Genomic DNA, 72089 nt, shown 5'->3' with positions numbered 1-72089 from the left:
CGTGGGGTTTTGCTCAGACATTTTGGTTACTTCGGCAGCTGGAGTCTCCAATTGAAATGTGGAAACTTGTAATTGTAATTGGGTTTCCAACTCCTATTTGACCTCAGTGCGAAATTACTGTGTTGGACAAATGTTTCAGGTCATAAAACTACACTAATCTACAGCTCCATTGGGCTCATTGCATACATTTACCACCTGCTCTGAGCAGGTGATAAACATATATTTGGACCTCTGGGTTGGGTAGGGTTGGGAGGCGAATGGTGGAGGAAGAGGACTGTTATTTCCTTGTCTAAAAAACAGTGGAATCAGGCTTCAGCGCCTCTGAAGTCAAAATCTGATGTGATTCTTCCAGCTGGATGTACAAGCAGTTGGGAAAAACTACCAACTTATTATCAGATGGAACAGAAATCCATGCATTAATTCAGTTTAGCCCGACTTGTAATCAGGGCTTTTGTCTCTGCATTCAAGGAAAGATTTACTTTTCCCCTGAGTGTATTCAGACTCTCTTACATGACAGAGGTAAGAATTGCTGTGAAATTATTTTATGTTTCTGACACAGCATTATCTGTGCATCCATTAATATCATGTATCCTGTAGTCATAGCAGTGGGCATTCTAATTTTAAGGGGGTTTTAACCTTGTAATCATTAATAAACACCTTCATAAATGAGCCTTTTAGATTTTAGAGAGCAATATCTTTTGGGTTTTTATTTCACCACAAATCACAATGGCTTTTCCATGTTAGGTAAAACTTGCTACTCTCACTTGTGAACTGACAGGACGTGACATCATTCTATAAAAACGACTTTCCATCTGAATTATGTCATAAGGTGCAACAAGTGTCACCTGATTTTGTTATCTTGACGAAGTCCTCAAGTATTTGTTACTAATATGAGTTCAAACATCAACAGACCTTATCATTCACTGGTTTATTTGCAAGTCCCTTATGCCACTGTTGCTTCAGTTTGTTTACGCAATGGAGTTGCAAGCCATCCCCTACAGTGCACCATATTTACAAACTGGAGCAATGGTACTATTGTGCCTGTTTGTAAAGCCTTGTTCCACATTATACCTGTGTCAGGTGTAATGTATGCAAAGTAGGCATTTCCCCATTTAAAGCCAGGCAGAACTGGTGCAGTGAAAACTCATTCTGCTCCTTCACTGCATCAAAAATGTAATGCATGCTCAGAGCAGGCGTTAAACTGATAAAAAGCTTTTTAAAATGGGAGCCTTCTATGCATTGCTAGAGTAGTGTAAATTTTTTAGTCCAGCAATGTGTAACTTTAGTGCCACAGATGTGTCAGAACTTCTGATGAATCTGTGGAAAATGTGCGCCATGGAGCTCTGTCTGTAAATACATTGCTACCATGGCGCCATTAGTGGGGCACCGGGCAGTGCAAGAAATCTGATGCATTGAAGCCAATGTGTCTGATTCTTGTAAATGAGGCCCTTAGTTTTTTTACTAGTCATATATTTATTTCACAGTAATCTTCCATATTAGTTCAATCTCAAGGAAGATCTCAGCATTTTGAAAGAGAATACATTTCTGATTTTGCGTGGCTGGACAATGCGTGGGAATGGAATCTATTTTCAAACTGAATGAAACTCAACCCATGGGGCAGCTTAATTTTGTGCATGTTTGCATTTAGCATGCAAGGGACAGAAGAAATGCAGATAACAGGGCAGCAAATCACTTTAGATTCCCCCCAGTCTCATTAACTGAATGCCCGATGTCATTCACAGAATGTTATTTTTTTCCAAAATAAGTCTCTGCTTTTTTTTTTTTTAAAGTTGTAAATCAGTGAGTGAGAATGCAGCAATGAGGTTCTTCCACTTCTCACAAGCCTCCAGGTCTGCATTCAAACTGATTAGCATGGAGTTGCATAAGAGAATTTTTCTACTTTGTTAGAGTAGCAATAAAAGTGTGCAATAATCTTTTTTAATGCTGACTACTTGAAGAATACTTCAATTTGGAGGAAATACCATTTATTGCATTCTATATGTCTCAAGCAGCAAACATTGCACAAAATGAGCTGTGTTTTTCTGCACTGCTGTTTGGCCAAGTTTCAACCATGTAGCTAGCTCATGGTGAGCTTTCGTTGTCGTGTTGGCTCTCATTGTACTAATGAGGCTGCTGGATTTGGGTAGCAGCATCACCTGAATTTTTCAGGCACTGAGCTTGATCCCACACCATGTGACAACTGTTGGCCGAATCTGTGTCCCGCTAGCTAGAATAGCCTCACCTCTGCCCAAGAGCAGGGATGAATTTTGGCAACTGGGTGCATGACATTGTGACTTCTCAGGGAAATCGTTGTGGATCCGATCTCATCCTTTCCTCTCAGTGACATTAATCGCACACATGCAAAGACAAACATGAGCATGGAATGGTTCAATAAGATTGATTGAATCGCTGTGCCTTAGATAAAAATAACATGAACTGCAATAATTAAGATGATGAAACACACTGGAAGCAAAATGGTGACAAGAAAAGTGAAACACAAGAAAAGTCCCTCCACACTGTCACTATGAAAGATGTATGGTTCTTACCTACGCTACTAATGTTCTATGTTAGTGTACAGCAGGATAAGTTCTAATCCGCCCTTCAGGATCCCCCGGGAAGGCATCATCCCCCATACTTGAGTATGACAGTAGTGAAGGAGCATGTTGTCTATTAAGACACAATCCCCATATAGGCCTGGGAAACGTCAGTATCAGCAAGCAGCATGCAATAACAGTCATCTGTCTGGTACCTCCCTCTAACGTGCAGGGGACAGATAGATGATTTATAACAAAACAGCTAGTGTTCTGAGAGACGTGTCCTGACGTAAAAATACGTATGTTTCCGTGAAATGTTAGAGATGCAGTGTACCACTTGTGCTGGCAATCCTATCTAAGTACAGCCTTGGAGAAAGCACAGAGTGAAAAAATGTCATGCTAAGAAATGTACATGCTTTCCTAACTGTAAATGCAGCACGATAAAGGAAAATAAAAGATCACCACAAATGTGACAGTTTCTAAAAGAATAAAATAAAATAAAATGGAAATGAAAGTTACTATGTAAAGGACACAGGCAGCAGGCCTAGTTGCTAAAATAACGTGCCCACACACATTACTGAAATGGCTCCACAACACCATAGCAGACTGGGATTCCTAAAAATGTAGAGCCTTAGTTATGAGGCCCGTGGTGCAGGGTGGCACAGCAAGCGTCTTGCTACGCTGCCCTGTGCCACAGGAAAAGGACAGAAATGCACTGTATCTACAAGATACAGTGCATTTCTGTCCTCTCACCCTGTACTGGTGTACAAATTGCTGCCTAGAGCCAATGCAGGCACCCTAACACCATGGTGCAAGGATGCCTGCATTGTGGTGATGATGGTTTTGTGCAGGAAGGTGCACCTTCCTGCACAAAAACAATCATAAGAGGTGTTTTCCTCTTCTTATATGTGCTGCAGAATGTAGCACACATAGAAAGAGGAAAAAACAGGGAGAAATAAAGATATTTCTCCCCTTGGGTAATTCTTACACCACCCCTGAGGTGGCGTAGAAATCTGATGCATTCCCAGACTTGTAAATCTGGGAATGTGTCAGATTACTTCTGGTTGCATGGGTGTTGTGTGAGAACACCACAAGCAACACCCGGGGGATGCCCTTTTCATGCAGTGTTATGGTGGAAGGGGTCCATATTTACAAGGCCATGAAAAGCCTTGCAAGCTGGCTTTGCGTGGCCTTGTAAATATGGGATGGCACGCCATGCCACGCCACCAGAGCATCAAAAAAATGACGCTCTGGTGGAGCAGTGCGCCACTTGGGCCTTGTAAATGAGGCCCTAAATCTCATCTTTTACTGAGAACCATTGTGGCGCTAGACCTTTTCATAACCTAATAAAGTCCATCAACAACCGTGCAGCATAATTTTATCTCCAAATATATGTACTCGAATAACCTGAACGTGTTTTAAAAGCGTCAGCATTTCATCACATGCACTCATAACAGAAATGATAACTTTAGTGGCGGTGGGGACGGACATGCTTAGAAGTGATCTAGCTAAACCTAATTAATATAAAGTAACTGCTGGACAGTGGTCACGATGTAGGTGTTGCAGATGCCATGTCAGTTGTCATGTGGTGTACTAAGTGCACCACAAGGGAATGTATCTTAAATCTTAAAGCAGAACACACAGGTGTCCAATTCTATTGAAAAAATTTTCAGGCAGTAAGCGTGTACCGTATGACATAAACAGCAGTGAGAAACAATAAAACTTCCATCACAGTCAACGTATTCCCAAGGCCATGCTTTCATTGGAACCCTGTTATAACCCTTTTTTTTAATATAGTTGATAAACATTGGCATCGGGAGTATTAACACGTAAGTCAGATGCGTTGGTGTGCATTCTCGTTTATCACAAACAGTTGCAAACATGACTTTCTCTCTTAATGCTGGCCTTCTTCAAGACTTTATGAGAAATCGACGTTACCAGGTGCTTCTCTAGTTTTGAATCGTGGACCCTCACCGATCTATTCCTGCAAACACATCTCAGCATTCCAAGCACAGAATCCTGTATCAGTTGCAGCTAAATGCACTGACTGATGAATACTTCGCTAATCGGTTTAGATCTCATGACGGTTTATTTGCTTTGGCATTTTATTGTTAAATGTTTGCACCCTCTAGGGTCAGCAATAACAACTAGGGGCCTAACATATGAGGTTATTTTTGCGGTTGCCAGCCTTGCCGTTTGTAAAATCTAAAAGTCAAAGTGTGCGACTGCACAATGGCCTTTTCATATGAATTAAACCAATGTATCAAGTAGTAAAAGCATTTATGACTTGCACAAGGGATTTACCAACCCAAACCAAATCACAATTCAGAAAGGGGCATTCCCTCCTAATTGCAATTTGGTATGCATCAATTGCAGATGTATCACTTACCAAACCACAAACAAGGCGGTATACTAATTGATTCACAAAAGTCAATGTACCCACGTGGGACACTTTCTTCAGTTCTAACTTCAGTGGTCACTTTTGGGGAAAGTAGGCAGGGATCACTGCCTTCTTCTTGGAGCCCACATACTATTGTCCTTTCTGAGAAATGTTTTTAAGCAGCACTGGTTGCTTTAAGCAACACAGGCTGCTTTGTAAAACAATATGGGGGTCATTCTGACCCTGGCGGTAATTACCGGCATGGCGGAGGTCGGCAGTAGCACCGCCAAAAGGCTGGCGGTGCACCGCTGGGTATTCTGACCGCGGCGGTTCAGCCGCGGCCAGAAACGGAAAGTCGGCGGTGTACCGCCGACTTCCCGCTGCCCTTGAGAATCCTCCATGGCGGCGGAGCACGCTCCGCCGCCATGGGGATTCTGACACCCCCTACCGCCATCCGGTTCCTGGCAGATGGCGGTAGGGGGTGCCGCGGGGCCCCTGGGTCCAATGGCATGGGCAGTGCAGGGGCCCCCGTAAGAGGGCCCCACGAAGAATTTCAGTGTCTGCTTTGCAGGCACCGAAATTCGCGACGGGTGCAACTGCACCTGTCGCACCTTCCCACTCCGCCGGCTCCATTCTGAGCCGGCGTCCTCGTGGGAAGGGTGTTTCCCGCTGGGCTGGCGGGCGGACTTTCGGCGGTCGCCCGCCGGCCCAGTGAGAAAACCAGAATGACCGCCGCGGTCTTTTGACCGCGGAGCGGTCTTTCGGCGGGAACCGCTTGGCGGGCGGCGACCGCCGTCCGCCGCGGTCAGAATGACCCCCTATATCTTGTTTTGAAATTAAAACCCGGGGATGTGGTCTGTTGTTCTTTACAGACTACTACTTATGTGTTTGTAGCCAATAACAGGGGGTTGCAAATAGCAATCTGCCTAATTATTGTTTTAGGCAGGTTGTTCTGTTACCCCCTGTGAATGAAGAATTAGCAATCTGACCTATTAGAACATAACCACATCGAACAATTCAACACTGGTTGCAAACATTTGGTGCACATCTTGCAATTACGTTTTGTGATCAGTCATTAAGTACATCTGGCGTAAAAGATTTTTACAGTGTAAAGATGTAAAAGCAAATTGAGAGTAGAAATATGAGCCCAGATTTAAGAAGGCCTAGTGCCTCCTTGCCCACATTAGCGTAATTTTTTATGATGGTAAATTGGCTCAACAAGGCCAAATTCATCTTGACAGATTTACAAAGTGGCACAATGCATGCATTGCCCCATGTTGTGCCCCTTATGCCATATTATGCATGCACCAGCATAACGTATGCAATGGCCGGTTTCCATGTTAGGGGGACTGCACAAATGGCACAGTGGAATCTATGAGCTTCCACTGCGCCATTTTTAGTGGCTAATTTTAATGCCTCCACAGAGCAGGTGTTAAAATGGGGCACACCATTATTCTTAAGGGGTCCCTATGTACCTTGCAGGATTAGAACCAAATCCTGCAATGTACTACAATACGTGTTAAAAATTATGATGCTATTGTCCCTAACCTGTGCCATAATGGCATTTTGGGGGAGCTAAGGGGCGGAAAGAAAAGGGTCGCTGCATATAATGCAGCGCCACTTTTCTTAAATTTGGGCCTTGATTTCTTAGAAGCAGGATCAGTTTAAATAGTGTTATATATTTTGCACTCAATTCATATGTTTCCGGAAGCTTTCATTTCAGGAGAGGAGAACTAAGGACACAGGGTGCCATATTACAAAGTAACCCTTGATGACTTATAATTTTGTTCAGCTGCCACATGTGTGCTATTAATCATACTATGACCTTCAAATGAGGAGGGAATCACACAGTGTTTCCATCATATGTACACAAAGTGTGTCAGAGGAGAGACCATAGCCACTCCTCTCCCTTGGAAAACTTTCATGTCTTCTTGTCAGGCAAGAAACCACAAGATGCCTTTCTTCTATTGCAGCTGATTGACGGCCAGTGCCTTAAAATTGCAGTACATCTGGATTCTGTGAATCTGGCTGTTTTTGTAAACGGAAAAATCCTTTGTACATCTGGCCCCTCATCTACTAAGAGCAACTTGGCTTTACCTCTTTGAAGCAGGTGTTACAGAGAAGAAATGTATTCAATTCTCCAAAAAAACCTATGCATTGCATGTCTGCTGAAGTACAAATCACACATTCAAAGCACAGGATCCTTCTGAATCATGCCTGGGTGCAGGAAGTTGTGTTGGGAAAGTGTGCTTCCAGTACAAGTCCTATACTAGGCAGCACACGCTCATCTATGCACCATGGTGCTAGCCTGTGTGTTGTGCAACTCAACGTAATTCCTGCACTAGTACACAGGACAGCAGCAGCATGCTAGTATTCATAAGGTTTTCTCCCTGTGTATTACACAACACAGCAATTATGGCTGTTGTGATGCATTGCGTCAAAAATTAGTATATTTGTCCCAAATTCCCCAGGGCAAATTTGCTGAATTTTCACTGGTTTATTGCCTTTCCAGATTTCTAACTCTAGAATTTAATGTGTTTAAGCCATGATCATGGTTGTGCCATAACTTTATGGTCCCTTAGCAAACGCCTATGTATTGAAGAATCATAATTCTGAAGTATGTGTGTCTGCACTTCTTGAATTTACTTGAGGTCAATGTCAGTAAGTCAAACCCGCTGAAATTAACCAAGGAAAAATACCTTGTAAATAAGATGGCAAGTAGAATTCAGTTAATAAAGCACCAATTCAACATCTGATTCCTCATTTTCATAAGGAATCTCAAAACTGAAAGTATTTACTAAAACAGATAAGTACTGAACCCTGGGGTACTGGTGTTTCTCAGGCACAGTAAATCCATATCTAACCTTCATCCAGCGCACCGGTAATTGAAGCCAGAGAAATATTTTAAAACCCCCCCAAAAATATTCAAACATAAAGCCAGAAAAATACATGGTACTCTGATACTGATTCTAGTAGTACTTCAGTAATTTTGTTAATAGCATTAGCATATTTTGCTCACTTATATCTTTGACTTGTTGGACACCTGTGCACGAGCTTTCTAAGTAGTTTTACTCAGACAAAAGATTCTTCTTCAATAATTAGTGCAGCTTTGTTCGGGTGTTAGGGGGGAGGTCCCGAACATTACAGCTCCCATTCATAAACCGATAGGGATATTTTCCTTACCAATAATGCAAAAACATTTCATACTTTTTCAGACTAGAAAATAGTACTCAGATTACACTTTCCCAGTTTTGGTGCAATACAAGTCTATTTGGAGTTTTAAAAAATCAAGGCAATAATTACTTATTACATACAGAGGAAGGTAGCAGTGGTCACAAGTTTGCTGCACATCCAACAGCAGTTGGTTAGTTTTTCACACAGAAAATCTCTCATAGATTTTTGGTGGTACTTCGACAACCAACACCCTGATACCCAAGTCTCTTATCTGAACTTTTGGCCAATGAGGCGTAAACTCTTAACATAAGCCAGATAAAAGTCCACAATTTCAAATTTTGTTAAAAATCTAATCCCACGGAATTTGTCAATTACACATTATTACAGCCAACATGCGTTTCCTCCAAAACATACTTTCTCAAGGCTCAAGGGAGGAAGCAGAACAAGAGGTGAAAAACGTATTTACATGGATTCAAAACAACTTTTTTGGATGAGCCTAGTAGTTTCTAACATAATCCCAAAAGAAGAGTATCAGGATTCGGTGAGCTCAATAGTTTTTTGTAGTAGCGGTGATCTCCGTGACGGTAAATACAAGGGAGTATTTACCCTTTGTTCCCTAAATGACGTGTATTCTCAAGTCGAGTTAATAAAAAAAAGCTATTATAGGCCCATGTAGGCTTATGTTTCCAATAATCAGGCATTAATAAAGCATCAATTCAACAGTGGATTCCTCATTCTCACAGGGAAACTCAGAATTAGAGGTTGTTCCAGGTTCTTGGAAACTTAAGACTACATAGGCCTGTCACAGCCTTTATTATTAACTCGACCTGGAAATAGACATTTCATTGATGTAAAAGAAAGGCTAAATACACATTTAAAAAATACATTTCTTTTTTGACAGTTGGGGGTTCTCAAACTATTACCTGAAAACTAGTTCTAGAAGTAATTGGTCTCGGACAATGTGAGTGGGTGATCGGGGTAACTACAACCACCACCTTCTTTCTATAAGACAAATGTGGGCTATACGTGCCTTGCTCTGCAAACCTTAAACCAAGGTAATTGTTTCATAGAAGATTTGATCCCCCAAGACCACCTTTTACACCTGAAAAATCTGCAAATTTTGGCGACCTCCTAAACTGTGAAAACAGTCAGGAGTTCATGGGTAAAGGTATCAAAATGCTTCTCTCTATATCACAGGTCAGTCTCAGTGCCTGGATAAAGTCCATTGATTGAACAAATAAATTTGGGGCTGGCGCACTGGGCACTGTGCCCACTACCCATAGTGTACGACTGATGTCCATCACTTTTGTTTTCTGCTAGTATCTAAACAGGGTTATATTGTGTCTATGTAAGCAGCTGCTAAGTGGACCACTTCCATTCCTGCATCCATACTCTAAAGCCTGCCATTCCTGAAGGCTCCATGTATAGCCCTTTACTATATTTTCTCTTCACCAGTGTTTCCTAAACTGTGGGCTGTGCCCCACTGGGAGGTCTTGAGATTAATTTGGTGGATTGGGAAGGTTTTGAGTATCTAAGTCAGACAAACAGAAGGCCAAACATGTGACCTTTGGAGATAGATTACAGTCCCTGGGTCCCAGAAGGATTTAGGAGTCCTTGAGTGAGTCACCTTATTTCTGCAAGAGACAGTAAGCAAGAGTCGTCTTCCAGCACTGTCTTCTTCTTCAAGTGGAGTCTTCACAGATCCAGGAAATTGCTGAGGAGGTGATGGTTGAGGTGCTAGATGTATTCTGTCCACTAGGTAGTGACTGTAGAAATTCTACCCCTGAACCCTAAATATTTTCTTTCAGTCTTCTACCTTCTTTTACAGCTCTTGCTGTCTGTCCCAGTGTAAAATTACCCAACACCCCTCGTTCAAAGGTAGCAGAACCCATCTAAAATCAGGTAGGCCTGACTTCACCTCGTAACCCACTGACCTATTTACTTGTGGTTCAATCTCATTTGATAGGGTCCTGTGACCGGAGGGTGTCTGTTTTGGAGGCTCCTGGGAATAAATGGAAGAAGAAGCTCTCCTTCCATGTCCAAGTCAAAAGAGGTGAAGCTCAATCCGCCCATTGTCTTGCCAACTGTCCATTTTTCAGATAGTTAATTCGACTAAGTGCTCAGAAGTTTCCACCCATCTACTGTTCCTGCACTCAGCCTCAGACTATTGGCCTCTGACCCAGGGAAGTTAACTCTTCCAGGCAGGAATATGTATTCTAGCTCTTAATGGGCTGAGAGTCACTATTGGGCTCAGACCAGTCTTGACTCAAGCACACTTTAGTGGTGACTACTGGATATGCAAAAATAGGCTTTCCTACATAGCAATGCCACCACTTTTTTCTTGACATATGCCACTGCAGACAATTACGGCCACAGCCTCAGTGGTGCTCCTGGAGGACATAAACGTTTATTGTACATGTGGATAGAGTAAATGTGCCCTGTAGCCTATATATGACATTTAACCTTCCATGTCACAGGTGGATTTGTAGCACCATTTACAATGAACTTAAGGGAAAGTTAAGTAAGCCAATGGGATAGTTTCAATGTAGAGCACAATTTGGTTGTGGAAGACATGCTAGTTACTATTGTTTAGCAATGCATTCAACAAAATCAGACAGGCAAAAACTCGAGAACCACAGAAGAAATTGTGTCATTTCTCACAGTCCTTTATTTTGTTAGCTCCAAAACTGTGTAATAATTAGCAGACATCTGTTTGCCTATTTTCAACATTGATTGTGACTAACCTAAAAAAAAATGCTTGAAAGATCATTTAATTAGTTTAGCTCTTCCCTGCATGTTTAGTGTGATTTTGTGCCTCCTTTTGCCTTGTTACATTTCGTGATTTGTTCATTTTGTTTTACAGATATGATGCTCTCAGCATGGGCACAGGCCATGCCCTGTGTACAGTACCAGCAGGCCCTAACCACTGTCGTGGGACTGCCAACGCAGAGTAGCCACTGTTCATGTAAATTACGTGGTGTTTGTGGGTAAGTAATACTGTGCACAGGGATTGGCAACACAACATGGATTACACATGCCATAAGGCAGGTCTACAGTGGACAGGGTTGGTCCTACAGGCAATGGCATTTATGGTCCCACAGGCAATTGCATTTATGCAATAAGCACTTAGAGTACTCACAATGGCCTTGCGGTATTGAGAACACCATTGCTGTCTGCGTAGTATTGCATAGGCAATATCATATGGGAACTATTGCCAGTGGTTAGTGCATATTATTAAACACCATTAGTTATGGTACAATTATGTTGTTGCTGGGAACAATAGTATTCCGGCTTAAAAAAAGAAAAAAAAAAATTACACTTCTCTGAAAAACCAGCAAATGAGTTTGTATTTGGGCTAAACCCCAAGATCCCTAGCATTTATGTAAGCTAACCAATATGATCTGCCATCGAACCAGACACTGCTAAGGATTTCCTACATTACACCAGAATTGATATAAAAAAGGACATCAATGGGGCTCACATATATTATTAAATCCTTAATATCTGATCATCCTGATTCTCAATAATATCTTGCCATAAAGCTTGAAACATTTCTATTGATATATGGAAATATTGAGTGGAAACTTCACTTGTAAATCGTTAACATACCTCTATGTTTGATACCATGTTCTGTGTATATAAACGCTCGGGGATATATTCTTTCTTCTGTAGAGTTTTGGCAATCCAAATTTACACACATTGCCATACATTGAACCTGGAGACATCACTGCTTCTTTGTGTTAGATCTTTGCTTTCTCGGGAAAGTACAATATCCTGCGGTCTTTTGAATTCAGCGGCCCAATAATACAATTTCAAATAAGAAAGAGCCCATCATGCGTTACTGAAAGACCTCCTTAATTTTGTCTATTTCAAGTGAGCACCCTTATGACCTGAAACTAGGTCGTTGATCCAACACTACTTTGCTGATAAAACGATTGTAACATACAAGGGAGAGCAAATATTGGGATTATGGAGGATTTCTATCAAACGAATATGCCTAATTAGCATCAGCAGTAACTCTCTTCACCTTTCACCAGACTCTTGTCAAGTGACAACATTTTTACTCACGTATTCATTGCTAGGTCTATAGCGACCTGTATTATGACAGATATATTTTTGCCACGAAGTTGGGAATCGCCCCTGAATGGATATTTGTCAGGTGTTAGTATTTGGAAAATTTAACCAAGCCCTGCTAGAATATTTTTTCCAGACATGGCACTGTGCATTATGTCTAAGGGTTGCTCCAAACAATTTGTATGTGTCTCAGAAAATGTATTACAAATTACTTTTATCTTTCACCTTGTTTAAGACGATGTCGTGTCATAGATTAAGGTCTTTGCAATTTCTTATTTCACTTGCTCTAGCTTCTCTATAAAAAACACAGGGCTGTAAATAAAATGGAACAATGTTAATTGTTAGACTCTCAATGAATTTCTATATTTATGTTAACATTAACAATATACAATCCTACACAATTCATCAAATGTTGCTTTTATGTTTAGAGCAGCAAAACAACTACAAAAGCAACCCAGAATGTTCACGTAAAACTGGGTACAAATAGTAAAGAAGTACAGATTCACGTGAAGCTCACTCTTGGAAAAATACCTACTAAGGCAGGAAATCCAGCAACTGAATTAATCAGAAAAAATGCTATGCTACAATGTAGACAGCTGCTGCCGACCGGGAAGCAGTGCCACAAGCGTTCCCCATAGTAGGAACAGCTTAACGTTAATTAGAGGCACATCCTTAAAATGAAAGGTTATTCTGAGCACCTTATAGAAACGGACATGTTCATACAGCACTGGATGCTTATGTACAGAGCCAAGATGCATTTTTTAATACTCAAACCTAACAGCAACCACACTGTAAATGTAACCATTCCCCAGGTCACTGTTTGTCAGTGGCGGCCGCAGCTTTAGGAGGGAGGGGGGTGGGAGGGTCACACACACTCATTCTTTCACACACAGATGCACGCATGCACGCTCATCCATTAACAACTCATAACACTCAAACATGCACGCGCACACTAAACATTCAATTTAAAATATCACACACATACACACACACACACTTACGTTCAGCCTCCAGGTCCCAGGAGGGTTGGGACTGCTGCCTTCCCTCATTGGCTGAACTTAGGTTAGCCAATGAGGGAAGGCAGCAGTCCCAGCCTCGTCACAGAGTGGGATGGGGTCAGCGAGACTGCTGACCCCACCCCACTCTGTGACGAAGTGTCACTGATTGACACTCGCCCTGGGCGCTTCAGGGTTTAAACCTGAAGTACCCAGGTTGAAGTCAATGGGTGACGCTTTCCTCATCACCTAGGGGAGGGCCTTGAGGCACCTTTGCTGAACCGAGGAGGTCACGCCCATAGGAGCTTTGACCCCCTCAGCCCAGAAAAGTTCAGCTCAGGCAGCCAGGAGTGTGCGCAAATCGCGCATGTCTGCTCCTGGCTGCCTGAGCTGAACATGGAGAGTGTCTGTCAGGCTGACCTTTGTTCAGCCTGACAGACACTCTTAATGAGGGGCAAAAGGTGGGGGGGTGGCCCCTCCGCCCTAAAGGACGGGCCGCCACTGCTGTTTGTCCTGATGACACCCTGGTATCCTTCTTTAGGTTCAAAACTTAGTCGACAACTAACAAGAAAGACCTTACTTTTGACTATTTGAATGAACAGATTTGCTCTCTGGACACCTGTTGTGTTGAAAGTCTATATGGAGGCTGTCTTTAAAGAGATACACAAAGGACAGGAGAAATACCAGTGATTCTTTGATTGACTTGTGTTTCTTTGTTTTTGATGTGGTGTCCTTTTTCACTGGGGGGGGGACAAATTGAAATGTTTATGACAGATTTGCGACTGTCAACAGTGTAGTATTTTTTCTGATGCTTTTTTAAAGATGTTTGCTTAATTTAACATTACACCTAATTTTCCCCACTTTACGCTTTGTATTATATAATACTTGATTCTGATTCTCTGCTGCATCCCATTTGTTAATCGTGGCTTGGACTGACCTAAATGAGACTGTATACATTTTATAAAAGAAGTTAGGTTGACAAATCCCAGAGATGTATCTGCATACTTGGAGTGCCAGAGAACTGACATACTTGAAGTGGCTGCCCAATCACCCCCCAAAACCCATGATTGCTCCTTGCTAATGGGTTAAAATTAGCATGACGCATGTGTTCAAGAATATCTGACATGTGCTCTACATACACTGGGTGGTAAGCACTTCTCTGATTGTGAGTATGAGCAGTATTGAAGCCTGCAACTACCACAATACATAGGTTCTGGGACACAGGTAGTATGCTCCCCTTGTCCACTGGTTAAATTTCCTAAAAGATTTTGCGTTAGTGAACACTGGGGTGCACCTGCATGTTTGGAATGGTGATTAACTTGGCATATTGAAAATGGCTTAACAAGCATCCCCAAATCACAGGATTGCTCTAGCAGGAAACACGTGTCCAAAGATATTCAGCACATGATGTACCAATAGTGGGTAGGAAACACTTGACGAAACCAAATTACGTATTTGGTCATAGACTATTGCTATCTTCATCCAACACATTTTCTAATTTCTCATGATCTTGAAGTAACTTTGTAAATTAAATTCCATTCGTGTTTATCAAGTTACATTATAACTATCTATATTCAGTCTCTTGCAAGGCTTATCACTTGTCTCGTGCAAGACATCACTTCTGTGAGAAAAGGAGATTTCTAAGGCTTAAATCTGTGATTCTTGGTAATTATAAAGACATCTAATTGAATAAATTACAAAATAATGTGCACTAAAACTGATTGATCTTCAGGGTTATTTACAAACTTTGGGCCAGATGTAGCAAAACGCCAATTTGCGACTTGCAAATTGCGAGTCCCTGCGACTCGCAATTTGCAACTCGCAAATTGGTATGCAGTACGGTGTCTCAGACACCGACTGCGACTCGCTATGGGGTCGCAATGACCCACCTCATTAATATTCATGAGGTGGGTCGCTAATTGCGGCCCCATAGCGAGTCTAGGCACTTGCAAAGATGGAGGCCTGCTGTCGTCAGCAGACCACCATGTTCGTGACTGCTTTAAATAAAGCATTTTTTTTTTTTTAAGTGTAGCCCGTTTTCCTTAAAGGAAAACGAGCTGCACTTAAAAAAAAAAACGAAACCTTTAGTTTCGGTATTTTTTCAGGGCAGGGAGTGGTCCCTTGGACCACTCCCTGTCCTGAAAAAATATTTGTGGGTCCATTCACAAAGTGGAAGGGGTCCCATGGGGACCCCTTCCAATTTGCGATTGGGTTACCATCCACTTCAAGTGGATGGTAACTGCGACTCCATTTGCGACCGCATATGCGGTCGCAAATGGAATTGCATTCCACTCCGAATCGCAAATAGGAAGGGAACACCCCTTCCTATTTGCGATTCTGAAATGCATATTGCGAGTCGGTCCCGACTCGCAATATGCATTTCTGAATAGCAAAGAGGCTTTTGCGCCTCGCAAACGGCGATTTTCGCCGTTTGCGAAGCGCAAACCCGTTGCTACATCTGGCCCTTTATTCTTTATTATGCATTTTAGACTTTTTACCAGTGGGGGTAATGACTGAATGAGAGTAGGAAGACTATAGGTGTCTCACACAAGATGAGCAAATGTAACAGGATTGGATCAAAATAACCCTTTTGGTAATTGATTTCTTTAGTGTTACATGTATGAGTATGCTTTCCTAGTTTTTCTGGTAATGCTGTGTCTAAATAGAACATGAAAGAAACAATGCTTCTTGTTGAGAGAGAGGTGGGACGATTATGCAGCACAAAGTGTGAAGAACAGGAACTTCTCTCAGCAATTGATAGTGACAGACAGTCATATCGCACAGCACTGAGAAATCCCTGAAATCATCTTGAAATCACAGACCTGATTACCTGGAAAGATGTGGACCTACTATTTTTTAAATGTGGCTTTTGGTCTCCTCTTATCCAGTGCTGGATCGCTTCCAACCAAAGGGCTATTCCATCATCCAACCGGATCGCAAAGGGAGAGTGGAGAAAGGTGTAGCACTAATTCACAGATTATTCTGAGAAATCTGACTCATGGGGTATCAAGGGGGAATCAGGGGTTACTGACCCCAATTGTAGGAACCAGAGTCTTTTCTTACTGGTACCCTGGCCCCTGTTCTGTAGAGCCCAAACTGAAATCCAAGTGGCTCCTACTCCAGGGAGGTGCAGTGGGCAAGAGACTCAGAATCAGCAACACAACATAAACACTTATGGGGTCATTAAGAGTTTGTCAGTCTCATCACTGCCATGTTGGTGGTGGCAGTCGTACTGCCAACACGCTGGCAGAGAAGACGGCCAAATTATGACCATGGCTGTCTTCCCAACAGACTACAACTAATCCACCGCCAGCACCGCCAGTGCACTCAGGCCGCCACAGACGATGATAGCCACCTTCGAGCCAGCGGAGACCATGTTCCCACCAGACAGATTACGAGGCTTCACACCGCCAAGGTTTCTGCTGCGGTTGCACCACCATGGAATCCCTGGCAGAAACAAATGCTATAAAAGAAGACACTCACCTTCATGAACACGTACCCGTCTTGAGCCGCCATGGAAATTGAGTTTCATGTGTTCCCGCTGCTCCTGCTTACTCAACAACCCCGGAACCAGTGACGACAATGACAACAGCAATCGTGAGTACGCACACTGTCCTTGTTGCACAATGCCAGTGTATCTACGCACACACAACATACACATCCTGAATGGGTGGCGATGGCTACACACATGTACCCTCACATTGACAGACACACCCGCACACTGCCACATACACACACATACATACATAGTACACACTATGGCCAACACACACACACTTCCAAAAAACACACCAACCCGCAGATACACAGCAGTGGCACAGTCAAACACAACAACACACAAAACTACCACATGACACAACTACACCACAACTGCAACACCTCAAAAACGCTGTTATTCATCCACATTACACACCTCAACTTGACAAGTCACACATACAACACTGTGTTAAAACACCAAAGAACCAGAAAACACAAGCACACATTCATACAACAAGGCATATGTCATACCACACAAACACATATCACAACGGATATGACATACCAATCACCACACACTTTCATGCACACAGTACAACCACACAAGGGCACACAACACTTAAACTAGCGCATGTCAACACAATTATTATACACAATATCAACATAAATCCAAGTCCCAAAATCATACATGCTCATCACACAATACAAACCCATCACTGTAGTACAATTGTAATGCCCATACCCACACATGCTGGCCAGACACAACTGGTAGCACAACCACCTCACACACCAAACATACTTACAAACAAACTAAAACAGCCAAGACCAAAACAGCCATAAGGAATAAAGGGCAGGACAAAAATGTACCCTTGGAACCAGCAACCGGTTTGGCCAGATGTTTGACGATAAATACATAAATAGATGTACAGAACTATGTACATAATAAGAAGGTCATAGGCCAGTCCAAACACATATGTGCATCATGCACATATGGCACATCCAAGTGCCCCATACTTGACTCCTGAATGCCATATAACCTCCACAGGTAGGAGCATCAAGGGGGAAGGCAGGCACCGCAGGGAATCGAAGAGCAGACGGGGTTTAGGTTTGGGAGGTGGATCTTTGGGCTTGGAGGGGCTTAGGTCGAGGCTTAGGTGAGGGCTGGGAACTCTTGGGAGGGGTTGACTTCTTTGTGGGGGGAGGGGCATGGTTATCTGCAGAAGTGCCAGGGGAGGCATTGGAGGTGGAAGGGCTGGACTTGGGGAGGGACACAGATCTTTTGGAGGCCACACAGGGTGGGAGAGGAGTAGGGAAAGGGACAACTCCGAGAGGTAACATTTATTTGACGCACAGGGATGGTTATGGCAAAAGGGATTGGGAGTTTAGGGAGGGGGAATGGTTGTAAGAGGTGTCTTGGTAGATGTCTTGGGTGCTTGTGTGTGCAACATATGCATGTGTGTGCTGGGTGTCTGTTGGGTGGGTCAGTGTGGGTGTTTATGTGTCTTGGGAGGAGGGGAGGTGGAGGTGGTGGGAGATGCCATGGTGGATGGGTGACTGTCTGTTGGGGTAGTGACTGCAGGTATGGTAGATGTGCTGCATGTAGGAGTGTCTGTGGTGTCTGCAGATGTGGTGACTGAGGTGGATGTCTGCAGGTCTGCTATTGTGGTGACTGTGAGTAGGATAGGAGTTGTGACTGTATTGGTAAATGTTGGTGTGGTGTCTGCATGTGTGTTGGAAAATGGGTTATTGGTAGGGCAGGTAGGTACCTACACCTAGCAACAAGCCACAAACCTCCACAAAAGTACAGTTAGGTCTCAGTAAATTAATCCCAGCTCTACCCTTGGTAGCTTGGCATCGAGCGTCAAGGCTTAACTTAGGAGACAAAGTGTAAAGCATTCAAATATCACACAACAGTAATTAAATAAAACACAGGAAACAGTTTAAAAATCCAAAACCAATTTATAAAAATAGCTTATATTTTTATCTTTAAAATGACACAAAAACGATTAAAATCGGTTCAGGGGAACCGGAGATATGAATTTTTAAAGTATTATTATTTTCTAGCGCATAGAAACAAAAAGCGCCAATCGGGTCATCTGGTTGCACCAGGACCGGGACAAAGTCAAACTTTCAGGCCGACCGCGATGGAGCCCTGCTCGGCTACAGGTCGCGGGAAGCCTCGGTTAAAAAGTTACCTTCTGACTTAGTCTTTCTTTTGAAGTTTTTCTTCACCGGGACGAACCTGCCAGTTGGATCCGACCTCCTGGAGCCCTTGTCCGGATACGCGAAGTCGGTTTCCTCGGTGGTGATTTCTACCTTCGGACTTAGTCGTTTTTTCGAGATGAAAATCCTTCGACCGGGGTAAACCTGGATCTTGATCCGACGTCCGTGGAGCCCTTCTCGGATACGATGGCTGGAAGGTCCCGGTCAACTTTTTACGTTCGGACTTAGTCTTTTTTTCGGATGTTTTTCTTTACCGGGACGAACCACGAAGTCAGGCCGGGTCGCGGTTGAGGCAAGCCGGCTAGAATTTCCGCGTCGGGTCGGTCACTTTATGGAGCTTTTTTTCCAAAATTTCTCCAATCTTTTCCAAACTTCTGGGGCTTCACCCAGATGTTCTTTTAAGGTTCTTTTGGGGTCCACAGCTCACCCCAAGGGTCCAGAAGTTCTGTGATGGTCCTTGGGAAGTGCGGACTTCAACTCCCAGAGTGCACCTGGCGCAAACTCCTTTTTGGCCACTGGGCAGTGGTCAGCTGGTCACTTTTTCAGGAGTTGGTGCAGGGGACTCTGGTTAGCAATTTTTCACCTGTAGCAAACAGGGAGTCCCTCCTTGAACCAGTGGAAGCCAGGCAAAGTCCTTCTTGTGATGAAGCCCAAGTGTGCAGCTGGTGCAGTCTTTCTGAGTGCAGGGTCCAGGTGCAGGCCAGGGGTCCAGCAGGGCAGTCCTTCTTCTCCTTGTAGTTCTTTCTTCTTGAAATTTGGTGGGGATCTGAGGCGTGGGTGCAGGTCTGCCAGTTTTATCCTTGCTCCTGGGTGAAAAGCAGGGGGGCCCTGGTTCTCCAATCAGGGACAGGGTCGTCCCCCTGTGATGACCACTTCCTGGGAAGTGTGGCAAAAATCCATCCCAGAAGGCAACAGTCTCTAAAAATCCAAAATGGATGAATCTGATTTTTGGAGGAGAGATCTGGCTGAGCCCACCCACTGGTGTGGCTAAAAATCATAAACACACCCCTCTCCTGCCCTCTCCTAATCTAATCAAGGGGGCACCTAGCTGTCTGGGGTTGCAGGATGTGGGGGTGTTGCTGGGTGCTCCAGATGTCCTTCTCTGCCTTTGAAGACCAGTTTGGCAGCCCTCCCCCTTCCTGCTTCCCCATCTGCTGAGGGGAGATTCTCTCCCCCAAGCACATTCCTTTGTGTAAAGCCAGGCCACTTCACACCTCATTAAAGTGGCCTGGCAGAAGCTGCTGCAGGCTGGCCAATCAGAGCACAGCAGCAAAAACAATGCAGAGCTGAAATTGGCAACTTTTTAGGTAAAGTCTAAACTTTTTACCTGCACTAGTTATATTAAATCCAACAACTGGAAGTTGTGGGATTTATTATAACAATCAATTTGATACCAAATTCTTGGTATGTAACATTTAAGGAGACTTTAAAATTTAAAATAAAGTCTGCCCATTCTAGCCTATGAAGGCCATTTACTTCAATGAGGGAAAAACGAATTTGGCTGTTTTTACCTCACCAGGGCTTATAAATCTATTTTTATAAAGTCCCTGCTTATAGTTACATGGCACCCAGCCCTAGGGGCACATAGGGCACACCTTAGGGGTGACTTATATGTAAAAATAAGGTAGTTTAAAACTTTGGAAGTACCTTTAATTCCAAAGTCGAATTTGCATATAACTTTAATTTAAAAGCAGCCAGCAAGGCAGGCTTGCTTTTAAAATGACACTGGGCACCTCAGCAATGCACCTAGGTGTGCACCACCTATGCTGTGGTCCCTAAACCTACATGCCCTACCATATACTACGGACTTATAGGTAGGTTAACTTAGCCAATTATAATTAGCCTAATTTGCATATCCATTTTACACAGAGCACTGGCCCTGGGACTGGTAAGCAGTACCCAGGGCACAGCCAAGAGTCAGTAACCACCAGTACCTATCCAGAAAGAGTGGGGGTGATCAGGCAAAAAAAAAGGACTTTCCTACACTGCCCCCCCCAGATGAAAGGTGATGGGTACTAACCTACACCCTGGTAGTCCTCATCAGCTAAGTGGAAAAACCTGGAAAGGCCATCTGCATTGGCATGAGCAGTCCCAGGTCTGTGCTCCACTGTGAAGTCCATCCCCTGTAGGGAAATGGACCACCTTAACAGTTTAGGGTTCTCCCCCCTCATCTGCATCAACCATCTGAGAGGTCTGTGGTCAGTTTGTACACGGAAGTGAGTGCCAAACAAGTAAGGCCTCAACTTCTTCAGGGACCAAACCACAGCAAAGGCCTCCCTCTCAATGGCACTCCATTTTTTCTCTCTGGGGAGTAGTCGCCTGCTGATGAAGGCAACTGGGTGATCATGGCCCTCTTCATTAACTTGTGCTAACACTGCCCCAATCCCTTCCTCTGAAGCATCTGTTTGCACTACAAACTCCTTGCTATAGTCAGGGGCCAGTAACACTGGTGCTGAACACATAGCCTGTTTTAGGGTGTCAAAAGCTTTCTGACACTCTGGGGTCCAAATGACCTTCTTGGGTTGTTTCTTGGAGGTAAGCTCAGTCAGAGGGGCCACTATGGTCCCAAAATTCTGAACAAACCTCCTGTAATACCCAGTCAGGCCAAGAAAGGCCCTGACCTGAGTCTGGGTTTTTGGAGCCTCCCAATCCAGGATAGTCTGGATCTTGGGCTGGAGAGGTTGTACATGGCCTCCACCAACAAGGTGGCCCAGGTACACAACAGAACTTTGCCCTATCTGGCACTTGCTTGCCTTGATAGTCAGGCCTGCTTGAAGCAGGGCCTGAAGCACTTCCTTCAGGTGGACCAGGTGGTCCCTCCAGGTGGAACTAAATACAGCTATATCATCCAGATAAGCTGCACTAAAAGATTCCAACCCAGATAGGACTCTATTCACCAACCGTTGGAAGGTGGCAGGAGCATTTTTCATCCCAAAGGGCATCACCTTGAACTGAAAGTGGCCCTCTGGTGTGGAAAATGCTGACCTCTCCTTAGCTCTTGGACTTACGGCAATCTGCCAATATCCTGAGGTCAGATCAAATGTGCTCAGGAATTTGGCAGCCCCCAACCTGTCAATAAGCTCATCAGCTCTAGGTATGGGGTGAGCATCAGTCCTAGTGACTGCATTTAGACCTCTGTAGTCCACACAGAATCTTAATTCTTTCTTCCCACCTTGGGGATTAGCTTTGGGTACCAGTACCACTGGACTGGACCAAGGACTATCAGAGGGCTCAATTACCTTCAGGTCCAACATCTTAGCCACTTCAGCTTTGATGTTGGCCTTGACCTGGTCAGACAGCCTGTACAGCTTGTTCTTGACAGGCAAGCTGTCACCAGTGTCAACATCATGGACACACCAATTGGTGAGTCCAGGGGTCAGGGAGAACAGACTAGCAAACTGTCCCAAGACTTGCTTACAGTCTTGTTGTTGCTGATCTGTCAGTTTGGGAGAGAGTACCACTCCCTCCACTGACCCATCTTTTTCCTTTGAGGATAGGAGGTCTGGCAGAGGTTCACCCTCCTCCTCCTTCCCTTCATCAGTGACCATCAGCATGGTCATGTCTGCCCTGTCCTGGTGGGGTTTCATCCTATTAACATGCAGGATCCTGTGAGGATTCCTGGGGGTGCCAAGGTCCACCAAGTAGGTGACCTCACCTTTTTTCTCTAGGATTGGATAGGGCCCAGTCCATTTGGCCTGTAGTGCCCTAGGAGCCATGGGCTCCAAAACCCACACCAGCTGTCCTGGGTGATACTCAGGCATGGTAGCCTTTTGATCATGCCAGAGCTTCATGAGCTCCTGACTGGCCTCCAGGTTCCTGCTTGCCTTCTTCATATACTCAGCCATGCGAGACCGCAGGCCTAGTACATAATCCAGCACATTCTCCTTGGCTTCCTTGAGAGGCTTTTCCCAAGACTCTCTCACCAAGCACAATGGGCCTCTTACAGGGTGCCCAAACAGTAACTCAAAGGGGCTGAATCCAACCCCCTTCTGTGGCACCTCCCTGTAGGCAAACAGCAGGCATGGGAGGAGGACATCCCACCTCCTCCTGAGTTTGTCAGACAAACCCATGATCATGCCCTTCAGGGTCTTATTGAATCTTTCCACTAGACCATTGGTCTGTGGATGGTAGGGTGTGCTGAACTTATAAGTAACACCACACTCCTCCCACATGGCTTTCAGATAGGCTGACATAAAGTTTGTGCCCCTATCTGAGACCACCTCCTTTGGGAATCCCACTCTGGTGAACACACCAAGTAGGGCCCTAGCCACTGTGGGTGCAGTGATTGTCCGGAGGGGTATTGCCTCAGGGTACCTGGTGGCATGGTCCACTACCACCACAATGTACCTGTTACCTGAAGCAGTCGGTGGGTCTAGGGGACCAACAATGTCAATCCCCACCCTCTCAAAGGGAGTCCCAACCACTGGCAGTGGAATTAAGGGAGCCTTTGGCTTGCCCCCTGTCTTGCCACTGGCTTGACAGGTGACACAGGAGCTGCAAAACTCCCTGACTTTTTCTGACATTTCTGGCCAAAAAAAATGGTTGACCAGCCTGTTCCAGGTCTTGGTCTGTCCCAAATGACCAGCTAAGGGGATATCATGGCTTAAGGTAAGGAGGAATTCTCTATACTTTTGGGGGACCACTACTCTCCTAGTAGCCCCTTCTTTAAGGGTCCTAGCCTCAGTGTAGAGAACTCCATCCTCCCAGTAAACCTTGTGGGTACCACTGGTATCCCCTTGTTCTTGCCTGGCAGCAGTCTGCCTCAGGCCCTCAAGAGTGGGACACTCTCTTTGTCCCTGGCACAAATCTTCTCTGGTGGGCCCACCTGCCCCTTGCAGTTCTGCCAAGTCAGGCAGAGTTTGCAGGGAAGGTGTCCATCCCTCAGAGTTCAGATCCTCCCCCTCAGGGTTGGATTCTTCCTGACCCTCTGTACTTGTTGGGGCTGGCAAGCCAGACCCAGTGCTCTTTCTCTTTTTCTTGGAGGCTTGGCCCATTGTTCCAGGGTCCAAGTGTCCAGCATTTCCCTGTTGTGCTGCCTGTGACCTGGTCACAGCACACACCCATTCAGGGAGGTCCAGCATCTGTGCATGGACCCTTCTCTCCACTTCTGACCATTCAGATGCTTCAAGATCATTTCCCAGCAGACACTCTACTGGGAGGGCAGGAGCTACAGCTACTTTTTTAGGGCCAGTCACACCTCCCCATTCCAGACTCACCATAGCCATGGGATGGAGTTTGGTTCTGCTATCTGCATAAGTCACCTGGTGGAAGACACCAGGTAAGACCTGCTCTGGAGAAACCAGCTTTTCTGTGACCATTGTCACACTGGCTCCTGTACCTCTCAGAGCTTCCACTTCAGTCCCATTGACTTTAGGCCTCTGCCTATACCTCTGCATGATGGGAGGTAAGGTGGCCATAGTTGCAATGTCCACCCCACCCACGGATACTAAGGTGACTTCAGTGTACCCTGATTCCACCCCTGGGCCAACTTCCACCCCCAACCCTACACTAGCAATCCCCTCGGATTGCCCACCAGTGGGGGGCTTCTTGGTGCAGATAGCATCTCCTCTTTTATGTCCTGGCTGATAACAGTCAAAACACTTGCCGGCCTTAGCAAGCTCCTGAAACCTTCCTGCTTTAGCAGGATCAAAATTCTTTCCCTGATACCCTTTCCCTTTAAAAGTGAATTGGCTCGGGGCTCCCCCTCCCTGAGAAGTTTTTGGGGACTCTTGTGAGGACTCTTTGGGTTTTTTGTCATCTTTCCCTTGGTTCTTCCCCTGAGAAGAACCATGTCCTCCCTTTTTCTGATCACCCCCTGGGGGTCTCTGGTTAACTCTAGTTCTTAACCAGTCATCTGCTGCCTCCCCCAGCTCTCTGGGGTTGGTCAACCTAGAGTCTACTAGATACTGGCGGAGCCTCTCTTGGACACAATTAGTTAGAAGGTGCTCCCTCATAATCAAATTGTACAGCCCCTCAAAGGTACTTACCCTGTTGCCCTGTATCCAGCCCTCCAGTGCTTTCACTGAAATGTCCACAAAGTCCACCCAGGACTGGGTGCTTGTCTTTTTGGTGTCCCTAAACTTAAGCCTATACTGCTCTGGGGTTAGACCAAACTTTTTAGTCAAGCATCTCTTCATACTGGGGTATGAGTCTGCATCCTCCCCACTCATGGTTAGGAGCCTATCCCTCCCAGAGTTGGGAACTAACTCCCAAAGGAGTGAACCCCAGTACTGAGGCTTGACTTTCCTCATCTGGAGGGCCCTCTCAAAGGCCCCCAGCCACTTATCTATGTCATCCCCCTCCACATAGGCAGGAACAACCCCTTTGGGTAATCTGGGGGCAAAACCCCCACCCAGGGACACCTCAGTTTCTTTCTCGCTGCTTCCATCTTTTTTCTCTTTGCTTGCCCACTTTTTCTTTTCTAGGGCAAGCTTATCTGCTTCCAAAGCTATGTAGGCTAGCTGGGCTTCCAGCTCTCTCTCCCTGATGGATGGGTTCTCTCCTCCTGAAAGGACCCTCTTCCTACCACTAGCTTTGGGTCTGCCCCTAGTGACTGTGTCCAGTGAGGACCGTTCCTCCTCTTCCTCACTTGGGGTCTGATGCCTTTCCTCCCCTGAGTGGTTAGAGTTAGCATCATCCTCTTTTGGTTCCTCCTCTGGAGCTTCCTCTGTCTCTACCTCTTGGGCCTCAGCCCATGCTGTCAGGGATTTAATCAGGATTTCCTTCCTGAGATTAGTGGTTGCAGGCAACCCCCTCTCAATACACAACCCCCTAAGCTGGACTACTGTCAGTGTGGGTAGGCTAGCCAGATCAAGCTCCATGGTTCCCTAGTTTTGTGTCAACAAAAACTTTTTGCAAAAATTGGAAACAAGAATTTAGAAAAATTACAAAAATTCAATAATTGAAATTAATCCAAATTAATTTAATAAAAAAAAAATTTAAAATTAAAAACAATTTTTGCACTAGGACAATTTAGAGGATTTTTAATTTGTTTTATCTAAAACTGTAACGTGATATTGAACACAAGTACAGGATCCCGTCGCTGCTTCCAATTATGTTGGAAAATGGGTTATTGGTAGGGCAGGTAGGTACCTACACCTAGCAACAAGCCACAAACCTCCACAAAAGTACAGTTAGGTCTCAGTAAATTAATCCCAGCTCTACCCTTGGTAGCTTGGCATCGAGCGTCAAGGCTTAACTTAGGAGACAAAGTGTAAAGCATTCAAATATCACACAACAGTAATTAAATAAAACACAGGAAACAGTTTAAAAATCCAAAACCAATTTATAAAAATAGCTTATATTTTTATCTTTAAAATGACACAAAAACGATTAAAATCGGTTCAGGGGAACCGGAGATATGAATTTTTAAAGTATTATTATTTTCTAGCGCATAGAAACAAAAAGCGCCAATCGGGTCATCTGGTTGCACCAGGACCGGGACAAAGTCAAACTTTCAGGCCGACCGCGATGGAGCCCTGCTCGGCTACAGGTCGCGGGAAGCCTCGGTTAAAAAGTTACCTTCTGACTTAGTCTTTATTTTGAAGTTTTTCTTCACCGGGACGAACCTGCCAGTTGGATCCGACCTCCTGGAGCCCTTGTCCGGATACGCGAAGTCGGTTTCCTCGGTGGTGATTTCTACCTTCGGACTTAGTCGTTTTTTCGAGATGAAAATCCTTCGACCGGGGTAAACCTGGATCTTGATCCGACGTCCGTGGAGCCCTTCTCGGATACGATGGCTGGAAGGTCCCGGTCAACTTTTTACGTTCGGACTTAGTCTTTTTTTCGGATGTTTTTCTTTACCGGGACGAACCACGAAGTCAGGCCGGGTCGCGGTTGAGGCAAGCCGGCTAGAATTTCCGCGTCGGGTCGGTCACTTTATGGAGCTTTTTTTCCAAAATTTCTCCAATCTTTTCCAAACTTCTAGGGCTTCACCCAGATGTTCTTTTAAGGTTCTTTTGGGGTCCACAGCTCACCCCAAGGGTCCAGAAGTTCTGTGATGGTCCTTGGGAAGTGCGGACTTCAACTCCCAGAGTGCACCTGGCGCAAACTCCTTTTTGGCCACTGGGCAGTGGTCAGCTGGTCACTTTTTCAGGAGTTGGTGCAGGGGACTCTGGTTAGCAATTTTTCACCTGTAGCAAACAGGGAGTCCCTCCTTGAACCAGTGGAAGCCAGGCAAAGTCCTTCTTGTGATGAAGCCCAAGTGTGCAGCTGGTGCAGTCTTTCTGAGTGCAGGGTCCAGGTGCAGGCCAGGGGTCCAGCAGGGCAGTCCTTCTTCTCCTTGTAGTTCTTTCTTCTTGAAATTTGGTGGGGATCTGAGGCGTGGGTGCAGGTCTGCCAGTTTTATCCTTGCTCCTGGGTGAAAAGCAGGGGGGCCCTGGTTCTCCAATCAGGGACAGGGTCGTCCCCCTGTGATGACCACTTCCTGGGAAGTGTGGCAAAAATCCATCCCAGAAGGCAACAGTCTCTAAAAATCCAAAATGGATGAATCTGATTTTTGGAGGAGAGATCTGGCTGAGCCCACCCACTGGTGTGGCTAAAAATCATAAACACACCCCTCTCCTGCCCTCTCCTAATCTAATCAAGGGGGCACCTAGCTGTCTGGGGTTGCAGGATGTGGGGGTGTTGCTGGGTGCTCCAGATGTCCTTCTCTGCCTTTGAAGACCAGTTTGGCAGCCCTCCCCCTTCCTGCTTCCCCATCTGCTGAGGGGAGATTCTCTCCCCCAAGCACATTCCTTTGTGTAAAGCCAGGCCACTTCACACCTCATTAAAGTGGCCTGGCAGAAGCTGCTGCAGGCTGGCCAATCAGAGCACAGCAGCAAAAACAATGCAGAGCTGAAATCGGCAACTTTTTAGGTAAAGTCTAAACTTTTTACCTGCACTAGTTATATTAAATCCAACAACTGGAAGTTGTGGGATTTATTATAACAATCAATTTGATACCAAATTCTTGGTATGTAACATTTAAGGAGACTTTAAAATTTAAAATAAAGTCTGCCCATTCTAGCCTATGAAGGCCATTTACTTCAATGAGGGAAAAACGAATTTGGCTGTTTTTACCTCACCAGGGCTTATAAATCTATTTTTATAAAGTCCCTGCTTATAGTTACATGGCACCCAGCCCTAGGGGCACATAGGGCACACCTTAGGGGTGACTTATATGTAAAAATAAGGTAGTTTAAAACTTTGGAAGTACCTTTAATTCCAAAGTCGAATTTGCATATAACTTTAATTTAAAAGCAGCCAGCAAGGCAGGCTTGCTTTTAAAATGACACTGGGCACCTCAGCAATGCACCTAGGTGTGCACCACCTATGCTGTGGTCCCTAAACCTACATGCCCTACCATATACTAGGGACTTATAGGTAGGTTAACTTAGCCAATTATAATTAGCCTAATTTGCATATCCATTTTACACAGAGCACTGGCCCTGGGACTGGTAAGCAGTACCCAGGGCACAGCCAAGAGTCAGTAACCACCAGTACCTATCCAGAAAGAGTGGGGGTGATCAGGCAAAAAAAAAGGACTTTCCTACAATGTGTATCCGGTGTAGTGTCTGTTATGGTGCGGGTTGCGGAGAGTCAGTGCAGGTAGAGAGTGTTGGTGTGTCTGCAGGTGGGCGTTGTTTGTATGCATGCCAGTGGTAGCCTTTGGTACTTGTGTTTGTCAACGGTACCCTTGGATGTTGAGGTGGATGCATGCTTGTCTATCTGTGTGCTTTGGCTGGGACATGGGGGATGGAAGACAAAGGGTGACTGGTTGCCATCAATGTGGAGGCCTGAGCCTGAAAAATTAGCCAGTGCATCTTGAATGCCCTCCAGGAACGCATTGCTCTGCTGGACTTGAGTTGTCAGTCCCTGGATGGCATTCATGATGGTTGACTGGTTGACTGACCCACATAGATCAATCTCAGGAGGTCAATAGCCTCCTCACAGAGGGCAGTGGGGCTGACAGGGGCAGTGGTGTCTGCAGCAAAGGAGATGCCCACCATCCTGGGTAAGCGGACAAAGATGGTCCTGGGGTGATCCCAGAAGGGTCTGCCACCACAGGGAGTTCCACTGGTGGAGAATTCTTTAGATGATGTGGATCCTGTCTCCCCCGTTGCACTCCCCTCGGCCTCCGAGCCACTGGGTCCCTCACTGTCAGTGGTATCAGCACTCCGGGGCCCGTGGCCAGTAGCATCTACACTCGCTGGTGCCCCATCTCCTTCGTCTAACGATGCTGATGCACACAAATAGAGAAAGAGGGAGGGAGAGAGAGGGGGGAGAGAGGGTCATAACATTCTTCACATACACACATTACAACATGGACAACTGTAAGTATACATATCCTGGCAAAGCTATCTCATATAGCAACCCATATAACCTACATTATATCATAACATGTTACTTCTATCCAGCCCTTCATGTCATCCCTCTCATCCACATCATAATCCAATTAAGGTAGCAAGACTGGACCATTCCAAGAAATCACCTGTAAAGCTATGGCAGCATGCTCATCATGCCCTGGCTGAAGCTGAAAATTAGTCCTAATCCTGATCATAAATCTTGATACTCCTATCACCTTTAGGAAAAGCAGTTGACTGATCAAAACATATCGTGCATGTTCTGATTCTACATCTGACCAGTCCATGTCCATAAGTAATGGCCCATGGTCGTTAAGACAACTATTCACAGACCCCACAACATCTGCCATTCAAATCACATACCTGGCTGAACCCTCTATACATATATGGCATAATGGAAACAACCACTAAGGTTTCCACAACATCAGGCACTCCAATACAGAATACATGTCTGAAGTACAGCAATGCCACGGCATGTACCAAATCCCAGAGGAACATCTGTAGAAACTAAACACAGATACACCATATCACTTCATACATGCATGTGCACCTACAGTCAGCTACATAGCACACATGAGACATCCACTGACAATCACTGAGTGTAGTGTAAGATCAACAAAACATGAGCCAGCCATGAAATACATCATAGGGTACCTAACATTACACCTGGCATGCAGTTACAGGTCCACAATATGACTACATGAGTAAACAAACATCACTCACACCTTTCCTGACATGTGATTACCTGTATCTAAGTCCAGTCAACACGTTTCCCACTGAAAAGACATGTACCCCTGATGTACATCTGGAACTAGATGACTGCCATTGCACTGACAACATATCCCACACCAACACCTGTATTAGAAATAGTAATACAGTTAAACCATTACATCTTGAATTAGGAAGTCAATCAATACCAATTCCTGTCCCAACTGCCCACATCAGCTAGGCTAAGGGTAGCAATGATTGTCCCACTCTATTACACGTACCCCCAAGTAACTATTGAGACATGATATAGGCAGTTAATAACATGTGTTTCATTGTTATTGGTAGGGCATTGGTACACATAGCATGGACATTGCATATTGTCACTGAGTAGCTCTGACTAGCCACTTGCCTCTTCTAGAACAAAGCCATTGGGATAAATGTGATTTGTCCACATGTCAATGGCATGGAAATGCATGGAAAGGGCAAATAGACAAATTCAGACAGTCCAGAGAAGAATAGCCTTCCCTTACACCTTTCACATACCCCATAGTATGAAGATGAAGGGACAGTGGGGATACATCTACAAACCCATATGTACATCCTATACTGACCATATCAGTGGAGTGATTTAGATGCCTGCCTCACATGGAGTCAATTCCTGTACCAGACCAAAAGTTACATAGCTCCTGCACAAAAGATGTCAGGCACTCAGTTGCAAATACAGGTGACCAAGACAGATGGGAGTGGTCAGACACCTTAGAGCCACTATAACACATATGCTGAAAGATGGCCCTCGGAATACTCTATCGGTAGGAAGAAACAGCAGCTTACATCCATATAAATGGCTGAGTGGAGTCACACATGTGGCATTGTCAATTGAGCATCTCCATATGCAGCTATAGATATCTCTTGACACAGGTAATTTAAACGTGCACATAGCAAACCATGATGCAAGACCTACATCAAATTGTCAGGCAAAGTGGATACTAAGTATTCCCACTAGTCCACATACATGTAGCACATACAAAATTGTCACTGCTGCTTCAGTGTGACTGCAAACACCATACAACCAGAGTCAAGTACAAAGATACAGGCAGTACTCACCCCCTTGTGGCTGTTGTGCTGCCGTCAAACACCCAGGGTAGGCCACCATCAAATATGGGCTATTAGGGGGTCAGGGTCTGATGGGCACCCCACCCTAGTTGGGAGGACATCCCCAACTGGGCCTCAGTGGTCTTCTGGGCTCAGCATCTCTGGTTCTCCCACCGCTTTCGACAATGGGTGCTCCCCGGGCTGTGGACCCCCAGAGTCTGTACTTGCTTGACAATGGCATGCCAGATCCCGTTCTTCTGATGGGTGTTCACTTGCATGGATGACACAGACAAAATGAAAGTCATCTACACATACACCATACCAATAGGAGTGGTCACTACACATCTGTCACTGCAAGTAGGCACACATACTCATCCTCTCTGCTCACACGCCTTCACAATATGCCATGTGCATGCATCTACACCCTCACCAGTTCACATGCCCGAATAAACGTCACACACAACACTTATCACACATGGCTGCCCATTTAGATGTGGATGGCTGCCGTTTCACCTGCTGACTTGAAACATCAGTGGGGGTGTAATGAGCTGCAATGCCTATGTGTGAGTTGTGGAAGCAGACTGATGGATTGTAAGGTGTACAGTAATAGAGGGTCAGCCCAAACATGTATTGTTACATCTGATCCTAACATACACTACTGAAATGGACTATCCAGTATTGTGCTAGATTGCTTGCAATCTCCTATCCTCTTTTCCCTCGAGTCACTGAAATTGCTATTACCTGTATTGCTCTGCAACCTATGGCTTGAGGTACTTATTGTCAGTAGCCAATGGAAGTAGATGACATGAGAGGTGTAAATGACAGATAGCTGGTATAAGGGATATAGTTACAGTGGGATGGAAACTTGTTTTTACTCCCTTCATATATGTGGAATTGCGACTGTTTCACACTTTCCTATTACCAGTGGGGTTTGGGGGATGTGGAATGGTGTATTTCATGTCAGTTGAAGTATGTGGCCCTTGTGTGAAGAATGGATCATGGCCTCTGGCTACACAGTGGGTGGAGTACTTTGTGTTGACCATGGGCCTAGCTGTGTTTGTATTCTGACGTTGCTGTCCAGGGTGAAGATAACTGCATAGTGACAACGGTGAAAGTACATTCCTACAGGTATAGGCCCTATGTTTGTGTACAGTTAATGTACAGGGTCCTAAGTGATGTCATGTGTATGTACATGGGGTATGTGATCATGTAGCTAAGGTATGGCTCTGTGAAGAGTCTGTAGCTGGTGATATATAGGTTTAATCTGGGTGCCCCTGCTTTGTAAGTGGGTTACCATGGGCATGACATCTGTTACCTGTATTTGTGCATTGTGCTCCACCATGCCTTCCTTCCTGATAGTACTCTCTTTCATGCTCTATTTTGCAGATTGGAATAATGACTATGCTATGTTGTTGGTCTGGATTGCAACCTCTCTGTAATATCTCCTGTGACATTTGTGTTTTTATGTGTCTCATGCTGTGGGAGCCTCTTTCTGATGACCATTACTCTGGCTGTTTAATACATGGGGGCATGACCTCACCACTGTTGGTAAGCATGGCAATTATTGATACATTATTAAAGACACACATAGAATAGCAGTTTTCAATTGTGTTTTATTGTGCATATAAAGATAATTAATAAAGTGCATAAATAAAAAAGGGGTGATGAGTTAGGTCATGGTAGATAGTTTCATCAGAGTAGCAGCTACACCAGTTGGTTACACAGGTCCAGAGTCCTTGTACCATGGGTAAATAGAGTCATGTCACAGAACAGTCTACAGGGTGTCCCAGTGGCACACAAGGGTGATATCTCAGGAGAAGTTCACTTCCTGGTGGTGAGTTTGGTCTTGGCATCTGCTCCAGCCAAATGTTTGGGTAGATGTCCACGTTTGCAGTGGGGTTCTTCAACTACAGAGGGAAGGGTGTCTAAGGCATGTGGTTCCCTAGCAGGGCCTCGATTCCACTAGCTGCCGCAGATGTGGATGGGGCAGATGTTAGATTGCTAGTGGAAGGGGCCTGATGGTGTGTTGTGGAACCAATGAGGGTGGTATTGATGTCCCTTAGCAGCCCTGCAATGGTAGCCATGGTGACATTATGTGCCTACCACTGCTGCATGACTTCCTGATGGTATTCCGTCTGCAGCCTTTCATTCTCCCCAATACGATAATAATTTGGCTCATCCATTCCTGGCAACTTTGGTATGTTCCCAGGACTTGTGAGATAGTTTCCTAGTCAGTGGAATCCCTTTGAGGCCCCATCTTCTGGCCCACAGCATCCCTTCCATGCTCCCTACCCCGGGCTGCCTGTGCCCCTGGCACAGTGTGCCTATACCCAGTGGTAGCAGGGCCTTCATTGTCTGGGATGTCAAGGTTCAACTCAGGTCTCTGTACTGTGGGGCACACAATAGATTGAACAGTCCTTGGGTCACAGGTTGGGGGTGGCAAATGGTTGGTTGATATGTGGTTGCTCCATGGGTGGGGAGGTGTTGATGGGGCAGGATGAGGCAGAGAGTTGTTGACTGACCAGGTGTCCCAGATGGGTTAGGTTGTTCATCATTCTCCAGACATCTAATATGTTGTCCTCACTGGGGCCTTCATCCTTATGGGGACTGGCAATTTCTGGTATCCTCTCCATGGTGGCAATGGCTGGGTTACCTGTGGAGGGAGTGAGACACAGACTTCAGGTTTGAATGTGTGTTTGATTAGCTCTTTAAGAGATGCAGACAGAGCCTATACTTGATTCTCTGCAGTGACATTGACAGATTCTGCACAGTATACCTTTGTTGTACATGCTACTCTCTGACTTGATTGCCATACTCCATGTTGAGAGATATCATACAAGCTAGCTACAGATTGCACTGCAGATGGGTTCTTTATTTGTCTGATCATTGACATGACTGTTCACCTCTGTCACCTAGTGATTTGTGAGGCCTGCAAGATGTCACAAATTATAGCTTTACAACGCACAAGTGTGTCCTAGTGGGAACACAATATTTGAGTATGCAAGGGTAATGGCCTTGTATCTAAATGTTGTACATGTGCATCAACTTAGCCATCTTACTTTCCAACCCAGGGCAGTCTATTTCTGCCTTGGGATATTTAATCTGTGGCCATTTGGAATGGTCACTCAGCTGTAGCTGCATGTTGTTTTGTGTGCTATTGTGAAAGTGACATTGCATTTCTGTCATTGCTGTGTGCCGGTGCTCACTAGGTCAATCTAAATGGTGTAGCTAGTACTTTAGTTGGATATGGATGAAATGTGATGTTTTGTGCACATGCAAGGTTTTCAAAAAGTTGGGTTAGTGCACTCTGGGGGTCATAGTGATTTGATTTGCCAGCAGTTAACGTGCCATTGTCTAGGCCTGTGGGGAAGTTGGGCTGGGTGGAGTGGTGGCATGCAGGAATGGGGCATTAGGTGATTAGGTGGGAGGTGCTGTGGGAAATTTAGTTAATTAGAGAGGATTTGGGTGGTGAAGAAGCATGCAGGTCAATACAGTTGTGTGACATGACCTTTGTGGGTACTTACCGGACTCCAGTCCACCAGGTATTCCAGTCAGGCCCTCTGGGTGCAGTATGCCCATGACCTTCTCCTCCCATGATGTGAACTGTGGGGTAGGAGGTGAGGGCCCACCTCCAGTCTTGTGCACAGCTATTTGGTGGCATGATGCCATGGAACGCTCCTTCCCCCTGAGGTCATTCCACCTTTTCCTGATATTGTCCCTTGTGTGTGGATGGCTGCCTACTGAGCTGACCCTGTCGACTATCTTTTGCCACAACTAAATTTTCCTGGCAACTAATGTTTGTTGGACCTGTGCTCCAAACAGTTGTGGCTCTGCCCTGACAATTTCATCCACCATGACCCTCAACTCCTCATCAGTGAATTGTGGGTGCTTTTATGGGGACATGGTATTGTTTGTATCAACGGTGTGTGAGGGTGCTGTGAGTGTAAGGGTGCAGTGTTGGGTAATTGGTAAGGTGTGGGTGCTGCATTGCAAGGGTGTGATGGTTGTCAAGGTTTGTGTGTGCTTGTGATGTGTGTGTCGTGTTAGTTGTGCTGATGTGGGGTATGTGTTGAGTGTGATATGTATGTGTGCCTATGGTATGATGGGTGTGTTATATAGTGCAGTGAGTAGGTGTGTCAAGTGTGTGGATGTGTGTCAGGTGTGGGGTATTCAAACTATCCAGTGTGATGTGGTGTTCTGCCTGATGTAAGTTTTGACTGCGGCAGTTCGCACCGCCAATGGTTTTCCAAGATTAAAGGACCTCTGTGGTTATTTGTGGCTCGTGACATGGTGGGTGGATTTATGTCATGTTTAGGGTGCTGGTGGTGGAACCGCCCCATTCCCGCCCTCCAGTGTCCTGGCTGTATTGGATTTTTGGCAGATTTTTGGCAGTCTTCACAGTGTAACTCTTAATACAACAGTCAGATGACTACCAACATTGTGGTCTTTTGGAGGCTGGCACAGCAGCGGTCTTCCAAAAAGACCTTCAAACTTGTAATGAGGCCCTTAGTAATTTGCTTTATTGTCATTGTTTTATCATCTAAAAAAGCAAAAGTATTTCAGCATATACTCTACTAAATAATACACAGAAAATAAAATATTTGCAAAATGGCAGGTGGAAATACCTCTGGCAACACACTATAAGGGGCCTCAACACATACAGGAAACACACGCTAAAGAAAGGTTGCAGATGTTCTATTGCCATTTAAATGTACCTTGGACCCACTGTGCTGCTCAACAGCCCTTACTGCCAGGGACAAAAATACTTCCCTACCTAACAAAACATGAGAGGTACACTAATACGGTCAGGCCTATTGACTTTTACAGGGTGTTCCTATACTAATTAAATGGAGAATATATGCCTTAACACATCATGCAATTCAAAATAGAGACTCTTTGAGGATGACGCCACCTATCCTAAATACAAAAAAAGTGAATGTGTTCATCAAAATGCACATATCAATGACATTTTTAACATGCTAACATAACTCTGAAGCTAAGGAATACCCTGCTTTTTTTAGGATCCAGGAAAGTTAAGGCAAACGCCTTAAAGTAGCCTAAGGGCTCCAAATACAGTTATGGGTAATCCATTGCTATTCCAGTTTGGCCCACCAATACTCTGACAACTTTCGTGGTGGCCACTCATCATCAATATTGAGATGTTTCAAAAGGGACTTATCTTCCCTCGCGCAATGATACAGCTGCATCTTTTAAAAATAAAAGTACTTGAATACACTCTCTATCTTTCTTTTTTCCGGTGAACCTGCCCCAATTGTGTTGCCCCTGACTCTATTTGGGACTATGCAGTAGCACATGTCTCCACAGCTATGCCAGTTCCATTCCCATCTGCCACATCTTCCAATGCTGGTGAAGGAGATAGCAGTCACCTACCTCACTCCTGCCCACTCAGTTTGGCTGAGCTGGAAAACCGGGTGTCCCTGTGTTCTGCCTCCAGAAAGGGGTTCTTCCACACGATTTCTCCTGCCTTCTTCTTCTGTACTTGTTCCCATAAGTTCTTCATGATGCAGGAGTTTATAAGGAAGGGTGAATGTGACTCAGCTGAGTTCTATGAGGTGACAGAAAAAGCAAACACTCTGTGCAACTCCACCAACAGGCAGGAATAGGCATTTCTTGCTGCTCACACTTTGATTTAGCACAGGAGCCTGTTCTCCACTGAGAATTCAGTGTGAACACCACTACGGGTGTGCCAGAGGGCACAGTTACTCTAGCAGTTTTTGCTGCTACTCAAGGAAATTTCCTACTTGAGAAGCAACCTTCTGACTGTAAACAGTTATGAGCATCTGCGACCACCTGTGTTTGAAAAATCTCACCGGATCTCCTCCAAGTGCACCAAAATTGTGCTAGGTGTATGCTAAATCAAGCTTCCTAACTTACTGTTTTGGTGTGCGCATGAGAAAAAATTCTGCCATGCAGGGTGTGCCAGAATGCGGCCAGAAATCTGAGTTACAAGAGTGATGCATAGTCACCAAAGTTCCCCCAATTCACCAGCGAAAAAGCAATATTTCACCGACCCCTCTTTGAAAGAGGAGGTGGAGAGTTCTAGAATGGGGGCATTAAATTCCAATTCAGAGATGCCACATTACTTCTTCAGTCCTGTCTGACACCTCCTGAGAGACATTCACAGGCTAGTGCATGTCCCTTTGCAGCATCCTGGGATTTTTGCCAAGTTGACAAAATCAGGTCTTGGTTATCAAGAGCTCGCTCCAGAGTCTTAGCTCTGCCCTTAACACAGCAAAATTGATCCCTTTCCTTTAATGTTTCAAAGGACTTGCTTTGGATGACTGATGCCAATGATCTCTCTTTCTTTTGAGAATGGCATGACCAGGCTATCAATGAAAGTCAGTTAATGAATCACTGCAGATTTTTCATCCACCCTCTTCCACTACCAGAAAAAGATCAATCTCTATCAAAAGGGCCTATTGTTTCAGAGTGTCCTTTTATCTATCATCTGCTTAACAAAGTAATTAACTTTGCTCAGTAAGGTAGCTGAAAGCCTGAATCTCACTGAGGAGTGACTCGAGAAAAATTGTAAAAACCAACACATGAGAAGGAATTAAAATATGGCTAAATTATTGTCATATTTGCAAGGACATTTTTAACAGAGAAGTGACATTAATCATCTCTTTATGATGAGCCAGTGCAAAATAAATATTTTGTGTCGTTTTCAGCCTATATGTAAATTACAGTGAAGCGCCACAGACTTCCAGTGAAGCACTACAAACTTAGGCCCTCATTATGACATTGACGGTCAGCTGATACCAGCGATGGCGGTATTACCGCTGCCAGGCCGGCGGTAATGACTGCCATATATTGACCATGGCGTTGATCCCTCCCATAGACAGACAATGTACCTCCCCAACCGTCAGTGAGGTATGACCACTGAACACGGCGGTAGCCCCTTTCTGCAGGTGGAAGACAAGGATCCGCCCACCATATTATGACATAGCAGAACGCCAGGATTTCCGGGGCGCTATCAACACCACCAAACGTCTGCAGGAAACATATCATATAAAAGGAGACACTCACCTCCAGGGACCCAGAGGAGTCCGCGGCTGCCATGGAGCAAGAACTGGAAGTCTCCCTGATGCTGTACCACGCCATAGCCATCCTGAAGCACTAACGCAGAGGAAGATGACGACGGTGAGTACAGCCGCCTAGCACAGAAGGCAGTGAGGGAGGGAGGGGAGAGTGACACACACACACACAACACACACCATACACACATCACACACCCAGAACCATCTGCAGAGTAAATCAACAGTAACGGGACCCAGGAGCAAAGAAAGCCAGGACACATACCTCTGCTACAACCACTGTAATCCAGTAGGGGGAAGGGCCAAATCCAAACAAATACAGAATTGTATATATACATGCAGGGCCATTGGCCAGTTCAAAGTCTGTAATGTCCACAGGGAAAAGTCCAAGCCCGAACTTGACTCCTGACAACATCAGGACTCCACTGTGCAGGGGCATCATGTGGAAAATAGGCAGGCAGGGGTTGAGGGGTGGGAGGGGCTTCTTTTTGGGAGAGGGTCCTTGGGTTTGTATTTGGGGGGGGTGGCTCTTTTACCTTCTGTTTTGGGGGTGGAGGAGGGGGCTTGGGGTGGGGGCCAGAGTTCCACTCATGTGCCCTAATGGCAGCTGAAGTCTTAGAGGTGGAACAGTGCTACATTTGGCGCTGAAGGTACACGGGGGTGAGACCTTTCTCTTACGGGCAGGATGAGGGGAGGGGGAAGGAAGAGGTCAAGGCAGGAAAGGAAAATTGACTTAGGACCAGTGGGGTGGGCTTTGGGAGGAGGTATGGGAGTGGAGGTAGAGTAAGTGGTTGTAGGAGGAGAAGGTGTGCTGGAAATTGGGTACAGAGGCATGGACAGTATGCATGTGTGAGGTGGATGGTTGTTGGGTGTCTGAGTGTGAGCATTTGTGTGTCTTTGGAGGGGGGAAGACAGGGTGGGGAGGTCAAACAGAACGTGTGGATGTATGTTGTGGTGGTGTCTGCAAGTGAGGTGGGTATGCTGCATGAGGTGGTGGGGTGGTGGTGACTGCGCAAGTGGTGTGTGGGGTGCATGTCTGCAGGTCTGTTGTGGTGACTGTGGGCAAGGCTGTGCAGGTAGCAGAATCTGGGACTGTTGATGGTGTGCATGTCTGTGTTTGTCTGTGCGAGTCTTGTTTGTTGTGTTTGGGTGCATGCTTGTCAGAATGTGTGCATGGGATGGGTTTGGGAAGAGGAGACTGGAACTGGGAAGTGGTAGTTGGAGGGGGGAATGGAAGAAACAGGGACACTGGCTGCCATCAGAGAAGAGGCCAGAGCCTGAAACAATCTTTGTAGGGCCACCAAGCCGCCGTGAATGCCCTCCAGGAAGGCATTGCATTGCTGCATCTGGGATGCCAGCCCCTGGTTGTCATTCACTATGGTTGACTGCCCTACAGAGATGGATTGCAGGAGGTTAATAGCCTCCTCATTGAAGGCTGCAGGGCTGACTGGGGCAGGGCCTGAGGGGCAGGGGGCGAAGGAGACGCCAACCCTCCTGGGTGACCGGGCACCGGCAACTCAGTGAGGGACTACTGGGAGGGCGGTGCTGGTATGGGGGTGGTGGTAGAACCTGTAGCTGGGGTGGTCCCAGAGGGGTCCACCACCAGCAGGGAGCTTCCATCAGAAGAGAAATCAGAGTCAGTTGTATCAGCTCCTGTTCCTCTCACCCTCCATCCCACTGGTCCCCTCGGCGTTGGTTGACTCAGCCTCCTTGGGTCATGGGCTGCAGCTCCCTTATTCACCGGTGCCCCTGCTCCTTCACCAGATGATGCTAATGCAAACATGGACAGGATGACAAAAGGAGTGGGGGGGAGAAAGAAAGGGATCACAGGGTCAATCACAGCAGCGACTGCACAGATGCATAGACATAACTATCAAACACTGAGACCAAGAATGGGCAGTATGGACCACACTGGCATACCATTGGCTATGAACCACAACAGGTAGGAGCCAAACACTGCCACCTGAACACCAACTGGGACCAACTAAGCCTTGTCTGACATGGAATGCCAGCTATCTAGCTATGAAAAATAAGCATTACACCCATAATACCTGAGCTGGACCACACAGTGATGTCTAAGCTGGCATATTGGAGCATCCACTGATTAGAACCCTGTACCTACATCCCATGCCAGGCAACAAAGATGGTTGTCACACACAATGTACTCACCCACTTGTGGCAGCTGTGATGCCCTCAAGCGTCCCTCCAGCTCTGGGTAGGCCCGGGGGGTCAGGTTCCGACAGGCACCCCTTTCTTGTTGGGAGGCCGTCCCCAGCTGGGCCTCCGCGGTCTTCCAGGCCCAGCGTCTCAGGTCCTCCCACTGTTTCCTGCAATGGGTGCTCCACCAGCTATGGACCCTCAGGGTCCGCACATCCTTGGCGATGGCACGCCACAACCCTTTCTTCTGATGAGCGCCAGCCTGCAAAGGAAACACATAAAGAGGGACACCATGAACCAGACAATCCAACATGTCACACATCAGGCAAACGCATGAACGCTGTCCCCTTCCATACTCCCCCAAATGACACACTGCCAGCACACACACATCTACATGCAGCATGTCGCATGCAAATTACCCATCATGTACACACCTGTTGGTCTGGAGGTCCATACAACTGCCCATACAGGGGTCGGACATCATCCACGAGCCTCTCCAACTCCTCTGATGTGAAGGCTGGGGACCTTTCCCCTGTTGCATGGGCCATAGCACGTTCGAGACACAGGTCACAGCAGCACATGCAGTGGAGATGTAGTCCTGTGGAAGGTCAGGAATCAAGTGAAGTGATAGACAGAAAATGGCAGTCATGTCCGCGACGGTGAACACCGTCACCTCTGGCGCTGATCATCAATGGTTGCTGTACTCCATAGAACCCCATGTTAGCCAATGAGGAATTGCATGGCAGTGCATGCCACCTCCTGCCATGACACCTAACACTGGAGGAGTTAGGTCACTTCCACCTGTCCCTGCATACAGGACAGTTGGTTGCCATTTTCTACTACTAGTACACATGTACAGATTTAATAGTGCGTCATTGATGTCGAATATGTACACCTAGACAATTCAAGCGTCCAACATACAAACATGCTCTCTGTACACTGATGTTGTGTTTACATAGTTCCTGTTGTCACTCCCTTCTTACTTTTGGTTCACATAGATACCAAGCACTGCGGATAAATAGGAGGAGGCATGCACCCGTGCACAGACCCCTTGTGGACTTGGCTACACTGGAGGTCAGGGACATCATACTCACCTATCATACTCACCTATCGTCTGGACAAGGCCACAATCACAGAGCTGTGTGCCCAATTGCAGCCTGATCTGATATCTGCTATCTGTTGCACAACAGTAATACCACCTCCTGTGCAGGTACTATCAGGGCTCCCTTTCCTGGCAACAGGCTGTTTCCAGGTGACAGTGGGCTTTCGCTGCAGGAATGTCACAGCCAATGTTCTCTATTGTGCTTGCCAAGGTTTTGGCAGCCTTGCTCAAACACATGTGCAGCTACATCACATTCCTTGAGGTAGATGACTTGCCCACTGTGAAGCCAATGTTCTCTATTGTGCTTGCCAGGGTTTTGGCAGCCTTGCTTAAACACATGTGCAGCTACATTGCATTCACCGAGGTAGATGAATTGCCCACTGTGAAGGCTGTATTCTATCTAATGGGACACATACCACATGGGCTGGGGCCATTGACAGACCCATATTGCGTTAGTCCACCCCCCGGTCCAATGAACAGGTGTACAATAATAAGAGGAGTTTCCACTCACTCATTGTCCAGATGGGGTACCTGGGTGACCAGTACATCTCAAACGTCACTGCCAAGTATCCTGGGCAGTGCATAATGCCTTTGTCCTGAGGAATAGCAGCATCCCACAGCTGATGGCACAACTACAAAGGAACATAGTGTGGCTTATAGGTGAGCGTGAGTCCCCACCCAATGTATGTCAGTGTATGCTTTCAGGAGTCACACCCCATGCCATTGTGCCAGGCTACTGTGTGTCTGTCACTTCTTGTAGGTGACTCCTGCTACCCAAACCTGTCCTGGCTCTTGACCACTGTTAGGAATCTGAGAATAGGTACAATGATGCTCATGGGTGTACCAGGAGGATTGTTGAAAAGACCTTTGGTCTCCTGAATGCCAGGTTTAGGTGCCTCAATCTGACAGGTGGATCCCTATGCTGCTCCCTTGAGGAGGTCTGCAAGATTGCTTTTGTGTGCTGCATGTTGCACAAATTGGCCCTCAGACGCCATGTTACCTATCTGCAGGAGTAAGGGGGTGACAATGCACCTGTGGCAGCAGTAGACACTGAGGACAGTGAGGAGGAGGAAGAGGAGGAGGATGTTGACAACAGGACACCTATGATACTGCAGTACTTCCAGTGAGACTCAGGTAAGACTGTTGAACTATTCATTTCTCCATTTAAGTGTTGTGCTGTATGGCTGTAGCATAATGCCAGCCACTACCTTTGCATCCCAAATGACAGTCACCTATGCCTTCCCTTATTTGCAGATGTTGGTGTGGTTACAACAGTGTAATGCTGTGATATGTAGAGACTGCTGAGACACATATGTAGTATGGGCCAACATATTACTGGGCATTTGCTCATGATCATGTAGTTCAGTACAGTATAATACATTGTGCATTTCCTTCAGATAAAGCACTGTTACTCAAGTTGTGTCCAAGGGTATTTATTTAAAAAATTGGTATACAATGCAAAGTGCAAAAGAGTGGGGTGATGGTTGAGAATAGTGTAATGTAGTGGGCCAGTCTGTTTGTAGCACAAGTCCAAGGGGCCATTGGAAGGAGAGCAATGGCCATTCAAAGTGGACAAGGTGACACAGTGGAACACAAGGGGGGCATTTAGGAGGGGCTCATTTCCTGGCGGTGGTCTTGGTCTTGGCAACTGTCTCTGGTGTCTGTCTGGGTCGCAGAGAACATTTGCGTGGTGGTTTACCTTCTGCAGGGGGAGGGATGCTGGTGGCCTGTGGGTCCTGTGGCAGGGCCTCCTGTCTACCAGCAGCAGCAGATGTGAGGGCTGCTGGATGGAGTGGCTAGTGGAAATGGCCCACTGGTGTGCTCTGTCCTCCCACAAAGAATTGGGCTTGTCACCGAGCACCCCTACAATGGAGGCCATGTTGGCATTTAGGCCCTGCAACTACTGCATGACCTCCTGCTGGTGTACCCCTCTGCAGCCGCTGGTTCTCCTGCATGATGGTGATCACCTGACCCATCCTGTCCAGGGATTGTTGGTATGCGCCCAGGACAATTGTAAGTGCCTCCTGGTCAATAGGTTCCAGGGGCCTGTCTGTCCCCTGGTGCACTGCTGTCTTCTGAGTGTCCCTGGCCCCTTGTGCCTGTGTCCCCTGAACGGTGTGCCCACGCCCACTGACACCAGGACCTCATTGTCTTGCCTGTGTGGTATGGACTTGGGTCCCTGTACAGGTGGGCACACTACTGATTGACGTGTCCTTGGGACAGAGGTGTTGGAGCATTGGCTGGCTGCTGTAGTGTTAGATTCTGAGGGGGGGCTCTGTGGTGGACTGGATGTGGGATGGACTGACCAATGGTCTCAGATGAGCCAGGGAGTACATCCAGATCCAGAGCTCCTGAGTTGCTGTCATCACTGGGGGCATCTTCTGGTGGGGGACTGGGTAGATGTGGCACCACCTCGCTGCTGACATTGGCTCGGGCACCTGTGGGGCTGTAAGTGATGTATCATGCTACATGTCAGTGACATATTTTGTATTACTAGCTTTCCCAATGTTATTGCTGTTGTCCTCCCAACTTTAGTTCTGTATGGTGATGGATTGTTGGATTGTTAGTTCTCCATGCTGGAGAGCTGCATCCCGCCATGTTCGGCACTTATAGGCGCATATAAGGAACTCTGTGATCCCTCTGTATGGGACGCGCCCAGGCACGTTCCCGGATGAAGACCGGGCCAAGAGCAGGCCTGCCTGTGGCCATACAAGGCCGGGCCCTCCTTTTGGATTGTGGTTTTAGGGTGTCTTCCTTTGTATAGTAAGAATCATTGAATACACTACTTGTCCTTATGGGATAAAGAAATCTGTCTCAAAATGGGAGCGGTACTAATAGTAAACTTTCTAGCACTGCCAGTGTGATCAAAAACTACCTTTCTATTGCAATAGATAGGCTAAATAAGGAGATTGCAATTATTGAAGCGAGACTTGTGGCCACAAAAGTGCTTTGCAGGGGGCTATGGATGAAGCAAGTGCTGAGGCTTTCAATTTGATTAGTGAAATTGAACTGCCAGACGATGGTACCTATGATACAGATTTTAATTCAATTCCGCAATGAACCATTCATATAGATCCATCAGGGGGAATGGAACTTTCTGCTAGTGGCAATGATTTAACTCCACCTCCCCTCAAGAAAAAGAGAAGTAGGCAGGTAGTGAAATACAACTGAGTCAACACACCAAAGCCCCCCAATGGAAGGAAAGCTAAGCCAAAAACAGGAGGAAATTGAATAAAGCTACCAGATTTTCCAGCTTCCAATGATCCCTTAGTCCCAAAAACCATGGCGCTTCTGTTGAAGAGGTTACATAATAAGTAAGATAATATTGAATCTAAAATGCTGACAGAAATTAAGGAAATGAAAGAACGTGTGAGTAAGAGAAGAATCTGTTAATAATGCAACAGGTATAAAGAATTCTACCACAGTGGGTCACACAGCTTTGAGCGATAATAGAACAAGCACAGATTACTCTAATATTACATAGCCTGGAAATATGTACTCCAATGCAAAAGCGACTACTAGAACTGGTAACGTAAATGACTGGATAGTGCAGTGGGAACCATCTCAACCTACCCTACCAACAAGCAACTGGGAAACACAAAATGACTCAAACTACATATGTGACAGTGCGAATAGAGTGATGCCGCCAATTAACATTCTACACCAGCTTTCAGATGTAACTCCATATGTTATTGTGTTGAAAAATGCACCCAAATTAAGACCAGAATTTTCATAGCCTTGGCTAGATTTATGTAATAAAGTTGTACATTGGTTATCAAAGAAAATATGTACACCAAACATTCTGTACCAAGAGTTAATATTGGTGAGAAGTGTTCAATGGGTGGGCTATTCAAGGAAAGAAGAGGAGGATTGTATTGTGGTCTATTTTTGTCACCACTCATTTGTCAAAAGTCCCCTCTCAGATTTATGCAACAGGCAGCAAAACAGTCTTGATATGAAAGGAGAGATTACAGCTGTTCCCCTGGGTTTCTTTCACAGATCAACGAGCAGAGCTAACAGGCAACAATTGGGTGGTATAGGTGAACTAGCTAGAAATCAAGTTGGCTTTGACAACCTAAAATGTTTTAACTGATATGCTCCCCTTAGTGGTAATGAGGAATTGGATTGACAGTCTGGGCATATGAAGGGGAAGAGGGTGCCCATCATAAAGGAAACAACTACCATGACAGAAGGATCGACAATCAACAATCATGCTCATGTTACCCTAGTAGATACCTCCCTGAGGGCCCTAATAGGTGATTCTAAAACCTTTATGTCCTGGGATGTATGTAGGGTAAAACATAAACTAGCAAATTATGATTGGCAGATAATATTAGCCTCTTCACATATAGGGCCTGATTACAAGTTTGATAGATGGGAAAGTGTCAACACCAGGGCAGTGCGTGCTCTATTGGTGACTAGAATGCAAAAACCCAGCACTCTCGTAATTTATGCATTGTGCTGATATGTTGTTGTTTAACCTTTTGCATTGCAGAGTTTAATCCTGAAGACTTATTTTTAATGTATTTACAAATACTGGTCATTTGCAATGTATTGCTGCAGGCTTTCAGAGTGTGTTAGGGTGTGGTCCCTTTCCAGGGCCTTCCAGAGACGTTCCCTGCAGCATGCCTGGTCGTGGTTGTGGGCTGGGCCAAGACTCTATAAAATGGAGCCAGCCCAGCTCCAAGTGCTCACTATTCAGAGGTCCCGGTGCAGAGAAGCAGCTACTTCCTGAGCTCCTGTCCCGGTGGCCTATTTGATCTTCCAGGCCTCTGCCCTTCATTCTTCATTGGTGATCCTTGTTCTGGGCTGTAAGACGGTGGTTGGGCTAACCTCCCGACGCCGTTATCGGGAACTTTCATATTCTTGGACTAATTCTTTAATGATTAAGAGATTACTTTGCGCTACCATTTCTTAACATTTACAGGGTGGCTTACGAATCGGCACGACGCGCGATTCATTTCATGCTGATTTAATCTTGTTATTCATTGCACGCTACCATTTCTTGACATTTGTATGGTGGCTTGCGAATCGGCAAGACGTGCAATTCGTTTCATGATGATTTGACTTTGTTATTCATTACGCGCTACCATTTCTTGACATTTACATGGTGGCTTAAGAATCGGCAAAAGACGTGCGATTCGTTTCATGATGATTTGACTTTGTTATTCATTGCGCGCTACCATTTCTTGACATTTACATGGTGGCTTAAGAATCGGCAAAAGACGCGCGATTCATTTCATGGTGCTTTAATCTTGTTATTCATTGCACGCTGTTATTTCTTGGCATTTACATTGTGGCTTTCGAATCGGGAAGACGTGCAATTCGTTTAATGGTGATTTAACCTTGATATTCATTGAGTGCTACCATTTCTTGACATTTTACATGGTGGCACTCGAATCGGCAAGATGCACAATTCTCTCTTCAAGCTTAATTCATGTTGTTCATTGTATGCCATTTATTCTAAGACATTTATTAGGTAATATTCGAGTTGACAAGTTTTGTGATTTGTTTCCAGAATCCATATTTAGTTATTCATGGTGCACAATCCTTTTATGTGTTTACTATATATATCAAAATCTGCAATGTGCACAATTCGTGTTGAAACATTTCAAGAGAACACAGAAGACCAGAGTTTCTAGATGCAACATTGCATGGTCCTAGTATGCATTCTCAAAAAAGGATTCATATGACTGGTTTAGAACTTATTCAGAATGTTTTCCTGATTCGCATGTAAAGGAAAATACTTGAATTTGAAAGTTTAATTTAATCCATCTTGATTCCCTTACAGGTATCCAGCCATTTTGAAACTTAGTCATTTTAATCCTAATTCTTAGGTTGTTCATGTTTTCAGAATGACTAGGTTTAGAGTCATAGTCTAGTATTGATTTCATGAGATGTAATTTTCATATTGTGTGTATTAACCTTTTTCTTACTACAGGTCTCCTTCCCAGCTGTTCCCTTCCTAATCCCCTCTTCCCCTCTTGAACTCTTTTAGCCTCTGTGATTTATCTATCAGAGTCTTGGAGCTGTTCAGTGGTGGACGTGTTGGGAACGTGCGCAGACCCCGAGGATCTGGTGACTCTGACAGAAAGCACATTCGGCAAACTCCTGACAGGGTTGCCTCTGCCTTTGTGGTGACCACCCCGCTGGACCTATTAGGTGTTTCCTGCAAGGCCAACGGGCCTAAACTTCAGTTTCCTCCCATTGGCCTAGTGGGAAACAGGCGGCAGTGCAGGGGCCCCCCTGTGGTCACCTGTTCTCTGCTAGCCTTTCCATGGCGGCAAAACCTCCATGAAAAGTCTGGAGTAGAACAAGGTTGTAATCCGCAGGGCAGCGCTGCATGCATTGCTGCCCTGATGAATTACGATCTTTGCCCACCGTCAACCCGTTGGGATCACCGATCCCAGTGGAGATGGCAGATCCCTGGTGGCTGGACAACGGGGTCTTAATGTGGCAGTCGAGCCACGACAGTAGCGGCGGTCCTATCTGCCAACGTGAGACTAGCGGTCTTAAGACTGAAAGCCTCATAATGAGGCCCTTAATCTCTTTACATGGCTCATGAGGCCTTTTTATGTCAAAAGATATTCCTCAATTGTTATACCAGCCTCCCCATCCCCTAGTGGGGGAGCTAACAGGGGGCTACCTCTGTTGATTTCAACTTCAATACTGTTTACTTTGATGAAATCATTTACTAATTCCCCATTTTTCCAGCTTTTATATTTTTGGTTAAAGGATAAGACAGGTATTGTACTAATTAATTACTATAATAATATGTTTGACACCACTAAAAATGCAGTGGTATCCACCCTCCAGGAAGATTTACATGTGTTTTTGAGTGATATTGTACCAGCATATATCTTGGTATGGATAAGAGGTTTTAATATAGGTGCATGTCAGATATCTATTGAGAAAGTTTGTGGTTATGTAGATGATTTGGGAAATAACCAACCCCATTTTTGCATGATAGTTATGGAGCTGATCTGAATGACATGATGTTTAGATATGAGTTGGAATTGATAGAACAGGAGGGACTCCCAGAAAAGGTGAATATTCCAACATTTTTGGGGACGGACATTCTTCAATTATTGACCAGCTATTAATCTCTAAGAACAGTGTTGCCATGTTTGATACATTCAGGATCATGCCTACTATTTTTAGCGACCATCAGGCTCTGCTTACTGTATTTAATTTAGAAGTATCATATAAACCAGGTGAACAGCTAGCAACAAATTTAGAAATAGAAATAAGAAATGGAATTAGTTTAAGGTGGACAGGTATAAACGAAGAGGATTTGATGAGGAAAATTGTTAAAGGAAATAAAAAGGACATTTTAGTATGCACTGAATTGAACCAATGCCCACAGCAAATTCTATCATCTTATATAAGCTGAGTGAGGCTGTATCACGAAGCTTAAAAATGAGATCCGAAACTATAGGGAGAAAAAAAACAGGGCTTGATCATAACTGTTCAAAGCTAGCAGAGAACTTAAGCAAGCCTTACAAACCCACCTCAGAAATAAAGAAGAAGACATCATTAAACGTTCTAATTATAAACTTGCATTAGAGAAAAGGAAAGCCCAACTCAGGGTTAAGGCATGGGAAGATCTTGAATAAGCAGCTATATTGAGGAATAATACCCCATTCTGGAAAACTATAAACCAGCTATTTTTATGAGATATGTATGTTCCCAAAATTGTTATGCACATCCAGTCATCTGATTGGCTTACCCATTTTGGTACTATTTTCAATCCGGATAACCTGGTTATGCACCACTTAAATGTAGACATTATTAAGATGAGGCCACCTTTTTTAAATGCTATTACCCTAGACGAAGTAAGAGCCGCCCTTGAAAAATGTCCAAAAGGGAAGGCACCTGGGCCAGATGGTGTCCGAATAGTTGCTTTCAAGTCATATATTGATTTATGGGGCTCTATTTTCACCATAATATGCACGGCAGCAGCATAAAGGATACATATTAACCTCATCGACCGAAAGTATAAATGTCCCTATATTTAAAAAGGGAAATAGGGGAGACCCTAAATGTTATCGACCAATCTCCCTATTGGACTCTTCGCTTAAACTATTAGGGAAAATACTTTTAGAAAGGCTAGAGACCTGGGCTAATGATAACCAAATACTTACCAAGACACAATTGGGATTTAGGCCTGAGGTTGGTACCCTGTAACAATGCATCAACCTTCACCTGATATTGAATAAATACCCTATAGCAAAAAAGGGCCATGTATTCCTATGTTTTGCTGATCTTAGTAAAAACTAGTCAAACATTTATAACTGAGGAAAGTTTTGGTAGGTCTGGGCGTACCTCTAGACATAGTTGCCTTCTTAGCACAACTGTATAGTCATCTAACTGCACAGCTATGGTACAGGACTACTGGAGAGTGTACCCCTGGCTTTAGGATAGGGAGAGGCATTCGCCACGGGTACGTACTGGCACCACTCCTATTTTCCCTTTATATCAATGGGGTGGATGCCCATTCACAACAACTATCAGTTGACACACTGAAAATAGGCAACTGTGCGGTCCCAGTCCTCCTATATGCTTATGATGCAGTTTTATTATCACTGTCTCCTAATGGCTCCAGCAATTGATTGAAGGTTTTGTTGAATTTATGGAGGAAAGAGATATGTGCCTCAATCTGGATAAAACTGTTGTAATAACTTGTGGGCCAGGGAATGTTAGCAAGACAACCTATACAGGTAAAGATAAAAAATGTATAGAGGTGAATAGCTTTATATTCTTGTGTCTACATTTTTCTAATCTGGGTTCTTGCAACCAGCATCTAGAGATCTTAGAAATGAAATATATAAGAACAACAGAGGCTATTTTTAGATTTTCAAATAAAATAGGTAATAAGCCCATAAATAATAATGCCCACCGTCACTTATGGCGCCAAAATCATGCTTGGGAAGGAGGCAGTTTTTTTCAATTAAGTCCACTCGAAGCCTACAAAACTGTTTTTCAGATACCAAGACCAGCATCTCCAGCTCAGATTTGTTTAGAATTGGGTCTGAAAAACTATGAATTTCAGAGTAGATGTGCCTTCATTAAGTTATGCTGGAGGATGCGTGCAGCTGAGATTGGTACTCTAAACAACCTATGTTGGATGGAAATTGAGGAGCAACAGTGTCACAACAATAAAGGCTCCTGGAGTCATCATTTAAATAACTGCATTAAAGTGCTATGTTTGCTAGAAGCCTGGGACCCGAACTCAGACAAAAAGGAGTTTTTTTTGGAAGGCAAACACTGTCAATAAGATAAAATCTTGAAATTCTGACAAACAAAAACTGGCAAGCAGACAGCATGCCTGGACTCTAATAACATCATACAAAACTTTACGGGCACAGGAATATCTAGCAGCAACCTTCAACCAGTCACTGAAACATCGGTTCATGCTTTTCCGCTTTGGGTTGATGGAAACGAAGGATAGGGTCCCTTCATGGAGACAGCAGGATCTGACACTTTCCAGTCGACTGTGTGGGTACAGACAAGAGTCATTAGAACACATTTTTGCGTGTGCCCGGCTTTGCTAAGCCACGGGACATTATTTCTGCAAAACATTTTATACTGAGCATACGGTCATGCAGGACGGCCAATATTAGCTGGCTTAGCAGACTTTCTATTCCGTTTTCTTGTCGAAGGACCAAATTTATGGTACAGGCCCAGAAAGAATTAGTAAATAAAGTTGAAGCCGAGTGTGCATGGGCCTCTATTTTATGATTAGTAAAGCTCCTAAAGGTTAGTTCCAGCCAGGAATAAGCCTCAGGTACAACTTAGGATTCTCACTGAGCTTCACTCATTCACAACTATAGTGTTCGTAATGGAGCAAGAAAGTCCTAAAGTTAAGTTCAAGACCAAGGTTGGAATCAGTTGATAACATTTTAGCTACGCACAACACTTTACCATGATATGTTTTAGTTTCAATTAAGCTTTATATGTTTTTATTATGGGTCTCTATTAATATATTAAGTAGGCAAAGTATTTATATTATTATGTATGTCGGAATTGCGATGGTTTTAATTAACCGTGTCAATAAACTTAAACTTGAAACTTGAAACTATGTAGATTGCTTGCTGTGTCAAGCACAATTTCACCATGTATAGTACACAAGGAATTAAGATCCCCTTTTTTGGAAGATTCTGTCCTCATAAGTGCATTATTAACATAGCATGGAATTTGGTCTGAAACAGGGACAAAGTTCACAAAAGAGGTCATAAGAGATTGTTTAGCCTTAGAGCATAGAGATACGATTCCATGGTTTGCACACTTGAAGAACTTGTTGAAAAGTGTAGATTTGAATCTTGACATGAACATTCAGTCTGGTATTCTCTATTTTAGCAAGAAGGAATTGATGAAGCTGCTACTGGGCCAGAGCGAGACAGATAGGGAAGCAAGAGAAGGTAAAATACCTACAGTTATGCGATTTCTAAATGGTTATGTATATACAGTACTGTTCAAAGTTATATGTTAATAGTACCAAACGTTCAAGATAAGTTTTACCTAACCCGCTTGCATTTCAGGAACCTGCACTTTGTAGTAGCATTCCCAAAAATGGAGAAATGGACAAAGAATCTACCAAACTGCCCTTGTGATGGTCAATTTGCACAATCCACACAGCACTTTATGTTATCTTGTAAGTTAAATAATAATTTTAGGAAGCATTTTTTAAAGCTATTCTTCATTGCTAACAGATTGTATTGCTTTAACAAAGCTTTTAATTATTTATGTAAATTGAATACTGTAGAAATCTGCTTTGCAGTTACAAAATGTATTTTTTGCCTGTGCAATAAAATGCAGGAAAACATATGCATATCTGGAATACTTCTGAGAATAAGCAGCATGATGATAATTGGTAATAGGATGGAATATGAAATACGAATGGTTTTATTGAGCTGTTTTTTATAGATTTTTATTCATGTTATATATGTATTTTAAATACTGTTCTTTTTAATTGTGCATCTTTTATTGATTTATAGCCGAATAAAGGTTGATTTGACTTTGAGTCACTATGGACCTATGTATTACCTTTTTCGACTGCATGGTCATTAAACATTCAGGGGCTGATTTAAGAGTCCCTAGTACCTCCTTGTGCAACATTAGCAACATTTTTTTCCATGTTAATGTGGCCCAACGAGGCCAAAACCGATGTGCCAAATTTACAAAGCGGCACAATGCATTCATTGCACCACTTTGTAACCCTTTGTGCTACGTTATTACATTATGCCTGTACCAGGCATAATGTATGCAAAGGGGGTGCCTCCCACGTTAGAAAAGCAGAAAAAAATGGCTCAAAGAAATCTAAAAGATTTCTTTCTGTCATTTGTTGTGGCACTTTTATTGCCTGCTCAGAGCTGGTGTTAAAAGGAGGCATGCCATTGTTTTCAATAGGCCTCTTTGGGCTTTGAAGGGTTAGCGTCAACATTTTTGCCACTAATCCTGCAATGCTCTGAACTAGTGTCAAAAGATTTGACACTAGTTCCTCTAACTACTGCCATGGTGCATCCTATCTTAGAGATATAGCGCACACATAGTGATGTTAGGGGGGAGCTAAGGGGCGCAAGAAAAGTGGCGCTGCACTGGTGCAGCACCACTTTTCATAAATCAGGGCCTCAGTGACTTATGGGTGGTCTGATCAGTTCCCTTAAAACAAACAACTGTTAATGCACCAAAACCAGAAAAAAAGATATGGGTAAAAAAATTCTGAGACATAGACGACTCTTTTTTGGAAAACAAAATTGCCATAGAATTATTGTTCTCCAGGTCTGAATCTGATGTAACCTATATGACATCATAGTACAGTTAACCATGAATGAAGTAGCATATTAGTTAGCGTGTCTCTAGCAATAAGGATGGAAAACTAACAATTAATTGCAATATTTTTCAAAAACACTAGATGATAGGAAGCTTCTTAGAGTAACAGATAGAATATGGTGCTAAAACCCATAACCCAAAACCTCTTAAACCGAAGACACAAAAGGAAGTCTTGCAAAATAATTTTTTTTTTTTTTAAAGTCAAGGCTTCCTTCATTAAAATGGCAATTCACATTGCAGAAAATATCCCAAAAATATTTCTGATATTGTTAATAAGCACACAAACCATCATCAATCGCACACCACAGCAATTACTCAAAAGAAAATTGTAAAAAATAAGAAATATAGAACTTTATCTTAGAGGAAAAAACTGTTACATCTGATTATGTCCTAACCCACAAAGTTTGTAACACATGTTCATCATTGCAAGGGATAACTCAGTCAGACAATTACAAATGTAAGACCTTTGCTTCACTTCTCAGAAGTTATCCCAGTGCAAGCTTATTGAAAATATCAGCCAATCAATAATCCCCTGTTGTTAGACCTGTAAGCCTTAGGGCGGTCTTCCTCTAAATATTTGCCTTCACTTCTTCGATTTTTCTGAATTCATATTTGCTGGTCTTATGATTCTGTGCACTTTACCACTGCTAACCAATGCTAAAGTGCTTATGCTCACTCCCTGAAAGATGGTTAATTTGACTTACACTTGATTTGTATATTTCATTTACTTATACATCCCTAGAAAAGTGGTATAACACATACCCAGGGTCTGTAAATGAAATATTGCTAGTAGGCCTGCAGCGTTTATTGTGCCACCCACTTAAGTAGCTGAATGCAGTCTTACACTTCCAATACCACTTGGTGTAATAACCTCCTTGGTAATCATTAATCTTCCCTTTAATTATATATATCATCCCTAAGGTAGGCCCCATATAGCCCAGAGAGCAGGGTGCATTGTAATTAAATGATTGGACTAGTACTTTTAAGTTATATGTGTCCTGGTAGATAAAAACTCACAAATTAGTTTTTCACTACTATAAGCCTTAACTCTTCCATAAGATAACATTGGATTTCCTCATTACATTTAATAAGTGCTACCTTTTGATTGGGAAGAGATAGAGATTTCGTGTTTTGTGTATAAGAAATTGTATTTTACAATCCTTTTTAATCATAACGTCGGATTTTGAGTTATCATTTTGAACATGCTATTTTTAGAAGGTGGCATTTTCCTGTTGTAGCTATTTTGTGCCTCCAGTCTGTTCCTGGTTCAGATGATTAGGTGTAGTTGGCAGTTGGAAAATGCTTATTCCTCCCAGACATCCACACAATTAGGTGTGCCTGGATGTGCTATTACTGCCAGGATGGGGGCGGTAGATAGGCACAGCCCCTTTTATCAAGTCAATAGGCTGTACCTTGCCTACACACAATGGACTTCACTACCTCATTGTTTAGGCAGCCAGACGAAGCCTGGCAGGAAAGGCAGGAAACTCAAAGCACTTCAAAAGTAATTCTTTAAAAACTTCTCCTTCTTTAAAGAAAGCACTAGGTATAAAAACAGGACTCTGAGACCCACTCTTCAGTACTCTCCTGGACCTGAGGATACTACAGAAGAAGGACCCCCTGCCGCACTGCTGTATGAGGCCTGCCCTGCTTGCTGAGAAGCAAGACTGGACCTGCATGCTTTATTCCATGCTGAGGTGACTTCAAGGGTCAGATGACTGACCTTCTGTTTTGAGCTACAGGAACATAACAAGCATCAAAGGCCTCACTGTAGCTGCCCAGCTGACCTGCGACTGGACCTCCAACTAGATCTGCAACTAGGACTATCTGAGCTCTGATGGCTTCTACTGAAGTGAATTCCTGATCCCTAAGCGGTACCCCTCAGGTCCTGGACCCTTGGAGTAGCATCAGTTGAGCTCTCTCTCCAAGAAAAGAAGACATCCTGAAGTTTGGGGCTTTTCTTCAATGGGCCCCTTTGTTCCAAGATGTCATTGCCAACGTGACTCTCCAGTGAAATTGACTCTTCATGCTCCAGTGAATACCAGCGATGACTGTCAACCTGAGATCTGCACTTCAACTGTCCATGGCGACCGCTAATGTAAATCTCCAGCAATGACCATCTGCGTTACCTGTCACAATCTTCACACTACACACTACAGTAACACCTGACTGCGAAGCCTGACCTGCTCTCCGTGCTACATCAATAACCATTGGTGAGGTTTCCATCCTCACCACACCTTCCACCGAGAACTGGACTCTTTATACCATACTGTTGAATGTCACATTTTCAGTGGGACAAACCTGGACCCATGCTCTATTGCGGTTGGTTTGAACTTGTGACTTTCACCTGGTCTTGCACAGCCAGATAACCATAAGTGGCAGTTTGTGCTTTAGGCAATATACTTACCTTAAATCGTCGAAATTGCAAATCTCTTTTTCTACTAATTGGATTTTTGTCATTTTGGTATCAAATCATTTACTAAAATGTACGCTGTTTTTCTAAATTGGTGCTGGATTTGTCTTGGATTTGTGTTTTGACACCATCACAGTTTTTTGATGAATATCAGCAGGTCAAACCTCTGGATATTTATCAGGGGAAAAAATCCCCATATGTAAGCAAACATGCAGATTTTGTGCAGTAACCGCTAAAATCTTAATGTTTTTCTCCAAAAACCCATAACTAGGAGATATTTAATACACACAAAAAATTCTGACTCAGTGGAGTTGGATTTTATCAGTTGAAACAAATATCACACCAATAACTGGGCTATTAGTAATGAGGGCTTTAGTCCTGGATTTCTTAAAATCTGACTAAGTAACTCTACTACTCAAAAAAATGGAGAAGCTACAAATTACTTTAAATACTTCTGCCCAGCATCCAAAGACCCTCCTCTTGACAAAGTTCTTAAGAAGAGCATTACTAACCAATTTACAATGTTTATTAATGAAAATCTCCAACTTGTCAATTTACCAGTTGGCTTTTGATCCATCTATAGTATAAACAATGCTATTCTATAAATCTTTGACTACACATTACACATATGAGACAGATGATAATATTGTCTCCTTATGCTTCTTATCCCATCAGAAGTGTTTGATATACGCACCAAATACATATGGGTTTATCCAGTGCAGTACTGTGGTTGTTGAAGTCCTACCTGCCTAACCACTCCCAACAAACAGAATAACCTCCTCTCAAGACTTACTCAACAACAAATTCCTCAAGGTTCCTCAGGTCTTTCACTTAAACTGTTTAACCGCCACATTGCGCCCCTCTGCACCCTCTTAAATCTGTCTCCGTCACATCTATGCCAATGACAATCAACTTTACCTAGGAAGCACATGTCTAATTGATACTGTTAAACTTACTGATGCCTTAAAAACAATTCAAATATCTCAACAGGGACAATGGCTGCCATCTGTGCGGAGGCCAGAGCCTGAAAAGCTCTCTGTTGGGCCACCATGCCAGAATGAATGTCCTCCAGGTATGCATTTGCTTGCTGCAAATCCCTCTCAAAACACTGGATGGCAACATTGGTTGACTGCCCAAAAGTGAGGGATCTTAATAGCCTCCTCACAGAGGGCAGCAGGGCTGACTGCGGCAGGGCCTGAGGTGCCTGGGGTGAAGGAGATTCCCACCCTCCTGGGTGAGCAGGCACAGGAAACACGCTAAGGGACTGCTGGTGGGGCGGTGCTGGTGGGGGGGTGGCGGCTGTACCTGTTGTTGGGGTGGGCACAGAGGTGTCCGCCACCACCAGGGAGCTTCCAACAGAGGAGGAGTTGCTGTCACTGGTATCCACTCCTGTCCCCGTCGTGGAGCTCCCATCGTCCTCCGTCCCACTGGTCTCTTCACCCTCCATGGATTCACCCTCATAGGCCAAGTGGGATGCAGCTCCCTCAGTCTCCGGTGCCTCAGCTCCTCCACCAGATGATCATAATGCACACAAGGGCAGGGTGAAAAAACAAGAAGGGGGGAAAGACAGAGGACACACAAGTTCAATGCAAGCCACACCACTACCGTTGGCGAACACAACACACACTGAGTTGTCCTATGCACTAGGCTTTGCCCAACCACTCACTATGGTAGTCACCAGCCCATTGGGTACAATGCCTAAGACCAGCACCTGCACACCTGACACCCACAGGACCCTGCACACTAGTAGCTGCCCAATTGTACCATTGGGGTAGGGGTGCTTCAGAGCCTGCAAACAAGGGACCTACCCGGCAACGATCGCCACGGCCTAGTGGCACCCACAACCCACACCCCCTACCCAGCAAGTTCCTAAACCTCGCAGAGTCAGCTTTCTGATACTGTACTCACCCCCTTGTGGCTGCTGTGATGCCCTCAAGCGCCCATCCAACTCCGGATAGGCCACCACCAGGATGCAGAACATCAGGGGGGTCATGGTGCGACGGGCACCCCTTCCACGTTGGGAGGACAGCCCTAGCTGGGCCTCCGTTGTCTTCTTGGTCCAGCGACGCAGGTCCTCCCATCTCTTGTGGCAGTGGGTGCTCCGCCTGTGATAGACCCCCAGGGTCCACACCTCCTTGATGATGGCACGCCAAATACCCTTCTTCTGGTGGGCGCTGACCTAGGGGGTAAACAGAGAGAAAAACTTTATTTACTCACCCGTCAGGACCGTCATACTCATTGCCCACCAGTTTCCACCCATGCACTGATGCATATAAACTGACCACCATACATGCAGCACTCAGGGAACCCCCCAACATTTGGCTTCCATCCACACCACTCCAAACAGGCATTGCCCATGCATCATGCTCACAGTGTACTCACCTGTTTGTCTGGAGGACCGTAGATTAGCATGTACTGGGGGAGGACCCCATCCACCAGTTTGTCCAACTCCTCCGCTGTGAAGGCAGGGGCCCTTTCCCCAGTCACTGTAGCCATTGTCACTTCCAGACTCAGGTCACAGCACCACTTGCACTGCAGGTCCTCTCTTGTTGATGGTCAGGTATCAAGTGAGTAAAGAGAGAGAAAATGGCGGTGACGTCCACGGCGGTGAGTACTGTCACCGCTGGTGTACATCTCCATTGGCTCCTAGGACCCATAGGACCCAATGATAACCAATGCGGAGTTGCGTGGCGGTCTTTGACCGCCTACCGCAACGCTTCACAATGCCAGCGCAGTTACCTCATTTCCCCTTGTCCATACTCACAAGTCAGACAGCCCCCATTTCAGGGGAGCACATGGCCTATCACCTAACTGCGTCACAGCACATATTGGCATATATACGGAATCAGGATTTCACACACAGATTCTGTAACCTTAGTTCTGACACAGTTTTGCTATCTATGTGGTGAATGATTTTCTACTCACCTTTCTCCTCCATAGGCTACACCCGCTGAGGCAGCATATGAGATGGAAGCATCCTCCGGTGTACAGACCCCTCGTGGACCTGCCAACAATGGAAGACAGACAAATCATAATCACATACAGACTTGATCGTGTCACAATCCAAGAACTGTGTGCCCAATTGGAGCCAGACCAGTACATCTCCCATGTGAATGCCAAGTATCCTGGCTCTGTGCATGACACCTATATCTTGAGGAAGAGCAGCATCCCTTATGTGATGGGCTAACTCCAGAGGCACCAGGTGTGGCTACTAGGTGAGCCCAAGGTCCCAACACAGTATGAGTAGGTGTCTGGGTATGGGGTAGTCCCTAAGGGTGAGTGTTTGTCTAACAGGTATCCCTTGAAATTTGCAAGTGACTCAGGTTACCCAACCTCTCATGGCTACTGACTCCAGTGAGGAATCCCAGGACAAGGGCAGAGGAACGTTACAATGAGGCACATGGGCGAACAAGAAGGATTATTGAATGTACATTCACCCTCCAGAAGGCCAGGTTTCGGTGCCTCCATCTAACAGGTGGAGCCCTGTGCTACTCCCCTAAGAAGGTCTGCCAGATCATCGAGGCATGCTGTATGTTGCACAAGTTTGCCAAGAGATGCCATGTGCCTTTTCTGCAGGTGGAGGAGACTGAAGACGGCCATGTGGCAGCAGTGGACCCTGTGGACAGTGAAGATTAGGAGGCAGAGGATGAGGACAACAGAAGTGCAGTTATTCGTCAGTATTTCCAATGAAACACTGGTAAGACAATGTTATTTCACAATTCATTGATAGTTTGATGTGTGACATTATCACTGGCAGGCTGTGAATTCCTACTGCTATGGCCACTCACTGTACCCATTGGCATGCCTTTTTGCAGATGTTGGTGCCCCACTATTGCTCCTGGTGTGTTCACCACAGGTAACTACAGGGCTTTCCAATGTAAACATTAATGTAGAGTTGAATTGCAATTTAAGAACCTTGTTAAATGAATACATTTTTTTATTATTTGATATACTCCATACTTGTATTTTTTTATTGCAGTGCTTTGATGAAAAGGGGGAAGTGCAATGGGCTGGGGTGATGATGGAGGAAAGTCCAGGTTAGAGTCCAGTCTGTTTGTAGCAAAGGTGCATTGTCCAAGGGGGCGTAGGAAGGGGAGCAATGGCAGTGTAAGGTGGACAGGGTGACACAGTGGGACACAAGAGTGACATTCAGGAGAGTCTTATTTCCTGGCGGGGGTCTTGGCAATAGTCAGGGGACAGAGGCACAGAACAAAAGGGAGCTGGGAGGACTGATGTGCACCGGGGGAGGACAGGCCCGGGGAATTGACTCTCCAGGAGGCACTCACCATGATCCTGGGAGTATACCAACATTCCCAGGATACACTGGGCAAGATCCTGGACAAGATGCAGGAGAACATGTGACTGCAGTGGGGACAGTACCTGGGGATCAGGGAGGACTTGAAGGTCATCAACACCATCCTGGTTTCCATTGCAGGGGTGCTGGCAGACATGGCCAACAGTATGAGGGAGGCAGTGGCATACCAGCGGGCCCCTGACACTAGCCAGACTACTGAACAGACCTCCACCTCTGCTGCCGCTAGTGGACAGGAGGCCCTGTCACAGGACAAACAGGCCACCAGCACCCCACCCCCTGCAGAAGGAGAACCACCTCGCAAACGGTCCCTGCGATCCAGGCAGAAGACAGAGAACATTGCCAAGACCCCTGCCAGGAAATAGGACTCTCCCGATTGTCACCCTTCTGTCCCACACTTTTACGCTGTCCAACGTGAACTGCCATTGCTCCCCTTCCTATGCCCAATTGGACAATGCACCTGTGATACCAAGAGACTGGACTCTAACTGGACATTCCTCTGCCATCACCCCAGCCCATTACACATACCCCTATACCCATTAGCACCTAAATAAACACCCTTTAAACAAATACCAATCTGGAGTCAGTCTGATGATTCACAAATGTATTACCACAACATTAGTAAAAAATGTAGCCTTGAGAGGTTGGGGTAACCAGAGTCACCTGCAACTATCTTGGGGCAACTGTTAGCCACACACTAAGCCTTATGTCCCACACCATACCCAAACACCAACTGGGTGGCAACCAGGGCTCACCTATGAGCCACACCCTGTGCCTCTGGATTTGGTCCATCACATTTGGGATGCTGCTATTCCTCAGGATAAAAGCATCATGCAAAGAACCTGGATACTTAGCATTGACATGGGAGATGTACTGGTCCGCCAAACACGCCATCGTTCAAAGAGTGATAACTTTATTGATTTCTGAAGACCTGTTCATTTCGCCGGGGAGGGACAAATGCTATATGTGTCCCATCAGTCGCACTAATTATGTTGGGGATATGTCCCATTGCATAGAAGTCAGCCTTTGCTGTGGCCAAATCCTCCACCTGGGGGAAAACGATGTAGCTGCACTTGTGTTTAATCAGGGCAGACAACACTCTGGTCAGCACTATTGAGAACATTGGCTGTGACATTCCTGCTGCCAAGCCCACTGTCACTTGGAAAGAACCAGTTGCCAGAAAATGGAGCACAAATAGCACTTGCACAAGAAGGGGGATCCCAGTGGGATGACGGAGAGCTGATATCAGGTCAGGCTCCAATTGGGCACACAGCTCTGTGATTGTGGCCCTTTCCAATCTATAGGTGAGGACAATGTGCCTGTCCTCCATTGCTGCAAAGTCTACCAGGGGTCTGTACATAGGGTGATGCCTCCATCTTCTGTTCATCCACAGTGGTTGCAATCTGTTGGGTAATATAGTGAGCAGCTGGTCATTTTCTGTACATTGTAACCACTTCAGTTCAATGCATATTGTGATTGTTACAATATTTGGGTGAAATATGTCCAGATTGTGAAAATATGAATTGTGACGCAGTTACGATCCATGCCCCCCCTTGAAATGGCATCTGCCTGTCCCTCCATAGGACATAGGAGGGACAGGTGGAAATTAGGTAATTCCGCTGACGTTGTGCACCGTTGCGGGAGACGGTCGGGAACTGCCGTGCCGATCCTCATTGGTTATCATTCGGCCCTATGGGGTACAGTGGCCAATAGTGATCCATGCCGGCGGTGATGGTACGCACTGCCACAAACATGACCACCGTTTACTATCTGCTCACTCACTTGCTACCTGACCTTCAACAGGAGAGAACCTACACTGCATGTGCTGTTGTGACCTGTGTCTCGAACCTACCATGGCGCATGTGACTGGGGAAAGGGCCCCTGCTTCACCTCGGTAGAGTTGGAGTGATTAGTGGATGGGGTCCTACCCCAGTACTGACTGCTGTATGCGCCTCTAGACCAACAGGTGAGTACACTTTGAGCATGATGCATGGGGCATGATTGCATGCAGTTCTGTGTGTGAAGGCCTCGTGTAGGGATGGGTTGGTGGATGGGCCTTGGGCAGCGTGCAGCATGTATGCTGGGCCATGTCTGTGCTAATGGGGATGGGAAGGGCTATGGTGGGTCATGAGTGTAACAGGCAGGATGGTCTGACTAATACCTTTCCATGTGTGTATTTCTCTGCAGGTCAGTGTCCATCAAAAGAAGAGTATATTGCATGCCATCGCTAAGGACCCTGGGGGTCTATGGCAGGCGGAGCACCCACTGTCAGAAACGGTGGGAGGACCCAAGACGCTTGGCACGGAAGACGGCTGGTAAACTGTGACTCCTGCTGCCCATCACAGTGGGCCCTGGGATCCTCCAGGCACCCCCGCACAGACAAGGCATCCCATGCAGCAGGCTGAGACAATTCAATATATGCACCCAATGGTGGTAAACAGTGGCTCCTGCTGTGCAGCACTCTGGACCCGATCATTCTCCAGCACCCCGCACTGACAAGTCAGCACCGTCTTATTCATCAATAAATACCTTGCCACCCTTTTATGCTGCTAAGCCAGAAAGACACTACACTCTATTGTACTTTCCTAAAAGTAGCCCACGCCTTCAAACATATGCCAGCTATTCAGTATTGGGGGCAAAAGCTCACAGGAGAAGCAGGAGGTGGCAGTGTCCCAGGCTACTCATCATTGTGGCACCGGAGAACACCTACTGGGCAGATGGTGGGGTGTGATTTCTGTGTAACAACATTTTGCCACTAATTTGTCTGGAAAGTCCATGGTGGGGTGGCTTACCATTAATGAAATCCTGCAATATTTTCCCATTATTAATGTAATAATCACGGAAAATGATTGTCAATATATACCAATTTCTGTTTGTGTGCTATCAATAAGATTCCAGTAGTAGGAAAGAGTTAAATACACCACTGTAATTTATTATGGTATATTTGGAACATATTAACAACTGAGCATGTTTCTTGCTTCACTAAATTTATATCAGAGTCAACATGTTACCCTACAACTGTGTATCTTACAGAAAGAACCACAATGGAAGGATAGAACATTTGTGATGTCTACTCATGGTGGTTCTCAGCTCCAGTTCTGTTTTCCACAGACAAAGTGGTGACAAATGTACTCCACCAGTGCTCTCTAGTATAAATATCTCAGTCTGACAAATTAAAAGTTTAGCACATCTCAAGAATATTAGATTATAGGTGTCTGTGTTAAAGCAGAAATCTTGGCTATATTTTAGTCACAGCAGACTAGATAGCGGATTTCATACTATAGATCGATGAACCAAACCAAATCTGCTTTAAAGAAAACAATATAGACATCAAATCAAATAACAAGCAATACACTATACATTGTTATAAGAACACACCATGATTAATTCGACCATCAATAACCACACCAGTTTATTAGGGAGTTAAAATATTTATTTCCCTATATTAACAATGCTAAGGTCATGAATACTATTCTCAAGTTCAATTGATACATAGAAACAATAAAGACTGATTTAGTCGGTGAATGAACCTAAGCTTAATCAATGCGACAAGTATTATCATTTCAATAGAGAATATACAAAACCATAGTAGTAGAATCTGAGAAAGAGAAATTGAATACATCAATCATCAAACAGAAAGCCAAGGACCATTTTTGAGTATGAGAGTAAGACTTCACTAACCACTAATTAGAATTAACATGTTGGCCTACATGTAAAAGATTTAGGGCCAGATGTAGTAAACTCCAATTTTGTGACTTGCAAAATTGGATGCAGAAAGGTGTCTCAGACACCTTCTGTGACTCGCTATGGGGTCGCAAAGACCCACCTCATCAATATTCATCAGGTGGGTCGGAGTTTGCGACCCCATAGTGAGTCCCTGCACTCACAGGGATGGTGGCCTGCTGTAGTCAGCAGACCTCCATGTCTGTGACTGCTTTGTCAATAAAGCAGTTTTTTTTTTCATTTTGCAGCCCGTTTTCCTTAAAGGAAAACGAGCTGCAAAATGAAAACTAAACCGAAACCATTCGGTTTCGTTTTTTTCAGAGTAGGCAGTGGTTCATAGGACCACTGCCTGCTCTTAAAAAATATTTTTTTTGGCATTCACAAAGGGGAAGTTTTGCGAATGAGTTACCTGGTGGTAACTGCGAGTTGGTTTGCGACCGCATTTGCGATCACAAAGCAACTCTGAATGGCGATGCGGTCGCAAATAGGAAGGGAACACCCCTTCCTATTTGCAAGTCGCATCCCCTTCCTATTTGAGAGTCGCATCCCCAAATTGCGAGTCGGTACCGACTCGCAATTTGGGGATGAGCATCGCGTTCGGCCTTTTGCATGCCGCAAACTGCATTTTTCGCAGTTTGCGACATGCAAAAGGATTTGTACATCTGGCCCTATGAAACATGAATTTAGAAAACATCTAGCTATGGCACTATCAAAATAGCAGCAGTATTAAAACAATAGCAGTTGGTACTAGAAAAACAAAAGATATATAACAATACACAGTTCATACATTTACCCAATCTCAAAGGTAGTCAGCAACAACTTCTACTTCATCAGGAGGACAACAGTATCAGCATCAGGAACAGGAACGGGGTAGGGGAATGGTTTAGAGTTTGGACTACAAGATCACTAAACCATCAAAGCATTAGTTTAGTATTGAACAGACATAGTAAACTCAGAAAATAATAAAACACCAGAGTGTCAGTAGTCTAACTGGTAAAGCCTGAAATGTCAAAATGAGAGATCACAAGTAGTGGAGTCTCTAGAACCGGAATACAAGAGCACGAACGAAAGAGTTTTGAAACGTCTGACTCTCGCAAACAGAATAACCAAATAACTAATGGTGACTGAACATTAAATTAAACTTGTTAAACTCTTGTGATTGGCTTAAACATGAGGTGAGAAAATTATACCTAATGATAAAGTTAACAGATATCTAAATGATATCAAATGTTAGCTCTAAAATATTCCATTGGTCTTAGCTTTTTCTGCGTAATTCCAACTTTTACAAATTGTATCTTGTACTCTACCATCTCTGGTTGCATCTGTAGGTCCTTTTGTTCAGCATCTTCGGGATACGCTATGAAAACATTTTTCGCTGCACTGTTTCCCTCGAGAGAAATACAAGAGTTAGATACATAACTACAGAGAAATATGCAAATTCAATGAATGAAGTCTGTTAGGCAAGGGACATGAAGTCATGAGAACAGAGTACACTAGAAACATTTAATACAGATAAGGTTGCACAGTGACCTTGTTCTGCATCAAGCTTTGCAGAGAACAAGAAATACTTATATTATTCCAGCATTTATTTCAGCAGAAAACATGTTCTTAAAGAATATATTTCATCACAGTTTTAATACAGCATTAGAAAACATATGCAGGCCTTTTACTTGATGACGGCCACTAAGTAGATCACAATTTTCGAGTTAACATAAAAATTATCATATAATGATTTATATATTGAAATCTAAGTATGATTACATATTAGTACAACATTTACGCGTTCACATCTGTACTTTAAAATGGGTGACCTTGAACATTGTCCAAGCCTGACAGGATCCTTGTGCTGTGAGATGAGCCATGTCAGTTCCCTTCTGAGCAGTGAGGTTTGTCAAGCAGGTGGAGAGTTTAAACTCTGCTCAAAAAAATTTATTGAACAAATAAATTCCCAAAGTGAGAGACTGTTTTCTCAATACAATAAAATGGTCCCGAAGGTCAGGGAGTTTCCTGCAACCGTGTGGAAGGTCATTCTACACTTTCACTTCCTGTGTCTGCCATGACTCGCATGGCAGACATTGGTGAAGTAAATCAGTGATGGTTGCCTCGCTCTCAATGATTCACTATGACCTGACGGTCAGTATGTTTCATACTTCTCACCTACAGGTATAGTGAGTTTGAAATGGCCGGAGAACCAATGATGTTTATGGCGGTGCTCATGCTCTCCAGATCTCTAAATGAGGTCCCATGTGTTGAATGTTCTACTAAAAAGGAAGCAGCACACCATTTCTCCTGGTGCAGTTCTCATAAACGTTGACTTTGCAGTCTGCTGGCCATTGAATCATGAATGTATTCACTTTTACTGTTTTAATGCACGTCTGCCTCTGTAGGAACACATATGTAAATGCAGGTTCACAATGCCCCCTCCTGAGCAACGCTGATGTCATTATTTTGATGTATTCCATTTTGAGGGATATTTTACACGTTTATTTTTATTTTTCGTCACGTATCTTTATCCTCCAGTTTCCATCAGCGGGGAATAAGTTAGGCAATAAGAAGACCGCCCAAAATAACCCACGTTTGTTTTTACGTTATAATTTAGGACTGAAACAGACGTTGCTTTTGGCTACTCTATGACCTGTATTTGCGTTTCACTGTTTAAAACATCGCCTATCGTGCTCATGAAGCACTACTTCAGAAACTAGGGGACATCATTTACCTTCATTGCGTCTCTGTGAGCAGAAGACCTGTGCATTCTTTCCAGGGGTCTGGCATTATAAAGTGATAAAAGCATGCCTCCTAGGTCACAGCAAAATAGACGTTGCCCATCAGAGAGTCTTGAGTAAGGTAGCACTTTGTGCTGTTACATTATTCAGAGCTGCCAAATACGCGTTCACCTTTTCGTGTTGGCTTCATCTTGTACACTATTTTTACTTCCAACATTGTTCCAATAATGCTTCATAGGATAGGTAGGAGGCTTCCTCAAGGGCTAATGATAAGAACCCATAATGCCTTCTGGCAGTAGAAATCGTGCCCAGGGCCCTGTTAAGCATTTTAAAGTCATTAGGGACCGAAGACCCCTTAGGCCAGTTCAGTTAGTTTCCTGGATTTTTAGAAATGCAAGAAACATCAATTGAAATACAATATAGAAAATCAAGATTGCTTATGCGAAAACAATAAATATTTAATATGTGCTTGAAAAGTATCATATGGCTCAATCAGCAAACGTAACTATCAATCAACTCCATATTTGTGACAACTACTTAACCTTAGAAGGCCGCTGTCATGTTTGTCATAGTTTGTAATTATGAGTTTCTCAATCTGTATTTAATATTCATATTCAGTCCAGTATTTGACTTTTATTTGTGAAACACCAAGGCAATTTTGTCTGTCCCTTTAACTCAGTGCTTTATTTGTAGGAGAATAAGGGCCAGATGTAAAAAAATCCAATGTTGCGACTTGCAAATTGCGAGTCTGACCGACTCGCAATTTGCAAGTCGCAAAATCGGATGCAGAATGGTGTCTCAGACACCTTCTGCGACTCGCTATGGGGTCGCAAAGACCCACCTCATCAATATTCATCAGGTGGGTCGCATTTTGCCACCCAATCGCGAGTCCCTGCACTCACAGGGATGGTGGCCTGCTGTAGTCAGCAGACCTCCATGTCTGTGACTGCTTTATAAATAAAGCAGTTTTTTTTTTTCATTTTGCAGCCCGTTTTCCTTAAAGGAAAACGAGTTGCAAAATGAAAATTAAACCGAAACCATTTGTTTTCGTTTTTTTCAGAGTAGGCAGTGGTCCATAGGACCACTGCCTGCTCTGAAAAAATATTTCTGTCGACATTCACAAAGGGGAAGGGGTCCCATGGGGACCCCTTCCCTTTTGCGAATGAGTTACCACCAGTGTGACACTGGTGGTAACTGCGAGTTGGTTTGCGACCGCATTCGCGGTCACAAAGCAACTCTGAATTGCGATGTGAGTTGCAAATAGGAAGGGACCACCCCTTCCTATTTGCGAGTCGCATTGCCAAATTGGGAGTCGGTACCGACTCGCAACTTGGGAATGAGCATCGCGTTCGGCCGTTTGCATGCCGCAAACTGCGATTTTTGCAGTTTGCGACATGCAAACGGCTTACTACATCTGGCCCTAAGTGCCGGTGCCGGAGATGTGCTCGGATGCCCTTGGCCGGTGCTATTTAAATGTCAGTGGGGAGCGCTGAATACCAAAGCTGCCTAGTCTGGATTCCCTACAGTCCTCTTTAACCACTGCAAGACATTCCCTGCCCCTTTAGCTCACTTATGCTGATTCCTGCATTTTTCCATTGTGAAGGTTTTTCAGTTTTTTGCTTCTTCCCCTTCATGTTTGTTTTTCCCTCTCTTGCTCCCAAAAGATGCCTGATGAGGAAAATTAAGTGGCTCCCACCAGCTCAATTTAATCACTGCTTTGACTTCATTCGATTTGTCTTTTGCTCATAGTTGTGTAAGTTACATTTAATAACGTGAATTACTTGCTACTGATTATAGAATATACAATTGACAACTCTGTTTAATATTCTCCTCTCCACCCTCACTCCTGGCTTACTTTTGAGATTTGAGAATGGAATGAGAAAGGCAGAAAAAACATTGGCAGAGACTAAATGGGACGAAGAACAGAAAATTTGGAGATCAGATATGCTAGAGTGAGTAAAAATGTTTCCAGCTGTAACAGAAGGAGGTGATTGTGGTACAAGCCCTAAAACGAAAAAGAAGCAAGCTGACAAGACAGGACAGCTTAGGGAAGAAAGACAGCTGCACAACAAAGTGTCCCAGAAGATGAGTTTATAAATCAATTTTTAATGCATTAGAGAGAATAGCTCTGAACGCAGTCCCAACTGTGCCCACAGCACTAGTTTCACAAAGTCTGGTTGCAGGTAGTCCTGAGTACCTCTGTCAGCTTGGTGACACAAGTGCCTGTAATTTATCCAGTGGTTCCAGTTGTCCGTACCACACAACAGATTGCAACCCCAGTCATGAAGCGGGTAATGCCAGCTACAAAAGTGATTCCAATGGAATCTACTCCTAATGTAACAGCATCCGTGCTAAATTTTAATCAGAGACAGACAATGCCCATGTATTCTCCAGTATTGAAAACTCAAAATATTGCCCGAATCAATAAGGACAGACTTTTGGTACTGTACAGACAGGTCAAAGCACAGGGATGTTGATTCCACAAAATCAAACCAATTTGACAGTACCAGAAGACTTGACAGTCCCCGTAACAATAGATCCGGTTGTTCCACTGTATGCTCAAGATAATACTAGGAGTAGCCTTCAGACCCCAAATCCGGTGTCTGCATTAGTTTCACCATATTCAACTAATTCAGAGATGGAAAGGTTAGTTACGTCAGTTCCAGTTATGACACCCATGCGAATTGCAAGATCCCAATCAGGTGTTAGATAGAACCATCCAATAATTGATGTGAGATGTCCTCCAGGAACTCCAGTTACACACATGTCCTCACCAGAACAGATTATGAGGGTTCGATGTAATACCCCACAGAAAATGACACAAGGAAACATTAGGTTGCAGGGATTTGCAGCACAGCATTTGACTGAATGGTTAGATAGTCTTAGTGGAACAACTGGTGGAACAAACAATAGTGACAGAACAGAAGAGACCGCAGAGAGAGACAGGACCATAAACTTGCCCAGATTAAAATAATTAGAATTAATTTAATTAACTGAGGGAATACTTGATCTGGAAAGAATTGGTACTGAGCTTTATGTGCAAGGCTGTTACAAATTGAAAAGGACAGATTTGTCAGAAATTAGCCAAGTTAACAGAGAAATATGACATTGAAATCAGACAAATCAAACATTTTAAAGAGAAGTTAAAGAATGAAATTCAGTTTAAAAGACATTGCAAACTTGAGGTCACCTTGCATGAGAATGCATATTAAAGAAGTCATTTTGAGCATTAGACCATGGGGAGGATTAGATAAATGGGAAGGCAGATGGGCAAAGAAATGGGAGCAGAAGAAAGCAAAGCAAAACTTGCCTCCAGCTGGAACAAATCAAGCTGATGAGAGTGAAAAAATGCTACCAATGAGAATGATACCAGGTGGAGGTTATGTCCATGTCCCTTGGAGCAGAACTGACATACTGTCATTCACAAATGATTAACCAAGATTGAGAGAGAAACCAGCAGAGTGGTACAAGCAAACAGGGAGGTTTGTGAAACTTTCAAAATGCCTGTGGGGAGATTTGAACACCTTATTTGATAATGTGATTCCAGTCAATTTGTGGGTTGAGTGCAAGTGGAGTGTTGATTGGCAAACTCGTAAACCACCAAGAGATCTGATAACAGGTGTGCCGTCTGAAGAAGTGATGAAAAGGTACTATTAGAAATGGGGTCTTTGGTTGGCAGTCAGGTTACCCCCTGTCCAAGCAAGGACCCTCACTCTAGTCAGGGTAAAGGAGAATCACCTTCAGTTAGCACCCGCCCACCCCCTTGGTAGCTTAGCACGAGCAGGCATGCTTAACATCAGAGACCAGGTGTAAATTATTTATACCAACACACACAGTAATATACTAAAAACATCACAAAATGACTCAACACGGGTTTAGAAAAATAGCCAGTATTTATCTAAACAAAACAAGACTATACCGACAAAAATCCAACATACACAGTCAAGTTATCCATTTTTAAAGATTAAACTGAAAAATAATGTTTAGAAACACAAAGGCGGTCATTCTGACCGCGGCGGTCGGCGGTCGCCGCCCGCCAAGCGGTTCCCGCCGAAAGACCGCTCAGCGGTCAAAAGACCGCGGCGGCCATTCCGGCTTTCCCGCTGGGCCGGTGGGCGACCCCTTCAACAATGAAGCCGGCTCCGAATGGAGCCGGCGGAGTTGAAGGGGTGCGACGGGTGCAGTGGCACCCGTCACGATTTTCAGTGTCTGCAAAGCAGACACTGAAAATCTTTATAGGGCCCTGTTAGGGGGCCCCTGCACTGCCCATGCCAGTGGCATGGGCAGTGCAGGGGCCCCCAGGGGCCCCACGACACCCGTTCACGCCATCCTGTTCCTGGCAGTAATTACCGCCAGGAACAGGATGGCGGGAAGGGGGTCGGAATCCCCATGGCGGCGCTGCTGGCGGATTCCCTGGGCCAGCGGGAAACCGGTGGGAAACCGCCGGTTCCCCTTTTCTGACCGCGGCTTTACAGCTGCGGTCAGAATCACCCAGGAAGCACCGTCAGCCTGTTGGCGGTGCTTCCGCTGCCCTACGCCCTGGCGGTCATGGACCGCCAGGGTCGGAATAACCCCCAAAATGCTTTGATGAGGTGTTAAAAGGGCGTGGTGAGGGAGTCATTCCCCAAAATTCGCCGCCAATGGCACGGGCACAGAGTCACTCAGACCCCCAGGTACAGTACCTTCCTAAAGTGTGAAAACAAGCCAGTGTGAGAAGTTGGGAGTCACGGCGTCGGTGGATCCGAGGCGGCGTCGGTTCCAGCCCTGTAGGGCGAAGAAGCTGAGATGTCACAAAGAGGAGTCGGATCCTCGATGCGAAGTGGTGGATGTGAGGCCACGTCGGTGCAAAGCATTGAATCAGCGCACTACGGGCAGAGTGGTTATACGGTGGTCACAATGTGGTGCGGTGACTTCCATGGAGTTGTGGACTTCGGTCGGGCTGCAGCGGTGTCAGGCCTGCAAGGGTCGCCAGACTCCAGCGATGACCACAGAGTCGGTTGCAGGCAGCATCACGGGATTGGGCAGAAGTCGGTTTTCTTGGATTTTCACCAGATTCTCCTTTCAAGGGCCTTGGGACTGGATAGGGCACCACTTGTCAGAGCAGGAGTCTCAGCAGAGAGTCCAGGAGATGGTAGGGGAAGTCTTTGATGGCACTGAGACTTCAGAACAGGAGGCAGGCTCAGTCCAAGCCCTTGGAGAATCTTCTCACGTAAAAATATACCACAAAGTCCAGTCTCTGCCACCTTTCCCAGGCAGAAGCAGCAACTGCAGGATAGCTCCACAAAGCACAGTCACAGGCAGGGCAGAACGTCTCATCAGCTCTTCAGCTCTTCTCTTTGGCAGAGGTTCCTCTTGATTCCAGAAGTGATCTGATTTTCAGGGTTTTTGGGGGCTCTTCTTATACCCCTTTCTGCCTTTGAAAAAGGCCTACTTCAAAGGAAAGTCTCTCTTGTTTATAAGATCATGCCTTGCCCCAGCCAGGCAACAGACACACACCAGGAGGTCAGAGATGCCATTGTGTGAGGGACAGCAGAGCACTTTCAGGTGTAAGTGACCACTCCTCCATTCCCTCCTAGCACAGATGGCTCATCAGGATATGTAGGCTGCACCCCATCTCCCTTTGTGTCACTGTCTAGAGAGAGATGCAAATAGCCCAACTGTCAAACTGACCCAGACAGGGAGTCCACAAACAGGCAGAGTTACAGAATGATTTAAGCAAGAAAATGCCTAGTTTCTAAAAGTGGCATTTTCAAACACACAAACTAAAAAGCA

This window comes from Pleurodeles waltl, chromosome 4_1, assembly GCF_031143425.1.
Source record: "Pleurodeles waltl isolate 20211129_DDA chromosome 4_1, aPleWal1.hap1.20221129, whole genome shotgun sequence".
In the NCBI taxonomy this organism is placed as follows: domain Eukaryota; kingdom Metazoa; phylum Chordata; class Amphibia; order Caudata; family Salamandridae; genus Pleurodeles; species Pleurodeles waltl.
Note: the sequence above shows the minus strand (reverse complement) of the source record.